At 36.3% G+C, this 69,719-nt stretch overlaps 2 long non-coding RNA genes across 2 annotated transcripts in view; one reads left to right on the top strand and one right to left on the bottom strand.

Annotated features, from left to right (window-relative positions):
- The first annotated feature begins 28,731 nt into the window (after positions 1–28,731).
- Positions 28,732–36,997, top strand: LOC135307777 (uncharacterized). Its single transcript, XR_010368423.1, has 4 exons — positions 28,732–29,122; positions 30,983–31,161; positions 34,712–34,787; positions 34,958–36,997. It is a non-coding gene; the product is annotated as an uncharacterized LOC135307777 (long non-coding RNA).
- Positions 36,998–56,583: 19,586 nt separating this feature from the next.
- Positions 56,584–69,719, bottom strand: part of LOC135289065 (uncharacterized) — a 17,681-nt gene continuing 4,545 nt past the window's right edge. Inside the window, exons 2-3 of the long non-coding RNA XR_010351867.1 lie at positions 57,293–57,408; positions 56,584–56,745 (exon numbers count right to left, since the gene is read on the bottom strand). This is a non-coding gene — a long non-coding RNA (uncharacterized LOC135289065). The remainder of the gene's footprint in view (positions 56,746–57,292; positions 57,409–69,719) is intronic.

Raw genomic sequence — 69,719 nt, 5'->3', positions numbered from 1 at the left:
TGGCCCAGGTCCAGTGGTGAGAGCATTGGACATGGGGGGGGGAGAGGTCACGAGGGCCGATGTTCTCTGGGTGGGGCCATGGGTGACACGGAAGCACAGGAGGGTTTCAATTGTGCTTCCGGGGGGGGCCTATGAGGCAAGGGAGGACTCCTCTCTCTCCCTGATGGATTTGAGGGTTGATAATTTGAGGGGTGGTGAATCTGTGGAGAAAAGGGAGGGGGAGGAGGAAGTATCTGGAAGGTTTTCATTCTTAGTTTAGTATGTGTTCCTTTCTAGATTTGTAATAAATAAAGTGTTGTGTTTTTCCCTCCATCCCCGAATGGGAGCCTGCTTTGTTCTGTTCCCGGGTCACATCTCACAGCAACTATTTTGGAAATATACCCTTCATGGGGGCCATGGAATTGTGCCAGGGTCAAACCATGACAAGGCAAAAAAGCCCAATTCTCTCATCTTTTTCTCATGAACGAGATGTTCCAGTCCCCTCATCATCTTCATAGCATCCTGCTGGAATCTCTTCAATAGTTTCTTGCACTTCTTGTAATGGAGAGCCCAGAACTCAACACGCAACTCAGAAACAGCCTAACCAGAGTAAAGAGGAAGGATTGTTTCCTTCAGCAATACTCTTCCTAGTGCAGGCCAGGATACCATTTGCTTTCTTGGTCACAAGGGCACACAGCTCTTGGACAGTTTATTATCCACCAGGACACACCCCAGCTCCTTCTCCAAAGAGCTGCTTTAATGGTCAGCTCTGAGTTATGATGATATTGTCTTGCATAAATTTAAATACACATTAAACACTCTAGGGTGTGAGAGAACACCAGTATCCTTCTGCCAATCACAGGGGTTTCATTACAGTATGTATGGAGTTGCTATATGTAACTTTTATTTCAAATTCTTGTATTATCAGATTTCAAGACCTGATTGAACAAAGCCCCAGGCAACCAGGTCTAATCCTAGAGCTGGCTCTTTTACAAGCAGGCCTTGAAGACCTCTTGAGTACCTTTCCAGCTGGTACTAACTGATGAGTATGCGGACTCGCACAACCTCTTTTACACTGGAGGGCAGCATTAAAATCCCTTCTGAACCTGAACTTTACAAATCTATGAACCTCAAGGGCTGGGTCTAAATAAGCACTTTGGTTCAGGGTACTGCAGTTTTGAACTTCATCTCCTGAACATATCCCCTCTTACAGTGCCTTAGCATGGTTCACAGGGCAGTTTTAATTTATGCAAACTAGATTCATTTAGGAGGAAAGTGGAGAAAAAATTCCTTTTACAGAGTTTTCTCTCCAGTTTCCTCCTAAAGGAAGGAAAATACAAGTCAAATACAATCATCAAATACAATCACCAAATACAATCTAAGAAATAATGGCATCATTATTGTTCCAATCAAAGGTCAGTGCTTCAAATGACTTCAAACTGTATGTGGGGTGAAGACATTTGAATCAGGGAATCAGACTAAATCTGCTAAAAATAATGCCCCAGAATGGTGGACAAGACAGCACCAGTTAATTTGATCTGATTATGTGTTTCTCCTTTGTACTTGCTGATGTAGACATAGCCAGAACTAGAGAAGTTAAGCTGCCTAGCAAATGTACAGCTGGAAATCAGTGCATCAAAAGAAAGTGAAATTAAAGGAATACCAATTACCTAGGTGAAGACCATAGTAAAATTCTAAACTATTTGCCTAAGTCTAAAACTTCAGTTTTACAGAGTTTTAGGATAATCATTAATCTGGAGATTGGGAATGGGAATTAGTTCTTTATTTTTCCAGAACTGTAGCACCAACTAATGAAAGTTTGGGGTAATTTTTATGTCTTTTCTCATTCACATTTTCAGAAACTCCTCTAATATAGCAAACACTGAAAGCAAACCAATATAAAAATTCTCAGTTCTACAGCAGAAATATATTCAGATAAACAAAGTCCTAATTATGATTTCAATACTACAGTTTTTAGGAGTATAATAACCATCCATTTGAAGTTCCATGATAAAAAGAAGTACTTAAGCCAGAACGTGAGCCAAGATTTGCTATTATGTCTTATTTATTTAGTTTTCTGTTTATGAGGAGTATTTCAAATTTATAACAAAGCTTATAAGCATAGTGTAACATATAAACATAATAAAGCTTGCTAATAAATGTTGTAAAATAGCAGAAAAGGAGTCAGGGTGGAGGGAGAGAAGGGGGTGTGTCCAGGTTGTTTATTAGGAGCAATAATTAATCTTTATAAAATTTCCAAAATTACACACATGTTATTTCAGTAGGTTAAAAGGTGTCTCAATCAAATCTAAGTCACTTTATATATAATATTAAAGTATGGTGTATGGCATATGCTTCTCTACCCTTATCCTGTCCAGAAACCCAACAAAATCACCATTAGTGACTCTGGAGTAGCTTCTCTGAAAAGAATTGTTTTTATCTCCCTGTTGAATATGAATCCACAGCAGAAAATATATTTGTACTAACTTTAGTATCAATTCACTTTCAATGATGCCTTGAGTGAACAAAAATTATAAAAAAATTTCTCAACCTTAGTTTTTTCAGGTGGCTGACGTTGGACTCAGTGACAGAAATCATGTGGAATTTCCTATCCTTCCAGTGTCTCAAACTAACATAGCCTACAGTCCATGAACAACTGAGCAATTTCTGTCAGTAGTCATTCTAACAGTTTTTACAGCAGCTTTTATAAAAACTGAATTTTCTTTACTTACATGAAAGGTAAGGAGAGACTGACACACAACTCAGAAACTTTGAGCAACATTACAGTTCCTAGAAAGTTGCTTTATCTCCACTTATTATATCTTTTTTAATTCTAGCATTTTCTATAACATTAAAAAAAATCCCCCCAAAACAATTTCTTTAAAACTGTTTTTAAATATGAATAAGGGGTTTTTTTTCAGTTTTCTCCATAGATTAGATGAAGTTCCATTTTAGTAAGAAATTGTAAGCTACTGTATAGTCTAAAGCAAATCCTAAATAGTCAGTGAAGTACTTTGCATGCTTAAAGTAAAATATGCTGATGGTGTTTTGCTGAAGCAAGACTACTTTTTTTAGGCATTCAGTAGGGTTATTGCAGAGGAATAAGAGGTAACATCTTATTTCTTGATGTAAACATCAGAAGAGGGAAGATGTGCAACTGAGAATGCAGAAATATGTTAAATCATTAATAAATCAATATAAATATTACTGATTTGTTATAATAACAATAGTAGGAACTATCTTTGCAGACCTATTAGATTTTTTTTTCTGCTCTGATGACTTAAAATTGTCTTAGTTTTCTTTAATTTTCCTCTTTCCTTCTACTGATCCTTCAACACTGATGATGTGAATCATCTTCGTGCTGTTGATTAGTGCCATTGCATATTTTTGGTTAAGAGACAAGTCAATCTGAGCCATCTTCACTTTTAGCAAGGAAATTAGAACCAGTTTGTTAAAAAACAAGGTAATTATGCAAAAACTTTATGAACATGCTAAAAATTGTAGCTCATGGCTTTACCATCTATGTGTCTTTCCAAGACAATTTGTTTAGCCATCAAAAGATCTATGGTCTGGCTGAAGCATTGTGAACTGAGTGTGTGAGCACTGAGGACAGAGTGAACTTCACAGCCTTGAACCTTAGTATATTCATCATTATCATCAATGTAAAATTTATCAGTCAACAATCCTTCCTGTTTCAGTTTAGTAGGTTTACATTGACTGAAACATTTTTCAAAACTAAAAGAGACTGGACAGTAATTTTCACTATACAACTAAGTAGACTTGGTGTCATTTAAAGAAAAATATATTTATTTATTTCATGATTTATCAAAAATCATTTTGATAATATTTGTATTAAGAAAAGTTAAAATGCTTTTTACACAGCCAAATACAATAATTTCATTTGACTTGGATATTTTGGTTTATCCTGCTTTAAACGAATTTTTAAAATTTCTTTGACCTTTTTTTTCTTAATTTTTTAGTTTGATAAAAAACTTGAAACCATCATTTGTTCACACAACTGCAAAGTCCTTTATACATTGTTATGAAAATTGCATTCCATAATATATATCTTTCAAAGGTATGTGATAGGTATAAGGTTGATAGCTCTGAGGAGTTAGCACAGAATTTTAAAACTAATATATCGATGAAGATGGTACGAATCATGTATATATATATAATTTCAAAAATGCAGTCCAGTAGAAACTCAGAGACACCAGTAAATGTCTCTTGACTAAATAATTTCTCAATACTTCTATATTCTGTAGTCCTATAACACTCTACACTTGAAGTACAGATATGCTCAAAATCCTCAAAGTGCAGTTTGTGGTCTTATTGAACTAGAAGAACTCATTCACTCAGTAAATAGGAAGCAAAAAGACAGATTGGGTAAAATACTTCAGGCCTACAGGTTCATCCAATTCTAAAATGAAAAACCAGTGAAGCCAGTGACCTAAAAAGTTCTTATTCACTTTCCCCTTTTGTTTTTTTGGGGTTTTTTTAATGAGTTTTTCATATCTGACATTGGAGAAAAACCTGCCCCAACCATCTTTTTGTCACCTGCAGTTCAGTGTTGGTATTGATGTGAGAGTATTGTCTAGTGTTTATCACAAGTAGCTAATATTGTTTTCTTGCCCAGATCATGGTTGGAGTTCATAACACTGTAATATCTTTTTCCTGTTCACTTCTCTGTTTAGTGGCAATATAAAACTGCAGGGTTTTTTCCCCAGAAAACCAAACTAGACTGTACTATACTTATAATTCAACACAAGCCCAGGAAAATTAAGACCACCAGAATGTGGGTCTCATCAAACTTCCTTCTTTCAATTACAGGGGTTCAGAGCCCCTGGATCACTGCTTGATGTGGTGCCTGACACACCCTGCAGTAAAATGGACACTGCCAGGGAAGCTCCAGACTGACATAATAGCCATCTGAAATTCAATAATTCCCAAGAAATTCTACCAACTATGAAAGCAACGTGTCATTAGTCTAGGCACATTCCTTTTTGTCCTTGTTTATATTAAATTCCCAGAGAGACTTATGTAAACTGCTAGTATAAAATATGAGATTAGAACAAAAATACTTCACACAAATGAATATCATTGTCTACACAGACTGACTACTGAAAAAGAAAGACATTTGTCTCTTTTCTCTTTTTTTTTTCTTATTCTTGCACCTCTTTATAGCAAAATTCCCTCCTGAATCACAGTCTTATTAAAATTTATTCCTTTCTTTTCTTTTGTCATAGCGAAATAGAAGTATTACATTTTTACATAAGTTATTATCCACAACACTCCCCATACACTGAAAAAAAGCATTTCTATTGATGATTCAGTCCAATGCAAATGGTTTTGCACAAAATCTTTTATGTAGCACTAAAGATTTTTTTAATGTGATAATTTTTTACAGGAGCTCAATATTTTGAATTCAGCTGAGGAATCATTTTGCTATTTATTCAATAGCTTTCTATTTTCTTTAAGAAACAAAAGCTTTCTCCTCCTTGCATGATTTACTACCAAAAATTTCATCTGCTACTAAGGACAGTATAATTCACAAAGCCCAATGATGAAAATATCTACTGTGTTCTGAAGACAGAAGTACACTCTCAAATTGTATTGCTTAATACCATTTTTTAGTCTCACAATAAAATCAGTACTTATTTCATCAAGTTGATATCAGTTTATAACTTTTTAATTAGATATACTATCACTAAAACCAAATTAATTTTGGAATCTTCCCTGAAAAAATTTTAAAATTAAGCTTTTTTGCCTTATGCTGGACAGAACTGGCTTATCAAAATTTCAATGTAAATCACTGAGAATTAAACTGCTTATGTCACTGCTCTATTTCAAATGTAATTCAAATCAAGTAGCAAGAAGAGGACTGTCATGCTCCAAAGAGCACCAAAAAACTCACACATTAATTTTCCCACATCTAGACTTTCAAGATACCTGAGTTTTTCAAAATTGCAATAATAGATATCATAGTAGATCTCTACAGCTTTTTTACAGCTTGATTAGGATAGAAATGAAAATGGTGCTGTAACATTTTAGGCTTACTATACCACCAATCTTTGTACCTTTACAATTTTGTAAGAGAGGAAGATTGAAGACTGAAGGAATGAAACTTAAAACTGATATATTCCTTCAAGTTCAGTTTCAGATGAGATGTTTCTCAAATAAATGCTTCCATCAAAATACATACTCACACCCCATCCCTCCAAATTTTATGTATTTAAACATTACATAGGTCCATCATGAAATTTGTGAGTGGAAGCAATAAAAGCCTCTGAAGAGCCATTATCCTGCTGTTTGGGGAATTCACTTGGACCATAGAGCAGCTCTTCGGAGAGAAGAGTATTGCATTATCAGAATCACTGTCATTTTCTGAATAATTCACAATCAGTCATAGTTTTTGCCTTTAGTCTTTAGTTAGATAATTTTTGCTTCAGAAAAGATTCCAAGACTATTAATGCAATGTTTTATTATGTTGCCAATTCTTGAATGGTTGCCCAACTAACAATGGATCTTGCATCTCAAATTGTTTGAGAGAGGGCTGGGAAGGGCAGTTGAAGACAGCAAGATCAGTGGAGGGAAGGCAATCCAAGCTAATACAGTTTGTTTATGCTCTTTCATAAAACCATTCTGCTGCACAGAGTTTGTGAAGAGACAAGTGCAGCAGCACATTTGTGGACTTATATGCACTGCCTAAATCAATAGGGAATATCACTGGATCTGCAGTCTAGAAAATATGTGGTCTGTTTCACAACACTAAATATAAATGAGCAAATACACAAATACACACATGGATAGCTCAGTGAAGTGGATTGGCACATGGGAAGAAATGGGTCTGGCTACAAAGGCTCTGGGGCAAAAGAGAACTGAGTTATTGACCACATGTTAAGATGCTCCATGGGGCTTCTTTGGCAAATGAACCTGACCTGTGTCAGGTCTAGCACAAGTCAACTCTTCAAAAACATTACTGACTCATGGTCAGGGTCCCTTACACCCAGGAACATCCTTTAATTATGGCACAGAGACTGTACAGAAAGCAACAGAAAGAGATATGAGACTACTAATGGAAGAAAAATCTCTGTTGTAAAAAAAAATAAAATAAAAGAAAGTTATAGGTCCCAGATATTGGTTCAGAATTCAAAAGTATGCCTAAAGATAAAAATGAACAAAATTGAAATTGAATTTGATAATAACAGCTTAACTGGGGCATGGTCTAAACCACTGAATCACATCCATCCTCAAAACATCATTCATTGTCCCCCAGAGCAAAATCAGAAAAACACCAGTGAAACAAGAAGGTGGAAATTAAGAATATTATTTGTCATATTGTTAATCACTAGTGAGGCTGAAAGAAAAGTTCTAGGTGGAAGAAATCCTTACATGAACATACATTTACTGCATATTGCATATATGCTTGCATTCATATACATTTCTTCAAATTATATTTCCCATATTAAATGTTATAGCTGTTTCTAAGAGGCTGCTTTACTGTTCTTTTTTTTATAAATTTTGTGCCTCTCGTGTGCATAGGTACACTAGTAAGTTCTACATATATAAGGGTTATTGTTGATTTTCTCTGTATGCATTATTCTTGAAAATTCCACTATAGTACATTAAAACCTAAGATTTGAGACCTTCAGTTTCTTCTGACACTGTAAATTTTTACTTTTTATATTCAATAAAGGCTTCAATTTTCTCATCAAAACTTGTTCAATTTATTGTGCACTCAGATTACCCAAACTGACATTTTGCAGTCTGTAGCCATCTTTGTAGCTCTTTCTTTCCTTTTCATTCCTTGGTAGTTTTGTCTTCCAGCATGCCGTATTTTATCGGTCACACCTAGAGGCTAGATGGCATTTGAAAATGAAAAGAGTAAAACTGGTCTGAGCTCAAAAATGAGCTGAAGTCATGCACAATTTGCAACTGTGAGCAAATTGTAAACTCATTCAAAATTGTATGGACCAATAAACCATTGGTTTGAGAACCAGCATCTGCTTGCTTTCAACAAACAGCTGCATAGAATCTGCTCCTTTATACATGTGAAATCCTTAAAACAGATGTGAAGGTTCCACATATCTAACAGACTTTATTTCCTTTTAAAACAAATGTTACATTCTATTTCTCTACATTGATCACATTTCTTTGTGGGACAGTCTTTCCATTTTCCTGGATTTGATTTTTCTACCCCATCCTTTAAAAATTGCTTAAGTCTCAAATGAGCTATTTTATTCTCTGACTCCTCCCTTCATTAATCTTTGCCTGTCAGCTGCCTTTGGATAGATATGCCCTGAATTTTTGTCACAACATCATTGTCTGTTGGTTTGCCTCTTTCTTTGTAGGTTAATATTTAATTTTAATACTTCACGTTTCTCTAACCAGCTTTCTCAGAAGATCTCTTATGATTTTTCCCCATGCTCAGAAAAAAAATACTGAATACTATGTACCTATGCAGAGAAAGAATGGAGACTATCTCACCTAATGAGGTGAAATATGCTCTGATTATGATCTAGGTAACACGAAGAAGAGAGCAAACTCTTTTGCTCTCAGGACAATAGAAAACTATGATGTCGGACCTGATCACACTGTTCAAGAAAGAACTGGGGAATGGGGGAATATTTTCATTTACCTGGGGCACAGACATCCATGGACTTTCTGGATGACACAGGATGGAGCAATAAGGTGACAGACCTTAAACTGACATTTTAGAGTAATGCTAAGATGAAAGCTGAAATTTATGTACCACTCTACCACCTTCTCCTACTCACACACACACAATTAATGCAAGTAAATAATGAACTTTTTCAAAATTTATAATGCCATATTACTTTAATAAGTGGAATCAGTATCAGAACCATGCTACCTGAAATTATGAACCTATATCTTGCTCAATTCCTTTGTCTCTGTTTTTTCTCTCACTTCAAACTCCAGTTCCCTCCTAAAAACTGTTCTGCATTATTTTACCATTAATAAAAAGAAAATTTATCCATTTGAAAAGAAGAATTTTCTGTGGAAATAGGAAAATAATTTTCTCTTAATATCTAAGCAACAGAAATACAAAATTGTTTTCCTGATTCATGCCTACTGAAGTCAATAGAATTAGCTGTACAAGGAAGGAAAGGAGATTTTGTTTGATAGCCTCAATCATCAGAACAAAGGCTTAAGAATAGAACATGATCCCTCAAACTGAAAGTAAAACATTAAAAAATGTCAACATACTAAATATTGACTAAAAAGTGCATAAACTGAACTTAAGAAAAATGGTTACATTAAGTTATAATTATTGACCTTTGCCATGAAGTTTTTGCTAGGACTTTTATGGTCACATGTACCTTTTTACAGCACAAAATAATTTTGCTTTCCTTGTGTCCTAACAAGTTACCATTAATGTTCTCAGCTAACAATCCCCACCTACACTGGCTAAAGAATCTGATTCAGACAGGGATGATTTCTTGTGGTGATTTGGCAGTTTGGATTCTCCTCTAGCTGGTTAGCACAAATTCATAAAGCTAAATAACAGTGATATTTCATTCATATTTGGTGACTCATTCTTACTTTAGATATTTGTAACTACATTAATATATGAATATCATCATGTTTCCACATAGTTATTTAACAGTCCTAAAATTGAAAAGTGCTTTTTCCCCTCTATTTTCCTTCTGGGAAATGAAGAATAGAGATACTGAAAACTAAATCCACAAATGCTCTTTATTGCCAGTCAAAATTCACAGCCTGAAGTTAGACTAATTATCCCTTCTAGAAACACCATCTTCACAAATGCCAGAAAGGTGACAGGAAACTACTTGTGCTAGCTGAGAAAGAAATGTCTGCAAGTGTTTGATCTTTGCTTGACATCCCAGTCACAGAATAGAATACAGAAATGAAGATACTTGCCCCATGACCCAGGTAAGAGAGAACTTGTCTTGAAGATCATGCCAAGTGCTACCTTCCTGCTTGATGGGAAACATTTGATTTGATCTCTGAACAAGTATTTGAACTCAGCTTTTTTATGTCTGAGGAGAGTACCTCAGCACCAAATCTGCCACATTAATTTATTCCCATTAATAAATAGATGATCTTGCCACTAAAATTAATATTTTTAATATGAAGCTCTGCAACAATTTTCATGTCTTTTAGTCTATGTACTCCAGTGAATGATTATTAATATAACGTAAAACATTTTAACCCAAACAGGCTGAAACAATATCTTTAGAGTCTGGGGCAAAGTCAAAATAGAAAATTAGGTCAACGGAGATCTCTCTGACCATATAGTTATTGACTCTCGAAGCTGGTGAGAGGCCTGAAGTGACACAAGACACCTTTTAGAGTGACTTCTCCAGATAAGTTCTGGGAAAAACACTTTCATTTCAGCATAAGGAAGAGTTAACACAGATCAGTGGCAGCAAGTTATTCAGTCACTTAGCCATCTAGGAATTCAGATTAATGAAAATATGGAGTATATTTCCCCATAGTACAGTGCATCATGTGAGAAACAGCTTCACTCCTTCTGTAGGGCAGTTCAGCTCAGGCAGAGCAGTGAACAAGTATGGCTTTTCTCCAAGATTCCAGACAGTTCATTAGCAATGAGCTGAAATACCTCTGCATAATCAGTAAGTGCACTTTTTCTCCTGTATTTATCTTCTGGAGAAGACAGTGAGCCACACCCAACAGTCAACCAACCATGGATCCATTTAACTCAATATCTGAAGAATCATGGTGACAAAAAGAGAACAAGAAGAAACCATAGTTCAATATGAGTCAATGAGTTCAATTAGAAGTGACAGCAAATCATACTGATTTGTTATCACAGAATCGCTCTTTACCCTTTAACCTTCATATTACTGTGATTATTTTAGGTCACTTTATCCAAAGCCTCTTAAAAAATCTTTTGTGTTCTAACCAAAAGATGTACTTATTGTTTGTACTTTAAATGGATAGACTGGCTAAAAAAATGTAATATTGCCAGTTCAACTTATGCCCATTACACCTTTCTTTCTTATCCCACAAACCAGCAAACATCTTTTCCTCTTTTAATCAAAACTGCAGGTGGCACTAGTAACTCTTGTTGTTCTAAGATGTTCCATGGCAATGATTCAGGCTGCATAATTGGAGTTGGAAAGGAGGATGTACATTTTAATAAGTCTGCACCATGAAAAGATTTCAAAGTATCTGATTCTCTTGCAAATTAGGTAGCCAGCCAAATTAAAAACAAAAACAAACAAACAAATATAGTGGTCCATTCAGCTTCTGAGGCAGCAAGTAACAATGGAAGTGTTCCTTTATTATAATCAAGCAGCTCCTGAACAGTTTTTTGTACATATATTTCTTACCAAGCTTATAAGTGGGAATAGGAAGACTAGGGAACTGGCAGTGTATGTTCACACTTCTGGAAATGAATGCACATGAAATAATAAAAAAATTTAAACTTGCTCTTAAAGTAAATATTTCTATGTTTGACACTCTACCTGGAATACACTCTTTCATTTGACTACCATCATTACTGAAACACTTAATATTTTTTCTCACTATTCTTCAATGGAAAAACTTAATTGGAATTCAAAGTAGTGTTTATTGACAAAATGAAAAGGCACTAATCAAGGAATTAGATTGTTATACCATACAGAATAAATAAACACCCTAACCATTTCAAATCCTCACTAGCAGAAAGGGAGTTAAGAAACAGCTCTGCTTAGTCTTAGAGGTCAAGAGTGAAGATGCATGCACATGATTTATTAAGGTCTTGTAAAACCTTCTCCCATAGGGCACAAACACAGAGACCCTTATGACTAAATTCACAGGATGATCCATAAAAGTCACACATTTCTTCATTCTGTGCTTTATATGAAGGGGAATGTCTAAGTCATCATGAGTGCAAAGGAAAAACTTGTATACAAACCCTTTGCCTTTGTCCCTCTGTAGATCTGTCATTCAAAACCATACAACTCACTGGAAAAGAAGATGTTGAAGGAGGAAAAATTAGGGAAAATTTCTTTCTTCTTTCTGTTAAAATTAATGGCAAATATTTCTATTTCAAATGTTTCTCAGCATTCTGAATGCAAATATTTTTGTCGGAAGGAAATTTACTTTTTTTTTTTACCTTCAAGATATTCCAAAATGATGATGCTCTCTGAACAAGCTCATCTGTTTTGCTTATCTTGACAAAGAAAAATACCATTTGCAAGAGCAGTCTGAAGAATTTATGACTTACTGTGGTACTCTTGAGCAGACAGATTATTAGTCTAAATAGGAAAGTTCCCCCACTTGAAAATGAATAAGAAAGTAGGGTAGTAGACAGAGTACTGATGACATTCTTAGATCCCAAATTTGAAACATTCAGCACTTATTCCCCTCCCATGAGTGCAGACCAACCTAGAACACAGCAGGCACATCCTTTTTGAGTAAATTTGCCAGTGCCAACCACATGTCAGAGATGATGAGTGAGGCAGAGATGCCAGCCACGTTCTCTGACCTCAGAGGTCAGACAAAGGAGAGTGCGACAAAAGCTGAAAAGGATCAACCCTATAATGATGATGTGACTGACCTGGCACTCCCACTATTCCCATCACTTCTCAGTACTCCTTTTACTGGTGCTACCTGCTGTGAGAAGAGTCTCTCTGGATCTAGCAGCTTGATTTCGGTCTTAGGAAAATATGAAAGGAGTCAATCAGACTGTCAGTTCCTGCCTTTCAAGCAGTGAATTGCGTGAACTGCAAAAAGGCAGAGAATGTTCAACTCAGAAGTTTGTCAGACAGAGCAAACATTCCAGATCGGTGTGAACCAGGCAGGTTCAGCCTGCTGCATTAAAAGCATGATGTTTTGCCCCTCTTTGTGAGAAAGAGTCTGCAAAACACATAAGGAAAACAGATATCCTCCTGGGAGACTAAGAATTCCATTATATATGGAATATATATATATATATATATTATTTATATATATTATATATATAATATATATATATAATATATTATATATATTCCAAATATATGGTGGGGCTTCTGGGCTACCAACATTTGCCAATAAATGAGGTTATTTAATTTTATGCTATGAGAAAGCTGCTTCTTCTACTGTGGAAGCCATCTTTTATACGTGTTGTGTAAGTAATGTGCACATAATTTATAATATTTTTCCTAGAAGTCCTTTTTTTTTCTGGGTAGTTTTTCCTTTATTTCCTTTTCCATTAGCAGTCAATTCTTAAGCATCATAGAGTAGTGTTTTATCAATATTTGAGGTATATCAGAGCCTTTTTTTCCTAAGGGGATAATAACCTGGTGTAGAGTCTTGCATCTAATTCCCTTCAGAAGGTCTGAACACACTGGGCCAAATGTCATTCTTGTGTACAGATCTGAACAGGCTTGTTTGCAAATCTGCAGTCTCAGGAAACACTGACACTGAGTAGATATTCCAAAGGCCAGCTTCATAGTTCATGAGACATTTTCAAACTTTGCAATGATTAGAGAAGAGAGAAAGAGAAGGTCATTCCCTCTTGATTTTTTTTTTTTTTTTGGTGTTTGGGAAGTAATATGGTCATAACTTCTTAAAATGTCCTTTTCTATTTGTTTTTGAAAACTTAAGATTCAAGAGAGGCAAAAAAAATGAAGTCACCTTAGGTATCCCTTTACTTTTTACATTCTTCAAAACTCACAGCAGGAAAGTATCTTATTTGCAAGCAGAACTCTAAGCAGAGATCATCGCAAGCAATTGTTGAAATTCATCATTAATGTATAATTTTCTTAACTCTATATTCAGACCAGTTAGATTTCAGCAGTAGTATAAACCATTTAATCAACACATTTCTATAAAGATATTGGTAATTTCAATATTATTTTGAAGTTACCAGAGAATGAGATGGAAGGAATTGGCTGGATATTGCGTATCTATTTTTAATTAACCCACTGCAGAGGTTATTTAAACTGAGTAAGCCTTTCTTGCTATATATTGTTGAGCTCAGAGAAACAAGAAGTGCTTTGTGCTCTTTGCTGCCTCTGCAGAATTAGTCCATTAGCAAGCACTATTTCTTCAGATTGTGCCAAACTCACTGGTGCTGTTGGTCAAAAATACCTTTTCACCATATGCCTATGTTGCTGTTTATGAAGGCAAATATTTTTATATCAGCTCCATTCAGATTAAATAAAATAGCTTAAGAATCAGTATCTTAAGTAGATAATGTGGTTTTTCTTGTACATTAACTTAGCTGTCTCTGGGTAAAAAAAAACAACAACAAATATATATATATATATATAAAGTCCTAGCTTTCAGCTTCTAAGATGCAGTAAGTCCTCATAGTGACTCTATATTGCAGTAAGTAAATGCAGGATGCATAAGTCAATTTTAATTAAAATATTTATCATATTTCAAAATAACTTGCTTTGCAGACCTTAGGCATATGCCCTGGATTTGGTTCTCAGGGCTGATCTTTCTTTTAAAAGCTTCTCTCTGGAATCATCTCTAAACACTGTGCTCATGAGTACCTGTTAATTAGGTGTCCTATCACTTCTTTCTCCAGTTTGTCTTTTAGCAGTCTTAAAAATCCCTGAGGATGCAAATAAACAACATCTAGCATGGGGAACATTCATAGAACTTCAATAGTGCCTTTCAAATACCTAACCACACTTTTACTTTAAGGCGCATTCTGAAAAATTAGTTCCATTTTCCCACATGCATACTGGCTCAAGTTCCTTAATGCTGCTGCTGAGACAGAGACAGCTTTATTTGAACTGTAAAAACATGAAACACACTGGCATAGGAAATGAAATTACGTTGATTGCACATGCTCAGCAGGAAGTCCCATTAGAACTCAGTAAAATTGCTTATATTTGCTTATATAAAAGAAAGATGATAGCAAGTAAGACTGCCACAAAATATTCAGTAGGTGACTTTTTAAGGAAGTATTATTATATTCTTAAAATATATTGTAACAGCAGGTATAATGATATGTATCTATAATGATAAGTATCTCACAGCAAAATTTCTAATCATCTCTAATTACACAATATTTTAAAACCTTTTCATTTAGCTGCCTTTTTCCTTTGATTAAATTTATTTCAAAGAAGATAGTACTGACAAAACAAAACTAAGAGCACACAGACAGAATAACCATAACTATCCTGTTGTTATTATAACGTGGAATCTAGAGGTTGTCATAAAGGAAATGCTAAGTTGCAGCTTATTTTCCCACCACTATTTACAAGCATAATTGCCTTTTCATGTTTTTCACTCCTGAGTGTCAGTAGACACAATTAACTTATTGAGAATGGTTTTGTGCAGTTTCTTTTTTTCAGCATACATGATTGTGCATTTTTCTGCACGCACCATATATTTGATACACCTGCAGATAAATACTTTTAAAAAATGAAAAAAGGTTTTAAAAGCAACCAACATTGAGAAACAATCAAAGAGTGTGTAAGTATGCAAAATTCATAACAAACAAAATAGAAGAGATTTTTGAAGTCAGATAGGGTTGGTCTGTTTTGGAAACATCTGGAAAAATATATTCTTCCCTTAATCTTATCTTCTGACATAGATGAATAATTTTACAGCAGTGAAAATAATAGGGAACATAATAACCAGATGAAAGACAGATAAAAGGACTTCCTTTGGAAAATTCTTATTCAAGTGTTAAAGATGCCAAAGCTATAGACTATTAAAATGGAATTTCATAATTCTCACCATATATCTAACTATATTTTTAACTACAACTGGTACTTATAGCAATTACCAAGTGGAACTATTTCTTGTCTCTCTTCCTCCACAAATCCTCAGGCTGCCCAGAGAAGTTGTGGATGCACCATCACTAGAATTGTTCAAAGGCAGTTGGCAGGGATTTGAACAACCTGATCCAGGGGATGATGTCCCTGTCCATGACCAGGGGAGAGGATTGGCAGTGGGGTGGAGAGTGAGGGGTGGGATTTGGACTAGATGATCTGTGAAAGTCCCTTCCAACCCAAATAATTCTGTAAGTCTATTTATATTTATCTGTGGCTCCTTTTAGTGGAAATATGTAATGCTCTCATAGAGTTCTTATCCAACAGAAATTATAAACTTCCTGATTGATATCCTATTGACATCTTGAAGCAGTGTCATAATTCACAACAAGGGATTCTTGGCTGTTACTACAATCACTGCATATTATCATGCTATCTTCAAATGGTAAGAGCCCTATAATAGTTGTACAATGAAATGTCAAATAAGGCCCAACAGCAGCAGCACAAAACTCACCTTTTCTCTTCTTGTAAAAGATAACAGAATTTTGGCTCTGGTTTTATAAATTTGAATATTTCATCCTGAATGAGGGTCCCAAAAATATTTTACAGTGTTACTCCTTCTCTGTGTCCAACTCTAAACTTAATATTGAACAAAGATTATCACTCAGATATCTATTTATTCCTTGTTGTGACCAGTAAGGACTTAAAATTCATAGAAAAACTGATTTTGTGTGCTGATTTTTTTCCTAGCCTTGCTGCCACTTCCAAATAATTTCTTAATTATGATGCACTCTCAACACACCCTTATCACTCCTTGTTTCTGCTTACACAGATGCTGTGGATGTCTGTTTTCATAGTCGTTCTTACTTGGATATTTGCTCACAATTAACAATTTTGGGTCTCTGTAACTGAAGGTATTTTCCATGTCAACTCCACATTTCTGAGCCTATAGCATGTGCCAGTTTGAGAAGGTTTTTTATTGTGAACTGTAATGATGATATTTAACACTGCAGAAGGAATTTCTTTTGTAATAGATATGTGAGGGACCAAAGTGAAACTCCATCCAGCTTACATAGAGAAAAGTTTCCAGAGAATACAACTTACTTTTGAGAAAACTTAAAATACCAAGTGTCAGATAATCAATGCTACACTGGAAAGAGATTCATCAGGGAGATAGCATGGCCTAACAAACTGAAGGCTTTATAAATCAATGCAAGAATCCTGCAGTAGACCTGGTAGTGCAAAGGGAATTAACAGTTCACCAAATAATGATGTAAAAGACTCTGCATGGGACACACTAAGCCAGCAGTCAGGTACATTGGTTGAATGAGATCAGCCCAACAGCATTTCCCTGAAGGGCAGGGAAATGTCAAGTTCAAAGATGAAATGCTGTGCCAAGAGCTCAATGGCTTCACACAAAAGCAGTAAGCATAGAGACAGAAGCTTTTGTCTCTCTCAGCAAATGAGAAGATGAGGATGTATATCACCATCTGGAATGGGGAAAAGGAGCAGCCTCACTGTGGAGGGTTGACTGTGGCTGAATGCCAGGTGCTCACCAAGCCACTTTATCACTCCTATCAAGTGAACAGGGGAAAATGTGGCAAAAGCCTTAGGAGGGTTGCTGTCAGTTCATCATACACTCTCTCTGCCACTCCTTCCCCCTCACTGTCTTCCACTTCTCCAGTGTGGGGTTCCTCCCATGGGGGAGAGCACACCACGAACTTCTCCAACATGAGTCCTTCCCCTGGGATACGGGTCTTCATTAACTGCTCCAGCTGTCCCTTCCACAGGGTCCACTCCTGCAGGACCAGGCTGCTCCAGTGTGGATCCCCTCAAGGGTCACAAGCCCTTCCAGAAAACCTACTCCAGGGTGAGCTCCTCTCTCCACAAGGCCACAGATCCTGCAAGGAGCCTTCTCCAGTCCACGCTTCCCCTAGGCTCACAAGCTTTCAGGCATCCACATGCTCCAGTGTAGGGTCCCCCATGGGTTGCAGATGAATCTCTGCTTCCATGGATGTCAATGGGCTGCAGGGAACAGCTGCCACACCATGGTCTGCAAAACACCCTGGGGAAATCTCTGCTCTGGTGCCTGGAGACCTCTTCCCCCTCATTCTACTCTGACCGTGGTATCTGCAGGGCAATTTCTTGCACATGTTCTCACTCCTCTCTCCTGGCTGCTGTTGTACTGCATTTTTTTTTCTCTTCTTAAACATCCCCATCGCAGAGGCTCTATCACCATCACAGGCAGTATGAGCCTTGGCCAGCAGCAGGTTCATCTTGGAACCAGCTGGCATTGACTCTGCTGGAGAAGGGGGAACCTTCTGTCATCTTCTCCCAAAAGTCAACCCGGTAGCCCCCCACTACCAAAACCTTGACACACAAACCCAATACATTCATCTAGCTTGCAACTACATCCAAATATAAAAACCTAAGAAATGGATAGAGAAGTGTGAAAAAGAACAACTTTGTTGTTGTTGCTATGGCCGTGCAGTACAATATACACATAAGATGAGATCTAAATCTAAGCTACTCTGAATCAGATTTTCCATTCTCATAATTGAATTTTATAATGAAAATAACTAGATAGTTCCTTTAAAAGTATTCATTATTTTCACATAGCTCTGCTAATCATAATAAGAACAGTAATTGCTTGACATAGGATAAAGCTCTATGTCTCCCTCATGTGTAGATAATAAATACTGAACTGCTCCACTAAGACTTTACACTCCATCTCAGCTACTTGTCTAACTGCTGCTCAAATTAAAAAGTACCACAAAACACCCATTCTGCATCTATATCATTTTACAGGACATCAAATAATTTCCTATTACCTGGTAACAAATGTGAGATGGGTCTTGTGTAAGCTGCTATCTCCTGCACTAGACTTCTTCAAGAGAAACCTTTAGAAGAAATTATCTAAAATGTACTATTGATACCACTGCACTAGTACCAATTGCACCATTGGTAAATTAAAACACATGTGCAGAGGTGGGAATGGGGGAGGGGAGGGGGCTGGAAACTCTACTGATACATATTTTTAAATTTAAAAGATGCAACAGAGAAGGTCAACGACAAAGAAAAAAAACTTCAGAAAACAGATTCTAAAATCCCCTCCATCATATTATTTCTGTGTAATTGTGGGCAAGTTCAATATCTCACCAATGCCTTCAATTCTTAAGTGAAATAGCATAACAATTCTTGCAGAATATTGTTCAGAAACCAAGGAAAAACTAGGAAATAAGACAAACAGATTTGTAAGCATGGTCATAGATTTACCCTGAATGAGTTTTATAAGGTGTTTGTAAACATTTTGGTGTTTGTAAATGAAATTACTAATTTGGCTACAACTAAATCTGAGTTTGTAGGAATTAGTGGTGATCTCCCATTAATACTTTGAATATATGCAGAGGACTTAAACTCTCAGAGACTGTGAGCTGGAGACACTGTATGAAACATCTGAATCCATCTCCAAGGAACTCCATGTGAGATGTAAGAAAGAAAAGGAAAAAATCTATAATTTTTTTTAAATCACAGTAGCAGCTTTATTACAAGGCTAATATTTAATAAGGACTTAAAATACCATTGAGAATATGGAAACATCTACTTTGTATGCATTCAGAAGAGAGAATTTGGTTTAACAACTGTAATTACCCATGATGAATCCTTCTCCTGTTCCTGTAATTTCTTCAGAGGATTATAATGTACCTGTTGGCCTTTTCCTATGCAATAAACCTTTTCTGAGGAAACCTGTAGTTATAGTGGATTCATAATGCTAAAATAAGCTTTGTTATCCAGCCCCTTTGGCCCCATTAAACCATCTAAAGTATCTACATTGATCTCTTAGTAAAATAGAGACTGTGGCATTCTCTGGAATATGCTCCCTGCAGCAGACTCTTGGCTGCATGTCAAAGTCATTTCTCCTCTCACCCTTCCTTGACTTGGAGGTCACTTTTTCATCAGATTCAGTTGAGAAACTACTGTGAGATATTTTTGTTTATTCAACAATCTGTATTGGCACATAGATTGCAGGTGTAGTTCAATCCTTGTGCAAAACAAGATTCAAAACTTAAGTCTTCAGAGCTTGCAACTTTGTCACTGTGAAAAAGATGATATTAAATATTTTGAGAAGAGTAAATATTTTATGAGAAGAGAAAAGGAAAGGTAGAGAATGGGTTGATCTAAACTGTTTTTCAGTTAAAAGCTATCCTCTAATACCAAGGTCATTTTTTTAAATATGGAAAAATTATTTCTTCTCGTATTTAAAAACATTAAAAGCAGCTAATTTAAAACATAGGACAAAACTGACCTCAATACTTAAAAATTTCAGTGCAAACTGAGCCACTACTCTCATTTTGCAAATTAAGATATCCTAAGAACACTTCATAATAAGTCTCAATATGCATGAACTTCTGAGCAACTATTTTTGTTACTGATTATAATTTTTAATCCCATTTCTGAATTATTTGAGAATTAAGTTTAAATGAAATGAAAAAACCCTATTCAAAAAACATGTCCCATCAAAGAAATATATAGCTAATCTCTCAGAACAAGTTAACTTTCACATTATTGGTATTAAAAGTATGCTTTTATTTTTATGTAAACTAAGTTTGGTCTTAGTACATCATAGAATTAACTGATACATATTTTCAGAGTAGTAATTAAATGCATGGATTTCTTTTATTGAGTCTAAATCTATGGAGAATTTATATAACACATTCAAAAATAATAAACAACATTATAATTATAAATTAAGTTCTGCAGGGATAGCAGCCGGGTTATTTGGTGCATACAGTGTGCAAAGACCACCTGGCAGGAACTGAAGCACATATTTTTAAATATCTAACACACTTCAGAATCAGTGGCACTGTTTTCCCACAGGCCTTCTCTCTGTAATTTCCATGTTTACACATAAATTGTCAGGGTAGAAGCCTTTGGCTTCACTAAGATGAAGTTTACTGTACTGAAAAATTAGTGTTCACTACCTCTATGTTAAAACTTTATTTAAATAGACATTACAAGGAAATGTCCTCAGATGGAAGAAATTCTGCCTACCTCAGAGACGTCATGAAGACTGCTACAGCCTAAAGGTCAAAAACCAGTGACTCTAAAGATTAACTTTTCAAGTTCAAACTCGCGAACAATGATTTTTTTTTCAGGGTTATCTTCATCACAGCTGATTTTCAGATGTCCCACTCTGTTCCTCATACATCCTCATACAAGTCAACACTTAGAAAATGAGAGATGTCTTCTTCAAAGGTTTTTAGTAATCTCCATTTCTTTCTTAAATCGACCACAGCTAGTCCCTTCTTTACTGGTCTGCAACTGGGTTTTCTTTTTTCACTCCATTTTAGATGAAACTCAGGCATTTTAACACACGCTGCTTACCTTCTCCTGAATTTCTGAAGCCTTGTGCAGTGTCATGTGGGTCTGTTCATCTTGCATACTGCTTTCAAATGATCTTTAAAAAGAGTGCAGTAGAGAGCCTGATGGAAAAGGCTAAAACATAATTAGCTTTTTCTCTAACACATTTTGATGTAAAGAGCCTGCAGAGAACACTCTACTCATGAGTAGCTATGTGGGATCAAGTGATCTCAAGGTGCCAAGCTGAGGAATAGCACAAATGTCAGCTCTCCAGCTGTTGTCACAAAACAGCCTCATGGACAGATTTTACAGTTTCTAACACTGTGCCAAGGCAGAGAGCAATCTGAGAGCCTTCTTTTCCACTTAAATGTGTGAATATCAATAACAATCTTGGTATTATCACAAGTCCACGTAGTCCCTTAAAGATGGTTCCCTGCTTCAAGTTGCCCAGGGAGGTGGTGTGATTGTTGTCTCTGGAAGTAGAGAGGTGTTTGAGTGCAGCTGTGGAGATATGGTTTAGAGGTAGTCATGGTGGTGCTGGGCTGATGCTTGGACTGGATGATCTTGAAGGTCTCTTTCAGCCTTGATGATTCTGTGATTCAGTGATTTGATGCTAAGCATCTGAACAGAACACATAGAAATGTAAGGAAACCCTTTATAGAAATTCACCCCGCTAGGGTTTTCACTAGAGTAATATGTTCCACTGCAAAGGAAATTACAGAAATTTGTAGTTTTCGGGATATAAAAATCAAGAATGGTTTCCCTTAGGACAGATGTGGAAAACAACAATTCATTTAAAAAAAGTTAAAGCAACAACAACAGAAAAAGAACAAAAACACTTTTACAGAAAGATTAAAAAAAAAAAAAAAGAATGCTTAATAACCTAATTTTCAGGCTTAGACATCTACATTAGTATTTTAGTTCTATAATGAGAAATGTACTCACAATGGGACCTTAATTACATGTATCTCTTGCTCCTAATTCCCTTTCATTTTACCCTGCACTTTAAAGAGAATTGAAGGGTATTACAGAATTCCAGGGAACTGGAGATAATACAAGAAATGGCACTAAATCGGATTTTTACCTCTAAACAGCCGAACTTAATCCAGCTTCATAACAATTACTGTAAGATAATGTGACATAAGAAAATATATCTGTCCAGTTCCTCAGGGAAATAATTTTTAGAAGTTAACAGCCTAGACGGCAAGCAGACAGGAAAATCGGTGACTTAACTGGCTTGTCAATTGAACAATATCTTCAGCATTGTGGTTTGCATACACAGCAAGTGAGCAGAAAGAAGCTTTCACTATATTCATCTGTGCTGTTCACACTCTGCAGAATCACGAAGATTTAGCCTCAAGTACTGTCTATTTTCATTTCTACAAATCCTAAGCTGTTGAAAAAGTAGACATTAACAATGGAAAATAATATTATTCCTCTTTTTTAACTTTTATTAATATTTGTGCCTACAGCCAGAGAGAAGGTCAACACACCACAAGGAGAGTTTGTTTGCGGAATACAGACACACTACAGCCTGGTAATGAAAAAAAAATGTTAGGGTGACAAAGTACATGGGGTAAAAGCACTGCATTATTCTCAACAGTACATTCAATTTACTTTAAAAAAAGGTACAGCAAAGAATGATGTTTCATTTCCACAGAAAAGAATAAAAATACAAACTATACAACTGGTAAAGCAAGTAAAGGAAAAGTTAAAGTAATGGCAAAATCAACAAATTTTTTTTCATGAAAAATGCTAAATCACTCTCAGGATTTTTGGGAGATTGAACACTGAAATTAAAAACATTTCTTGAGATATCTCAGTGGTGGTTTTACAGGGAATGTACCACACTTATTCAACGGGTGAAATATCTGATTACCATAACAGTCTTAGACACTGTTTATTAATTCTGCTGTTCCATTTGGAAGTACAGGAGTACCTATCTTCATTTGTACTTGGATAAAAAACTACTCTATGGGTGGGTTCAGGGAAAGTAAAGAAGCACTAGAAACATATTGCCATTTTTTCTCCATTGTCTCCTTTCTCCTCTTATGAATACCATAAAATTTAGATGAGTTAGAAAAACTGAACTCTTCCTATTTGTCAAAACAAAACATTTGGAGTTAGAAAAGTTAGACGTGGTAGCTCCAGGGTTCTTTTTAAATGATGTTTTAAGTCATTACATTCTGCTTAACTAAGATCTCATAGTAGTTTCCGTCAGGTAAGCTACTCCTTGTTTTCCATGCCAAGGCAGAGCTCATAGCAATGACCACAGATGAAACCATTCTTACATACATAAACATTTTTTTCACTGATCTCTAAGTAAAATAGGCATATTGATCATATCTGTGTAATTATATTAAAAAGCTGAAATTCACAGGAGCTGTTTTACCTTTGGCAGCAGGGGGATGTAGGAGTGTCTCTGTGACATGAGGATAGATGTCTGCTAGACATTACCAGTTCCACAACAAAACATAGAAGGACACAGCCAAGGCCATTGATAAAGCTGGTGGCACCTCTAGAAAAAACTTTTAAGATCAAAAAATGTTTCAGAGAGAAGAGTGAGGAGGGAAAAAGTGTGTGAAAACACCAGTGGTGAGGAAGAAGGGGAATGACGTGCCTCAGACATGAAAGATATTTATGTCCTGCCTATGGAGGAGACCAGGGTGGGGAAGGCATTTCCCGTGAGCAGGCAAAGAGGATCCATGCTGGAGCAGATATCCACACCTGAGCCCAAGAAGTGCCCCATACCAGAACACAGGGCTATTCCCTCAAGGATCTGGGGCCTGTAAAGCACACACACTGGAGCAGGTTCATCCTAAAAACTTCAGCTTTTGTGAAGTATCCAAACACTTCAAGAACTGTGGTGCATGAAAGCCCAAAACAGAGCAGGACAATAGTGTTAGGAGGAAAGAGCAGCAGAGAGAAATTGCTAAAAACTGAACACATGGCCCACATTCTCCATCTTGCCTTGCATGGCTCAGCAGGGGGAAGGGCAGAAGAGTCAGAAATGAGGGAGGAGTTTGAGCCTGGGATGAAGAGAGGTTGGGGTAAGAGAGTTTTTATTTTTGCCTTTGCTCCTCACTATTTAAATCTGTTGTCATTGGCAACACATTAAACACATTTTCTCCAAACTGTCTCTGTCTATGGTGGTAACTGGTAGGTAGGTAGGTCATCTCCTTGTCTTTTTCCCTACCCAGAATTAATTCACCACAATTTCTACCCCTCTCCTGTTGAAGAGAGGGAGTGACTGATGTGGCAGCTGGCCCAAGTCAACCCTCCACAGCCTTAAAACTTTTGCTTCAAATTCAGTAGTGATTCAATCATCTTCATGTTAAATTACACTTTTATTAAGCAACACTTGCTTAATAAAGCAAGTGTATAGGAATTTACACTGTGAATTCCAGTCTTGTTCATTGAATAAAATCTGTCACACTAAGTTTGTGTATATGAACTGTTCTTTTTGAAATTCAAATCACTAGTAATGTCTTGAATTTTTTTCCCTCCCATGTTTTTCAGACCATGGTTGTGCTTTCAGTATGACAAATGCTTCTCATAGATGTTTTTCATTTTTGGCTCCAAATATATTCTAGTTGTGTAAATAGATACATACTCACATCAGAAGTGTAAAAAATTAAGGCATCTACTGATTTAGATGTTAACAAAAGAAATAAGTTTTTGAAAGTAAATTTACAACATGTGTGTGTGCAGAAAATCTTTATATTTTGTGAAAAACTACTATGTGTACATTGGCAATTTAGCCTAATGTTCAGTAGGAATAACTTAAGATTTCCAGAAATTCAAGGGGCAAAGCATTACTTACCTTGTCTGCTTGGTCAAGAAGCAAATAGGACTTCCATGTGGCTTTATGTACAGGCTACCTACCTGATTCTCTTGAAGACATCAGTATGCACAGATTGTGACTTTGGAAAGAAGTATTTCAAAGGGTAGGGGAAGGGAAAAAAACAACATTAAAAAAAATCACTCCACTAAAATGGTTAAAAGGCAGTGTCTTCCTGTGACATGAGAGAAGTAACTGCTGGTACTGGATATAGCTTGATTATTTGGATTCTCTTATTTGACTTCAAGGGATGATGTTGGGTGGGTGAGATGCAGTCAGTCAAGGAGCTGGTGACTTCCTCTGGAATGCTTCTCGCTGAACATAGAAAACGGTACTAAATTTTTGATTTTGTGAAAAGACTTCACTTATAGAAGTCTGTGTTTTTCTGAGTTTTCAGTCACAATCCTTTCCCCAAATATTTTCTTCGTTCCTACACAGTCTGTGAAGGGAAAATTCAAAGAAGCAACATTCAAGATTTCCCAGTTTATGGAGAGCATTTAAGCTAAGTTCATGTTTTTCAAGAAGCAGTAGGACAACATTGTTCTTGGCTCTTGCTGTGAAACAACTACCTGAAAGTTTTTCAGTAATAAATACTTTGTATAGCAAGCGCTATAAAAGGTCTCTATCAATGTGTATTAAAAACATCCTGGAAATCTAGTGCTTTTTGTAGGTATGGTGTTTATAGAAGCAATTAATTTTTGATGACTCTGGGGATGTAATTTCATCAGGAATGCTGAAGAACACACTGAACAAAATGCAGTCAAAAGCAAGAAAATCTCCTGGATTCTGTGAAATAATTCGTAGAGAAATTCTTGCAGACCATTGCCTGCATGTTAGTTCTTTACATTTCCAAATTGCTTAGGGAAGCTGACAACTGGGATAAAAAAAAAAAAAAAAAGGCCTACATCTCTTGGAACTTTTCTCCCTACAGTTCTTTGCCTTTGATGGAAATGAGGAATAACCACAAACTCTCAGAAACAAGATGATTTGCACTCTTTATTTTAATTTTTTCCCCCAAAGAGACCTATGGACCTTAAGTTATGCTATTTACACTTTAAAAAAAAAGGGCAAAGGAATTAAAAAAAAAAAAAAAAAAAAAAAAGAAACTTACATGAAGCAGAGTCATGACAAATCTTAGAGAGTAAAAATAAATTGCTTCATTGCAATGAGAAGCTCCTCTTGTATGTAATTTATGAAAAGTCAACTGTCATCAAAATTCTTAATTTATAGTGTTCAACAAAATGCTACTAACCAAAAAGCATTAATCAACATCACCAACTTAATGTTCTTTGTCAAACTTCTCAGTCTCTTCTGCCAAAGAAGAACATATTTGACAAGTAGATTGATTGGTGAGCTAACAGTGTTTGACTGAGGGGAGAGTGTACAATAAAAACCTTAAAAAAAAGATGCTAGTAGTAATTCTATTTGTTCATACAGAACCTGTGTACAATACTATTATTTTGCAAAATACTTGTCAATAAGACTGATAAATTATTATGTGGTTATAAGAAATTCTGTTTCAAATTGGATTTCATTCTGCTTGTGAAATAATTCATAAAGAGTGAAAATGTGCAACTGATATGAAACATTCCCATTAGACCTGAATAATAATCAACTACACAGTGCTTTTCTAGCTCAAGTGGTTAAAAAAAAGTCATTGAGATTCTGGCTTTCAAGCTTAAGTAAGAAAAGTGAAAAATAATGTACTTGCTTCTACTTTGTTAAGTGTAATTGATACTGAAGATTTAAGATAGAGAGCATCTCCTTTTAAAAAGAAGGCTTAAATGGGAATCCCATACTTTCCCAGGAAAAAAAAACATCATCATGTTTTTTTTCCTAATTTTCAGGTATTCCACCTATTGCAATATTTTTTTTTTTCTGAAAGTGGATAGGAAGAAGGAACTGAAATTTTAACAAAAGAGGATTATAAAACAATATATTTTTCATTGAAAGAGAATAAAAAGTGATAGATTCTAGAAGCAATTTCCACAGAAAGATGAAATGCATACATTTGATCTTTCTTCCCACTGAAAGAGCAAGTTTAAATACAGCTAGAGACTAAAGAGAAAGGGTTCCATTTATTTATGTGAAAGATTGCTGATTAAAACCACACATACACCTAAAAAGAATAACAATCCTCTAGCTTTCATAAAGAGGAATTCAAACTCTTCTTCCTTTCCAAGATCAGCTAAAAATATTTGATTTTAAACACTTGGGATAACATTTGTCTTCTAATGTTTTCTACCCCTTGTTAACTTGAACAGTTGTTTTAACTTCTCTTCTGAGAATGTCCTTAGGCATTGGTTTTAGGAATGAGAGATTTCAAATTATTCATAACTGTGTAAGGCTTGCAATAATTGGTGGCAGCAGAACTTAAGACAGAACACTCACATTTCTCACTTGCTGTAATGGTCTCCTTTACTCTTTTCCAGTATTCTAAGCCTCCTAATAGCTTGAGATATATTTCTGTTCCTCTTGGGTAACTTTGAAGTTTCCTTTATGACAATATGTCTTAATTTCTTATAGAAACTCCCTCCTCACAAAGCCCTTAAATCTGCCATACAGGCTATGCCGGGTTTGGGATTACTCCCACCTCCTTATGGAGCTCAGCCAAGGTATTTTTACGTTTTGTTATTGTTGTTGCTATATGTTGTACCTTGTAGGCCTTTGAATATTTCTGATTATTTTGTTAATTGCTTGTACACAGATCCTGTAGTGACTCAAACTCTTGCTAGTATTGATACTTTACCTGATGAATTATTTCCTGAAATAAATGAAGTAGTGTTGCATCCCAAAGCTGTGTTACAGCCTTATGATTCTGATTCAAGGAAGAATGTGCATGTATTGTGGGCCCAGCAGTATCTGGAATTAATCAGAGACTTCTTGGCCACTACAACAGCTATAGGTAAATTAGCAGTTGGTGCTAGACAATTTGATTCGGACAACACACCAGTACCATCAGGTTTAGACGATAGCATGATCTCCAAGAAAATTATGATGATTTATTTGATAGGTTATTAGAAGGTGCAAGATCTAAAATTCTTAACATATAAATACCTGCACAGATTAATATAGTCACTGCAACTTTACATAAAGAGCAAAGGACCTCAATTAATAGGGCTGCACATTTGCTGTGGTGGCATATTAATGCCATCACTTGGGGTGAGTCTGCTGTGGCAGAATATGTGGCAAAATTTTAGAGAAAAAAAAAAAAGTGGTTATTAACTTTACCTGCCTTCAGAGAATGTGATGCCCCAACCATTGAAGCAATCACTAGGAGCATTAGAGTGGCACCAGTGTCTCACAAATTGTCTCAGGGACCTAGAAGAGAGGGTGGATGTAGCAGAAGAAGTAGACCACAATGTAGAACAAAAGCGGTACAAACTCAAACTAAAACCACCTGCAGAAAGAAAGGAAAATCTAAATCTAAATCAAAAAGCCCCTCTCACAGAACTGCTACGCCATCTCGTAGAAGGTGCCCTCTCCTAGGCAATAATAAGAATTGTGCTCATTCCCTGGAACCTTTGCAGGGGCTTTATAAATTAGCAGGGTGTATATTTAATCCTAATTGGAAAGTACCTGACATTACTGCCACAGATATTGATGTTGAAAAAATTAAACAAGAGATTCCTAATGTCAGAGTGTGGAGATATTTGGCTCCGGCTAGGTTTTGGCCTAAGGGCATCTCCTACTTTCCAAGAGAGGAAGGAGTTAAGGACAAGTACCCGGGGAACAAAAGCAAACATGCTGAAATCGTAGGTCAATATTTTACTAACCTATTCAAGGTAGGAATGTTGTATAAGCGATTGACAAGATCAAAGTTTGCATTCATGGGCAAAGTTCATCATTGGGAGCAACAATACCTTGCTGAACAAGATGGGAGCCTCTCTGGCAAAATCAGTGTCAGAAAGATGGGCCGGGGGGGCTCAAGGGTCTCCTATGAGATTCACCCCTGCATTCATACCACTGGCTGAAGCATCCCCTGGCCAAGGGCAGGGTGACTTGAGCAATCCATTGCCTCCTCAAGGCTTTTTCAATGCACCTGGAAGTCCACCTCCACAATGGGATGCAGCCAGGTGGAAGGAGGCCATACAAAAAATGAAGCAGAGAGACCAAATCCGCTACCACGCCAAAGGAGCCGTTAGGCCTTGCAGAACAACCAACAGATCCATCCTCCTTCAAACCACCAGAAGAACCCCAAGAAAGATGACCTCAGAACAGGAACACCAAGGTATCACGTCTCTACCTTGCTCTCCCTCCTCCTCCTCAAAGGCAGAAGGGTGCTTATGGAAGATCATGGCCACATCCTTGAACTACATACTTGTTTTCCTCAGAGGCCTACTGGTAGAGTATTTTTTGTTGACAAGAATTCTAGAAATGCTGAGGAAGCTAGACTTGTGCTGGACTTCTCTAAGTTCTCCAGGGGTAAGAGTGCGCTGTCCTTTCCAAAATACTGGGCACCAAACCTCACAGCATTGTCAAGGATATTGCCCAAGGCAGTGTCCAGGATTTCCTTGGATGTGTTTCAGGCTTTTTATCATATTCCTATGCACCGTCTCAGTACTTTGTGGCTTGCTGTATCTGACAGACAACATATCTATTGTTTTAGAAAAGCTCCAATCAGCCCTTTCCTCCTCCGTCTTCTCAGCACTACCCTTGCAGCTGAAATTGCTAACAGGTTTAACATTTGGGCTTTCACTTATATGTATGACTTTTTACCCTGCCACCCAAACTGTCACTACCTTGTTACAGCTAGCAACTCTATATGCTATTTTCTCCAATCAGTAGGCATAAGAATTAATTATGATAAAGCTACACCTGAACCTGTTAGAGACATTAGATTTTTAGGATACAAGATCAATGATACATCGATCCAGATTCCTGATCAACAGTGGACAAAATCCAGAGACTTAATTAAGGAAATCAGCACTGTCAAACAACACGATTGGAAGATTCTTCAGAGACTTGTTGGACATTTAAACTTCATTGTACCATTTACTAATCAAGAGGTTGTTTTCTTTCAACCAATGTATCATGCAATCTCTGCAAAATGTAATTTTGTGCTCTCTAAAACATTGAAATTGTTGTTTTTAAAAATGTTGAATCAAGGACACAAAATTAAGTTGCAACCTAGAGCATCAATCTGTTGCTACTAGAGCATCAATTCCTCGAGTAGCAACAGATGCTGCATTAGACATTGGAGCCATATCCCATATCACCGGCGGGTGGTCTCATGTCAGATTTAAGAAATGAAGACATATTGTCATAAAGGAAACCTCAAAGTTACCCAAGAGGAACAGAAACATCTCTCATAGAAGATCATGTTAGGCAACTATGTGGCAATCAGGAGGCTTAGAATACTGGAAAAGAGTAAAGGAGACCATTACAGCAAGTGAGAAATGTGAGTGTTCTGTCTTAAGTTCTGCTGCCACCAATTATTGCAAGCCTTACACAGTTATGAATAATTTGAAATCTCTCATTCCTAAAACCAATGCCTAAGGACATTCTCAGAAGAGAAGTTAAAACAACTGTTCAAGTTAACAAGGGGTAGAAAACATTAGAAGACAAATGTTATCCCAAGTGTTTAAAATCAAATATTTTTAGCTGATCTTGGAAAGGAAGAAGAGTTTGAATTCCTATTTATGAAAGCTAGAGGATTGTTATTCTTTTTAGGTTATTCTTTTTGGGTGTATGTGTGGTTTTAATCAGCAGTCTTTCACATAAATAAATGGAACCCTTTCTCTTTAGTCTCTAGCTGTATTTAAACTTACTTGCTCTTTCAGTGGGAAGAAAGATCAAATATATGCATTTCATCTTTCTGTGGAAATTGCTTCTAGAATCTATCACTTTTTATTCTCTTTCAATGGAAACTATATCCCAATATTTTTCTGAGAAAGAAGTAATGACAGGACAAGACCTCAAATATTAGGATATGTCAATAAGTCATATTGCTTTTTTAAAGATACTAATTTTCTTAGCTTCAATATGATAACTGTAAAAGTATTTGTAGTCTAGGAGAGATAACTACATGAGCATAAGGAAAGCATGTACTTCACGTACAGTATTCAGAATTTTTGTTATTTCTTCTGAGCTGTATCAAAAGAAGCATGACCAGCACCTCAAGGGAGGTGATTCTCCCCTCTACTCCACTTATATGAGACCCTTCTTGGAGTGCTGCATCCAGCTCTGGGGTGCCTAACATAAGAAGGCCATGGACCTGTTGGAGGGAGTCCAGAGGAAGACAGCTGTGATGTCCAGATCATCTCACAGGTTTGGATCATCTCTCCTGTGAAGACAAGCTGAGAGAGTTGAGGTTGTTCAGCCTGGTGCAAAAAAGGCTCCAAGGTGACCTTAGAGCACCTTCCTGTACCTAATGGGTGACTACAGGAAAGCTGGGGAGGGACTTTTTACAAGGGTCTGGAGTGATGGGAGAAGAGGGAATGGCTTTAAAATGAAAGAGGATAGGTTTAGATTAGATATTGGAAAGAAATTCTTTATTATTGGGGTGGTGAGGCACTGGAATAGGTTGCCCAGAGGAGCTGTGGATGTCCCATCCCTGAAAGTGCATAAGGCCAGGTTGGATGGGGCTTTGAGCAACTTGGACTCCTAATAGGTGTCTCTGTCCATGGAAGGTAGGTTGGAACTTTAAAATCCCTTCTAGTCAAAACTATTCCACAATTCTCTGATATAAAAACATACTGGAAAAATATGGTAATGACAGAAAATACAGAAATTATTGTTTTACTTCACATTACTCTACTTGAAGCACTGTAAAAGGAAAATTTATTGAACTCTTTTGCCTGTAGCACTACATACATCTTATTACTCTACACATTTTATGTTTCATATAATACTTTAGGGGACTTACTAACTATGAAAAACACATTATCCTTAAAAACAAAGTTATGAAATACTGAACATGTACAAATAAATATGGAGTTAAAAGTAGCAGCAAAGACTTCCTTCTTCAATCTTACATTTAAATAAGAACACCAAGTGGGCAGAAAGGAAGGATCCTGCAGTATCTTTAAAAGGGTAGAGCTTTCACAAAATTTTCGTGACTCACAAAATTACAGTATAGAAAAAAAAAGTAACCTTATGATTCAGACTGTAATTAGCAGCTTAGAAAATGCAGAAGAGAAAATGAGTCAAATACCACAGCCATTCAGGGCCTTAAAAATAAGGACAAGAACTTTAAAATCACTGCACTAAATTTACAGTAAGCCTGCAGTGAAGAGAATTTTTAAAAAGGAGATATTTATAGAATAGAAATCATATTGAAGTTAGAGATGAGAGACTTTACATTGAAAAAAAATTATTTTTCTACAAATAATACGATCAGGAAATTCAGAAAATAAAGCAATCCTTTCACTGATCAACAGTTTCAGTTTGTTTACATTAAGACCGCAAAATCAGATACCAATAGTTTTTCCAAAATCAGCATTTCTTATGCCAAACAAATACCATTAGGCTGCACAGAAAGTATGACACAAGAGTTTTATATTTGAACAAAAAGAAATTGTTTGTTAAGGAGTGCGCCAGTCATTAAAAGCCTGCCCCACTAACAAAATAAAGATTGAAAGCTAAAGTGGATCATGAATCGTGCAACTGAAGACATGAAATTGCTCAGCTCTGCATCTGAGTCTGGGAGCATACACAGAAAATTCACTTGAATACTGTCTTGAAATCCTCAGCACTGAGAGGAGATAGGAAACCAAGGCCTGATGCCTTGTTACTTTAAGAGTAACAGTCTTTCTTCATTGCAAGGGAGCCATTCCCTCAAGGCCCTTCACAGCCAAGACACAGAAAAGCCACAGGGACAGAAAGAGATTATCAACAAACTAACTAATAAAAAAGTGTCCTGCAAGCTGTTTCCCTCTGCTTTCTAGGGCAAACCTAGACTTCTCTTTGTGAGTAATCCAAACAGCACACTTCTGTGCCTGCAAAACTTCACACAGTCTTTCTGTACAGTTTGTTTGCCTGTCTCTGAGGTCATCTCTAAAAGCTTTACTCTCCAGCTTGTTTTCACTGCGCATGAAAACCTTTAATCACATCACATAAACAAGGGATGGTGTTAATTATGTAATCACTTAGCATACATCAATTCATACTGGTATTTTCAGGAACATGTAGGTGTCCATAGGATGGGAAAAAAAACTTTCTACACTAACCTATTCTTTAATCTGTTTCCTGCATCATCTTGGGTACTAGATGAACAGCAGAAATCTTGTCCTGGTTTGTTATGAGTTGCTACCCTCTACAACTAAAATCAACTATTGGTGACTACAAAATTTTAAAAAATAATACACTTTTTTGTTGTTTTTTTCTTTTCTTTCTTTTTTTAAAGATCTCCATGTTATTATATGATATCCACTGAGCTAGGGGCAGCTGGTGATACTCTTGTATTCTCTGTAATGATAGATTTCTCTTCTCGAGACCAGACATTTCTCAAAAATCTTAGTAGATTTTTTATGGGTTTTTTCCCAAATGTGAAAATGCAAATTTAACATAGCATTATTATATCAAAGAGAAATAAGAAACGGGGGTTTTTTGATGCAACATTAGGCCTAGAAAATATTTCAAGAAAAAGATGCTCAGAAATACACAAACTGCTCCAATTTTCAGTGGGAATTTCTGAAGATATAATACAAGATAAATCTAATTAGCTTCAAGGAAATGACAATAAGAGATCAGAGGAGTGAGTAGACTCCTTAAATCTACATTAACTTCAAAAGATTCTCAACAGAAAAAACACAAGAAAAAGACTAATGAAGGAAATTAGCAACTGTGATATAGATAGTAAAATTCAAATTGGATTCCAGAATACCACTGTTAGGTTAATGATTTGTTGTATAGCCCATGCAGGGAACAAGGGTTTCTGAATAGAAAAGGTCTAACATTTAGCTCAAAGCTGTTGTAATTACATCATGTATATGCTGCTTTCCCCTCTTCTGTTCTAGTGGAACAGGGTTGTGAATTTACCTATCTTGGTTCCTGCACCTGCTTATTAGCTGTGTGGTAGTAATTACTGGATCAAAACTGGAGCCTGGCATTTACAAAAAATATCCTGAGGAACCTGGAGAGCTCCAAGTTTAAGCAGTGATGTGATGGCAATTCTGAAAACTAGTTGGAGATGAATGGCTGTGAATGATACAGATTAGGGTAAAATGGAAGCTAGAGCACAGTCAGTCAGGGAAGAAGTCCATAGAAAAGACAGAAGGATATTAAGGAAAGAAAAAAATTACATTTTTACATGTTGTGCCTAAAGCAAAATATTAAAACAACTGTAAAACAAGTAAGTAACCAATAAAATTAGTAAGGAGAGGAGATAGTACAACATGGGCAAAAAATAAGATTGTTTAGCAAATCTTACTTCAAAATTTAAGAAAAACAAGGCTGTTTCATTACAAAAGCTATCATGAGGACTGCTCTACAGCTATTATTTTGGGACACAGAGCCATTAATATAGGTCAGGACATTCCATAGTAGTCCATAGCCATGCACTAAAATCTAATTGTTGTTTCTGTCTGAACAAAATGAAAACCTGGTCATTCTTTTAAGTTTATAATGCATATGATCTTCTGTTCAAGGTACTTTAGTTCAAGCAGTGCCTGAAAAAAATTATTCAGTTGCCTTAATTTGAATTTACATGCAAGAGCACCTGAGTTTCAAGGTGCTAAATAATGAAGTAGAGTTATACTAACATCGGCATTAGTCAACTCAAATTATGCTTGAAAATGGTCTTAGATTTTTGATAGTGGTATGCAAGCAATATTAAATTATGTGCATTTTGCATATTCTGCACCTGCCATGTTTCCAGCTTTCCAAGGGGTTGCTGTATGCAGAGGCAACATGGTCTAAGCAAAGGGGAGCACAGTGGCAAAAGGAATGGCAAGGTGAGAGGAAAATGGATTCAAAGTCCTACATGGTGATCCCTGTTTTCAACTCCTGGACAGGTTACAGCTCTAAAAAGTCTAATCAATTTTTGATACCTGAAATCAATCCAAGATTTATTATACTAAAGTAAAAGACAACCTAAAACTAATTATGACAAATTCTCTTTCAGGTGTAACCAAAAAGTTAACCCAATGTGATTAACCAAATCAGCTGTAACTGAACACTTGGATGGAAATTTCCACCTTTCGCTGGTGGCATTGAGCAGCATAATGTAACGGCTTATCCTGGAAAGTGTCTCTTTCTAACACCATGAAAGAGAAAGAAGCTCATCAGATGTACATTCAAAAATGCACATAATAAATAAGCAATGCCAATTCATAACTGTTCTAGTAGACCATCATGGGAACAAAATTAAAAAAAAAAAAAACAAACAAACAAAAAAAAAAACTTTTCTGGAGTCAGAAACAGTTAACCTTTGATATTCCTACCTTCCCCCTACCAAACCTTCTCATATAAAGACAGACAAAGTTAAATACTCAAATATATGCTTAATTTTGATGGTACAATATTTAACAACATACCGAGAATATCAACTCAGTGCATGAACCATGACATATCCCATAAAGCCATAGCATAATTGCATGTGAACTCTGTAGAAATGTCAATCAACTGAATTCTGTGGAAGTTAACAGAGAAACTCTCTTGAATGTGCTATTAGAAGTCCTCAAGCATTAAAAAGTCTCTAAACCCCACAGCTGAAAACCTATCATGCTTGAATAACTGTAACAAGCACAGTAATAGGTGTATGGCCTCTGAGGCTGTTTGGAAAAGTACAAGACACTTTATTATTCTTTTCTGTGAATGATAAACCTCAAGTAATGTGTTGTAGGCTATTTTTACCACACACAGAACAAATAAATCAGTTTAAGGAAGTATGTTTTCCACACAAGTCCATTAGCAGAGAATAGATGGAGAAAGACATAATGGACTCTTTATGACAGTTTACCTGGAAGAATAAAGGGGGACAAGAAACTGTATCTGGGGACAAGAAACTGTATTAAGCATTGAATAAGACACAGACAGCCTTTTATTGCATCATTTTGCATTTTCAGAACACTGTACACCCTGACCTAATTAAGGCTTCATAGTTACTTCTTCAATATTTTTTGGCATTTAATCATTAGTTTATAAACACAGAACAGAGATATAATGCGGACAATATCAGTTTAGGAGCCTGAAATTAAAAAAAGTTTCAAGACATCATGAAGGATTCAGAAACACAAATCTCACTGAAAGCCAGTCTCTTTCACTGACAAGAAAGCATATTGTGGGGTGTCTAGCTCATAGATATTTTATTGACGTACTCCAGGCATGTCTTTTTGGATGCTGAAAGGTTTACAACAAAAGAAAGTAACTTCCTCCTTTTGACTGCACGGTGTATTTCATTTTCAGGTATTACATTATTTATAATATTGGCTTTAATAAACCACACACACAGAATCACAAAGTTGGAAGAGATCTTTAAGACCCTCAAGTCCAACCCATGCCCTAACACCTCAACTAAACCATGACACCGAGTGCCTCATCCAATCTTTTTTTTTAAACACATCCAGGGATGGTGACTCCACCACCTTCCTGGGCAGATTGTTCCAGAACTTTATCACCCCTTCCATAAAAGTTTTTTCCTAATATACAGCCTATGTTTCCCTTGGCGCAGCTTAAGACTTTATCCTCTCATTCAGTCAGTTGCTGCCTGGAAAAGAGACCAAACCCCACCTGACTACATCCCCCTTTCAGGCAGTTGTGGAGAATGATGAAGTCACCCCTGAATCTCCTTTTCTCCAGGCTAAACAACCCCAGCTCCCTCAGTCATTTCTCACAGGACTTGTGTTCCAAGCCCCTTACTAGCCTTGCTGCCCTCCTCTGGATGTGCTCAAGCGACTCAACGTCCTTCCCAAACTGGGGGGCCCAGAACTGGACACAGCACTCACATCTGTCACAAAACAGTGCAACTGAACAAACATCTTTTATAGCTTCAGTCAAATGCCCTGGATCATCAAAACTGTGAATTAATTTAGAGGTTACTAAAATCTGTCTAGCTTTAACCACATTAGAGCATCACATCCAATAAGCGTTGGTTGTGTGTGTGAAGAGTGCTACAGAAGGTATACAATCAATCTAGAAACTGTGATTTTTCAGTTTATTGTTCCTCTTGCCATTATGTCAGCTGCTCTGCAATCACAGTAGTGAATCACGTCTGTCAGTGCGAGTGAAGTCTGAGCAATCATCCTAAAGCATCTGTCTGCAGCATTGCTTAAAGGTTGTTTATATATTTATACATATGATATCAGGATTAAAATTAGATTTTTGTCCTTTACAGATATTTTCTCTTGCATAACTACTTTTTCTCTCGGTATATCTCCCAGAATATAATGTGATGTGTTACAGCAACCAGCTGTAGAAACCAGAAGTTTGCATTGCTTCTGTCTCCAATGTATTTTGTTCTGTAAATGAGAAAATTAGCATTTCAGTAATAGTAATTTGATAAAGCTTTTTATTACTTCTATTAGTGATTCATATAGTCTGGAATTGTAGATATGGATTAATTACACATTTTGGAGCAGCCAGATGCAGATACATAACCTCCCATGAATAAACACCCCACTATAAATGTTTAACATGATACAGACTTGTTCATAGTCAGCTTTTTACATTAGGATTATAATTCTGATATGTCACCTGCCTTAAGTAATTTTTTGGCTTTTTTCAAACTGTGGGTCACACATAATAAGTGGTTAATTTTGAATAATCACATGTTGGATAATGGGCTGTCAGCAAGATGTGCTGGTTCCAGGTAACTTACATCTTAATGTTTTCATACCTACATTAACACTAAAATCAGCAAAAGAGATATCTGGCCTTGCATAACTGAGAGTAGTTTGAATACTCAGTATCCCTATTTTACAGTATTATTAGTTTCTTACATTTAACTATTTTCTTTTAGCATAAATATTTAGGTTTTTTTGAATAATTTTTTACATATTAGGCTAGTGTCATGAGGGATGAAAAAGATATAAAACTTTTCTCAGCTTAGTATCTACAATGTACAAGTCCAACAGGAAGCCAATAGCTTGTTAGCACAACATTTAATGGGAGAGTAACAGATTTCATCCTTACAAGTCATTTTATTCAGGTAGTACAGGGAATTCAGTCTGTATCTCCCATGCCCTATAAAGACTTTCAAATTACTGTATTGCCTCCCAATATGATTAATGGAATGTGTTTCTTTCTAACAGAAATACCCTAAGATATAAATTACTGTGTTAACAATTTTAATTACTATTCCCAAGCAAACAGTTAGACCTATTTGGACTCATTAAGTATATAAATTTCAGATTAATTCAAACCCAACACAATAAAGAAATTCATCTGCTCAAAGCTACCACAGACAACTGTAGCATTATAATATAATAGACTCAATCCTACATTACCTTCTGCTTTGCATGTCCAAGGCTTCTCAAGCTGAATAAACAACATTCTATTGACTTGAGTGATTTTCAGGTTACCAATGGCAAAACCCTCATGTTTAATAACAATACTAACTTTGTATCTAATCCTGTTTTCCTAGAACCATTGCCATCCATTACATATTTCACCTAAAGTTCATTTATGAGATTTTAAACTTTTAAAGATTAACACTGATATTTTACTTGCTCAGACTTTATCCTATAAAGTTCTTGCAATCTTTAATCTAGAACATGATATGCCCCTGTTTCCACTAACTCTTAGCAACTTAACATTACTGTGATAACAAGAAAAGAAGAAGGAAAAGAGATATAAATCCTGAATTATACTTTACAAAGTTTTAGAATGAAGAAAAAAAAAAAAGTTTCCATATCACATTAAAACTCAGCTGGGAAGTTTTGCAAGTCTGAGCTCACTCATTTCACACACATTTTCAACAGTTTAGCACTTTCCTCTCATACATTATCTTTCATCAGAGTTTTTGCATGTACAAAAGTCAGGGATGTATCCTAGTAATGAGCTGTACTCTAGACTAATGTGGAAGTTTATGGACTAAGGAAAGTCTACTGGGAACCTACCTACTGCATAATACATACTACACCCTGAAAATCAAAAATTATTTCTATTTCCTCAGCTCTGTAAAGCATTAATAATAGATAATGAATAGCTACACAATTTCAGAAGAATTTATACAGAAAGACAAATAATTATATTAAACATGGGCTATAGGATTTTTAGAACATATGCTGAGTTCTGATTATATTCAACCACAATTTAGAAAATGAAATTCTATGAAATAAACATAGAGGACTTAGAAGCAAATTTTAGTGTAATTGAAGACTTCTGCATTTGTTTGACAGTCATATTCTCACTTTGAACAGCATTCAAAACACATCTATGTTGGCCACACATGCTTTGTTCTTTACTGCCATTTACTTTAAAAGAATAAAAAAACCGTTTCCACCATACAGTCTATTCCTTTTCTACTAATTTTCTTTTTTCAAAACCTTTTTTCTGAACTTCACTCCTTCATGGTCATTTTTCTTTGATGTTCAAAATTACCCACTGATATTTTATTCTTTTATTATGCAAACATTTTGCATTTAAAAAGTATTCTTTATAATACACACAGAAGTATCAGGACTGAGCCATTTCCACATAAAATTTCTCATAATTTCAAACTAGAAAACATTACTAGTCCATGTTTATTGTGGCCCTCCAGCAGCTCTCATGGGAGGTCATACAGAACTGCATGACAGCCAAGAAATTATGCTGTATCATTAATAAATAACTTACCATAAATGTCAAAATCCCTCAGCTTCCAAAGACTGCTTTAGTAATTATGTTACATTAATCTTAAAACAATGACATTCTGACCTTTCTTTCTTCTTTCCTGTACCTCAATTTGGTGGAATATCTCCTACTTATCAGCAATTTATTATGAATGAGACTACAGAGGTTTAAAATTGTTAATGCAAATCAAGTCACTTGATAGCTTCAGAGTGAACAAACACTAATATTTTTTTCTAATTGCCTAATACTTTCTCTTGAGTAACTTGCAAACATTTGAAATATGCTTCTATCATTAGCATAATATAATCATAATGCTCCCACTTAATTACAATTTATTTGAATGACTAATCATCAGTTTCATGTTTTAAAATAATAGAAACATTTTACAAACTGCAAGGTACTATCTGCCTATTAAAGCATTAGTATAAAGACAAGTGCAATATACATGGCTTTTATTAGCCATTGTCTTTAAAAATATTTTCTACTTATTTTGTAACCTGTGTGACAGACTTTAAAAAAAAAGTAACCATGAATGATGCAAAGATAACTGTCTCCCAAGAACAATTTATCCAAACTGTTGGATTTTTTCCAGCCTATGCCACTAATAACCTCAGTTACTGGCATCATCCCAGTAGGAATGAGTCATCTTAAATTTGAAGGATGTCAGCTGCATTTTTATAGCCGTGTTGAAAATGAAGGACTTTATAGTCAAACAAAGCATTATTTCAATTGCAAGTTCACTAATTTATTTAAATGACAGAAGGGTAGAACATAGAATGTCAGCTAGGAGAAATGAGGGAAAACTGTCAGGATGAAACCTTCTATACTTTTCATTCAAGCTGTCACTCCTGTCTCATCTTACATGTGTGCGCATCAATGCTTATTTGCTATTTGTCACATATTCCATATGCCTATGATTCCACATGCAAGTGAGAAAGAGCATTGCAGGTCAGCACTTTTTCCCCTACACCCCCTTTCTGTCACGTCCTTCTCTCTTCTACATGCTCATCCTCTTCATTATCACATCTGTGGTGGGACATGCACCAAGGAACTGTCAGCAAGCTTCTTGCTGAGAGAAAATGCTGCTTGTAGCCTTGTTGGGAAAGCCAGACACAAAGTCTGTTCATAGGAAAAGTTTACCACTGTGACTAAGGATGCAAAGAAGCACATTTTCTTATTTATCTAAAGATTTATGCAAGAGAGAATAATAAATGGTGGTGAAAAAACTCCCTCTCAGTAAGAGAGTCAAGCCCAGATCTAAAATGTCATTCAAATTATTTGCTAAAAGTGAATCTCCTTGAACAGAATACAAGCCAGAAGCCTGACTGTTATTCAAGGATTTTCCAAAACCTACAGCTGAAAAAAGACATGCATCTACTATATATTTTAAAACTACTTAAACAGTTAGTTGGTAGTAAAAACTGTCCCTGCTGCTGGCAAATATAATTTCAATGTTCAACTTCTCAGCAACTTTTGCTACAAGAATGTCTTTCCTACTAAAAATTAAAAATTTAAATGAATAATGGGTGAACAAAAGGAAAATTAAAGCAATTTATATATCTGAATTATATAGGTCCTTAATCACTTTATGTTATTTTATTGTGAATTGCTCATTCATAGAACAAAGACTATAGAATTGCAAAATAGCTTGTCATAGTCCATTCACCACTAGTAATTCAGACTATGTCCAAGCTGTAGCATTAACATAAACTCTTTTAATAAATCTGTCAGTTCCATATGGCCATATAGCATCAGTAGAGAAATAATGGTCTCCTCTTAAACACTACCAAAAAGCTATTCCTACTATTCCTCCTATTCTTCTTATTAGAACTAAGATTTCTCCCATCTTTTTTTTTTTCTTTTTTTTTTTTTTTCTTTTTTTTGTGTGTGTGTGTGGCCAGGAATATTCTTCATAGACAATTTCTTTGCTGGGGTAGATTTTCATATTATGCCTGAGTGATAATTAAGGACAGTGGAGCTGTGTTTTTTGCTATTGATCTTTGTTCTGTTTCAGTGACATAATTAGTGACATAATTTAGTTGCTTTTTTTCCCCCATACATATTCATATCCAAGCAAAATCTGATCTGGCCTTCTCACTCACTCTCACCCTTCCTCTACTTCCTGTTTTAGTATAATTTTATTCTAAAGGCAAAATACTAATAGTTCAGTAAATTAAAATGATAGTGATGGAACAAGAAGTTCCTCTAAAAGAATTAAAATTATTATTGTACCTGTTAGAATATACAGGGCCATTGTCCACGTTCAAAGACATAAAACTAGAAGAAAAGATAAGCTAAAACATGACAGCAAATGACATGTGTTAGAAACAGCAAAATAAGCCACTCAATTCCTCTAGGTTCTTCAGCCTCAGCTTCCATTTACATACATTCTAGCAGAGAAAGTCTTCCCATTTAGATCTGATTGCAGCCAATACATCTGTCTTCTTTATGATTTTTGTGGCACGCTAGAATAAGAAAGTTCTGGACAAAATCAATATTTTTTCTTGAAGGGACACCTTGATATCAGCTTCCTGTTCAAAGCAAGATTATTAAAAGATCAAAATTGGATCGGGTTGCTCGAGGCTTTGTCAACTTCTGATAGAGATGCAAGAATCTTTATGAGAAATTGTTCTACTCATAACCAGTCTCATTGAAAAATAAAGGTAGGGATGATTTAGCTAATTTTGGGCAGATTCTGAAGTCTGATGATGATGTTCTTGATACAGATATTTTGGTACTTACTATTTTTGTGGATAAATAAGAGTGTGAAACCTGTAGCAGCTGGAAATAACTATAATAGAGAAAATAGTGAGAGAAGAATACAGAAAATAATACACAAAAGAGAAAAAAGAGAAGAATAAGAAAGCAAAACCAACAAGGAATAGAAATACCATTATTCTGATAGGATAAACATGTACAAAAATATTTTTATTGTGTAAAAGAAATTAACATCTGAAATACATAATCGTACTCTGCAGCAAAATTGTGTATTTTATTTCTTGTGGAAACTTCCTAGAGCTTGATTTTATATTCAGGGCATTTTAAATATGTTGGAACAACCTGTTATAACCCATTGTTTGAGTCTGTTTCCCTACACTGGCTGTTCACAGCCATATTTTTTTCTGATCCATTACAGATTCTTCTTGTGGTCAATGATGTCAATCTCCCTACCAACCCAGTCACAAAACTCAACACTTATTTCCTAAAAGCCTAATTTTGACCTGCATTTTTTGCAATCAAACTGATTTAATTCCAGTATTTATCCTTAGCCTCCAGAAAGCCTTAGCCTGACCTTTGCAAGTGAATTGTAATGCCTGGCAGTCAAAGTAGCCAAATGGTGACTTCTCTTTCTGAGTACCTATAGTACCTGTCCAAGGTGAGGGAAAATGGCTTTTGGTATCTCTTTTGATGGCTTTGGCAACTCTGATTTTTCTCTGCTGGCTGTTCAGAGATGCAAAAGCAAATCCATCTGATCACATTCTCCTTTGTAGTGCCATTGACTTTAATGCCTTGTATCTATGTTTCTGCCATATTTGACTTCAAAAGACAATGACACTGTACAGATGAAAAGCTTCTATAAAGCTTCCCTCACATACCTTTTCTGAAGATAAAATCAAGCTCTAGGCATTAGTATTACAATTTTGATATGCACTACTTGCAAGAAATAATGGAAGAAAATAACCACTTCACTGTAATAATTTTTCCCATTAAGAAAAAATAGCAAGTCTTTTGTTCAAATGAACATGGTTGCTTTCAAGATTGAAATGCCAAACAAAATCTAAAACAAATGTATATATATCATGACAGGCCTCTGCATTAGCAGAAACTCAAAGATTCCAGACAATTTTCCTTTTTGTAGAATTGCCTTTCACGTAGTCAGTATACTGACTGTATTTCCACAGCTACCTCTGCAACCTGTGGTTCTGCCTAGTTTTTCAGAACAAGAAGGAGCTTACTTATTGTTCTCCTCCTGAATTCAGCCACAGCTATAAATTACTAAGAGTAGGGTAAAAATAGCGAAGATACCTACATATTTGGATCATTTGAAGGAAAGGATTAATTTGATTTTTGGTTTAAAAAATTTGCTTTTAATTTTTCTCATATCTGTGTTTGCCTCCCATTCATCAGTCCTCATTTCTAATCTGTAACATTACTTCTGCAACAGAGGCAAGCAAATGACAACATACATATAGATTTCACTTGGTAAACTATTTAAGTTGCAAGTTGAATTAGTTTGTTAGTATCTCACTTCTGTGTATAGAAAATATTTGTCACAATCATTAGATACAAAGTATAAAAGTTTTTGATATATCTATTTGTGACATCCCATCCTTAAGGGGAAAGGACTACCCATGGTTGAAAAGAACAACATAAGTCAAAGGTCCTGCAAACGCTTTATAAAAGTTTTATAAGTTTTATTAGTTTTATAAGTTAATTACACACATGGCATGGACATCAGGATATTAGTCCCTGAACTCCTAGTATAAGCACACTACAGTGTGCTGTGGATAAAAGGGGAGGGTGTAAGAGAAAAAAGAAATAAAATATTAATTAAAGATGGGGGAGAGAGAGAGTCACTGTATGAGGGATGGAGATCTCTGAAAAAGAGTATTGCCCATACTACAAGTAGAAGAGCTATTCAAAGTAAGATTCTTGTTTCTGTCAGTTCATACATGAGGACTACTGAAATAATATTAAGTGTAAAAAAAACACTAGATGTACCATTTTCCCCACAAAATGTAGAACAGCAATGACCTCAAATAATCCTGATCAAAAATAAACAGGCAATAATTGAGATATATAATTGCCTTTAGTGGTTTTGCCTTGTAACAATAAGAAAGCAGGATAATTCCCTCAAGAACAGGTAATGGGCTAAAAATTGGTTAATCACTTTAGAAAGAGTAAAGGCCTGCCCAGCAACAAAATATTTAGAAATTAATGAAGATCAGTGCAATCTTAGAAGGCAGAGATTTACATTCTCAAGCCATTAGCACAAAAATCCTGCTTCCTGACGTGTGATTACACCACTGAAAATAGAAAACTGCATTAGTCTATTCTGTTCAGTTGAAGAAAAACCAAATACTGCAGGAGTCAGATACCTTATTTCAAAAGAAGACCAGTAAAAAAAAAAAAAAAAAAAAAAAAAAAAAACCCAGAAGAGAATGCTCTACAATCACCAAAAGACTGCTTTCTCACAGACACCAGATATCATACTTTGGTGCTTTAAAAAACTTCTTCTATAGTACAGTCTCCTTTTAAGAGCTCATCTGTGGGGCAAAAATTAATCCTATTTTCAAAAACTTCTATTGCTGTAACAATTTTGAGAACAAACCAACAGAGCTCCCCTGCCAGCAGACTTCCATCCTTGAAATTGCTGCTGAAGACAACCAACAGTGACACTTCCCTGTTATTGTCAATGACAAAGTCAAGGGTCCTGCTATAAGATGACAGGTCATGCACCCTGTTACAGAATGACAATTCTTGCAGAACTCTGCTGCACATTGTAGATAAGATTTGGATTTGTGCAAGTTGCTCCTCCTTTGTCAGAGTTAATTTCAGCTGAAGTAGCATTTAGATCAGTATGAAGGGCTTTTGTAACTCTCGTACATCAATACCTTACAGTTCATCTTGCTCTTGGCCCTGATGAACCCTACAGAACTCTTGCCCTTTGTTTTTTTTCTTGTCCATTTTTCCTTCCATACACATTCTTGATTTCTGCCAATAGAACAAAACTGCTCTGGAACTGGAGGTATAATTATAGAAATGTCCAAGCTGACTTTATTCTTGTGACTTCATCTGTATAATAAAATAGTAATGACGTGCACAATTTTTGTTCAGATATGTTTATATTCAGCAGGATTGCTGTTGTATATCTATATATTTCCTGTTTACTATGAGCAAAGTAGCTGGACAAAAACTGGACTTGAATTGCCCAGCCAACTTCAGCACTTACCTGTCCATGGTGAAAACAAAAAGCAGTTGTTCCTGGAAGCCATTAAAACAATGGAAAAGAAATCCAGCCATCCTGACCCCTGATAACATTGTGAAAAAAAGAATCCCTACACTGTGAAAAAAGATTTAGAATTTCTTGGCTGTCATGTCATCCATGACAGCTTCCTATACCCTTCTAAAGATTAAAAACTTGTCCCTTCCCATCATCCTCTTTTCAGTCAAAACATTTTAGCAAGTCTTCATACTTCAGAAGTATCTCTCCCAGAAATATAAGAACAGCATAAACGTAGGGAGAAAAAAAGCAGAGATCTGGTGTTAGTATAAATAAACGTAATGAAAAAATAGACTCTTTTTGAATAATAAATTTTAATTGACTCATGTTGAAGGTACATTGCATAATGCAGTTTTCCCAGTTTTCACACTCTGAATTAGTTTATGAACACATATAATATCTCTTTATGTTTGTTGAGGCATAATCTACTTAACATTAGGAACATCTTATTTTAATTAAACTCCACCCCCCACAATAATAGATTTTTTAATGTTTTCCATACTATATTTAGGGTCTCTTTCAATTAAATATTTTTTAATAAATCAGTGCTCAGATTTTTCATTATAAAGAATATAATGCTGTCTGTAAAAGGCATAGATCAGATTTATCATTTTTGTCCCTTAAAATTCAGATAATTGCTACTCATATCTGACAGAAAGATTGGTCTCAGCCACCAAAATACATATATCTTTCCCCTAGTTCAACCCCTTTGTGTTCCCAGAGAGTAGAAACAAGTTCCAAATGACACTGGTCACCAGTACCAAAACCTTTTCTACAGATCACTGGAAAATTCTCTCCAAATATCCTCTTCATTTCAGATACAAGACCAACAGAATGACCAAACATGACTCCTGAATAACTCAGATAAATTAAATTTGAATGATCTCCACCTCCTTCATGTACAAGCTGCTTTCTATATCATTTCACTAGCAGAGCTGAAACTCTCCAGAAAAGCCTGGGTTGTATCTCACATTTCCTACTCTCTGGACTAAACTGCAACTCCATAGGAATCTACTGCCATCTTCCTCTCCTTCGATTGACTGCAATCACTCTATCTAATCCTGTTGTTCATGTCATGATGGTCATGTTTTGCATCCCATAAAGAAACAGGAATAAAATCAGTGTTTCTGGATCACAATTAGACTAAGGCATTAAGCCAAAGACTTAGCTATGCATCACTGCTAAGACTGGAGTTGTTCTGCAAATGTTTACAGGAACTGCCCTTGGAATCTGGGAAACTAGTTCTGTCCAGCATTAAATGCCAACTGAGAAAACTCTTTCTAAAATTTGGCTTGAGGCATAGACATCTACATCCAGTAAAAATTCTAGCCATTTTTATGCTATAGCAGAAGAGTCTGACTTGAAAGGCATGAATTTGTGTTATACACATGATAATGTATTTGGGGAGAACAAGTCAAGCTAGTGGACAAGAAGTGCACAAAGCCTGTAAGGCAGGATAGCATGGAACAGGCTTTTTATTAACACTAAAGAATAAACTCTCTTTGTCAGGCTACATTTACAAGATACAGTAAACAGGACCTAAGACATCCTTATAGTCACCCCTTGCCTAAAGAACATATATATGTTTACATCATCTAAGTAGTAGGTGTTTATATTTAAAAATGTTGAGGCTGAAACTTCACCAGAAAAAAATATATTTTAAATTAAATATACATGATTGTTCATGCAACGTGTTTAGAATCATGCATATTTACATCCATTATCATTCACTCACATATATTTAGTGAATATTTATGGTCTAATTAGTTGCATAACAATACTGAGCATTTAACTCCATTTACATGATCACTGAGCTGTAAAAATATTGACTCATTTTTATCAAGTAGATCCTAATGAATGGCAAGAAAATGACGTGCTACATGTATCATGAATATCTGCTTAGGAGTCCTGATATAACACCACCTGTCCATATTTATCTAATTTATACAACACTTCTGACACCTGGAACTATGAAGCAAAACCAGAGCATTGTAAGAGAAAAGTTTATGATGCAATACAAAAATTTCATTCCTATCAGTGTCTGTCATCTATAAATAAGTTGCTGGCTCAGTTTTGTTCAATTGTGAATCACTTCATCCACCAAAGGTACATTGCAAAATAAATATATCTAGGAGGATGGCTGCAAATACTCTTATTCTTTATTCTTTATTTTTTAATTTTAATTTGCATACATCATTTCCCCCCTCATTACAGAAGAACTTCTAAAATACAAGCAACATGAGAAAGAGAGGTAATATTGTGGTAACATATGCATTGTTAGGAATGCCAAGCAAAAATAAATGTGTTGGAAAAAATATGGAAAATTACATTTACGGAAATAAATAATTTTCTTTATATATGACACCCTCATTTTCAAGGAATATTCTTCATTTTTGTTGGCAGGTGGAGAAGGATATAGAACAGAGAGGCTCAGGTTTATATGCTTCATTTTAAATACCATCATCCAAGGCCACTTTAAAAAATATTAATTTTTTTCACAGCATGGTATTTGGCATCCTCATTTTTATCCTGCCCCTGTGACTGCAATCATAATTGCTTTGCTTTAAGCATGTGACTAAAGGAATTTTGTAGCTACTCAAGTAACTAAAAAAAATAAAGGATAAAAGACTGAGTCTTTCTAGACTGTCATACTGTCATACTTACTGACTGTAATACAAGTAATGGTGCTGAAAAAAATACAGTTAACTACTTCATATTAATGTGAGTAGAGTGGAGGCTCCAAATCTCATTATAATATTGCTTAGTCTTAAAGCAAAATAAATAAAATGGGTAAAAATTTCAGTTATGTAAATAACCAACAAATAAGATGTAAAAAAGCATCTTATTGGGTGCCGGTACTGGAACTGATCTCCCACAAACAAGCCATTCCCCCTCTCCCACTATTCATGTAGAAGATCAAAGGAAAGGCATTTCCACTAAGCTTAGCTACAGTCAAGAAGTGCAATATTCTAAGTATTTTCTACTAATATGGTAGCACTTGCACAGTTACTCATTTCACTTGAGTGTTTTGTGCTGCCTCAGAGCTTATTAGCCAGTCTGGTCCCCTTCCTTTCTCTACCAAGAAACAGGGTGATTTGCTCCAGCAGCAACAGCAGCTAAGCTACTTCTGCACTGCAACTAGAGGCAAGGTCTCAATTACCCAGCAATCATACAATTCTGCTCTCAGAGTGCTGTCAGTACCTTGCTTTTCCTGGAACTGCCAGAACAAATGTGTTGCATGCCCAATGTAAACTTAATTCGTAGATATAAACTCTGGAAACAGCCCTCAAACAGAATGCAACTCTACATAAATCTAATGAATTTTCCTACAGAGAACAAAAATTACCTGTAATTGCCAAAATGAAGTCTGTGAATTCAGAACACCCAATAAAATTATATGTGCAAGACTCTTATTATACAGTCTTTGCACATATCAAAACGCAAAGAACAGCCTATCATAGCCAATCCTATTAAAATTAATTGGTATCTTGTCTCAAATACATTAGGTCACAAGGAAGAGCTCAGGCTATATATAAAATGTTTGAGACATTCATATAACTTACCATTTTTCATTGTTTTTTGCAATTCCTACGTGGCTTAAGCAATCAGTGACACACAATAACGTGCCAGTGAAATCATGGCTGCATTAGTATTTATTGTGAATAAAGTGTGATCAAAGGAGTTTTAAAATGGTATAGACAGTGAAATTGTTCCATAATCCTGGGATACAGAAAGAATTTCTAGCTTCAAATGCACTTTACATAGACCAATTTGAAGTGACTGTCTGTTCACAGTTCAGCCATGTTCCCTTCATAGATCATGTGCATCATGAGAAAAATCAACAGTAGGAGGAAATAAATGTTTGAATTTGAGCACCGAAGTGAATATGCAAGTAATTTCACTATTGGACAATACAATAAACTTAATAATTCCTAACAAAAGTTTAAGAAATTTGCTGCTTCTGGGAAAATCTACTTTAAATATCACTGCATATCATAATTTAAATATCATTTCACATTATATTTTTGGTCAGTCATTTGAAAAATTGAATTGACTATCCAGTAAAGCATTCATGGGACCATTCTATCACTGTCTAAGTGTCTTTACTGACATAAAATGAATTTAGTACTGGATGCATAAACTTTAATTTAAAAGATTGGCAAAGAACTCAAACAATTAAATGGTCCAGACTTCATATAACATGTCTGGCATGCTTTCAATGAATCTTGCTTTGTTGTGCAGAGTGATGCATTTATCAAACACCACACACATATGTTTTATCAGTTCTGTAAAAATTGATCTTGTCTGTTTGTTTTTGCTTCTAACCATCTTCTGTGTATGCAGAATTAAAAGTTGGGAGAATCCAACCATAAAGACATATGCCTTGGAACTGAAAAGTAAAAAGCCAAATTGATTCTAATAAAAAAATAATTAAAACTCCATGTAAAATGTTATGTACTGTGCTTTTTAACTGCACCAGCTGAAGTTATCAGCTATGTAAAGAAAAGAATGGAGAAGTACAAAAGCAGAAACCACAAAACTTCTATGCCAGACACAGAGAGATGCTGAAATTTTGATATTTACACCAGAGAATAATCTGAACCATATTACCTCTATAAAACCCATTTAAAAATTTTCTTTCAAATTTCACCAGTGTCTTTAAAACTCCTACAAATTATAGGCATCTAGAGAAGTTATCATCCCAAAATATCTTTAGTTAGTGAATTTCAGTAACAGAGTGCTGGATTGCTCAGACACCCACTAAATGCCCTTTAGTTTTAGTGTGTCTCTGAGCCTCTCTACTACTATGTCAGTTCAGAACAATGACGCATTTGCGAGAGGAGGGGAGGGGAGAGGAGGGGAGGGGAGGGGAGGGGAGAAGAGAAGAGGGGAGAAGAGGGGAGAAGAGGGGAGAAGAGGGGAGAAGAGAAGAGAAGAGAAGAGAAGAGAAGAGAAGAGAAGAGAAGAGAAGAGAAGAGAAGAGAAGAGAAGAGAAGAGAAGAGAAGAGAAGAGAAGAGAAGAGAAGAGAAGAGAAGAGAAGAGAAGAGAAGAGAAGAGAAGAGAAGAGAAGAGAAGAGAAGAGAAGAGAAGAGAAGAGAAAAGAGATTTTAGTTAAACAGGATATGCAGTGATCATTTAGTTCAATTGTCTGACCTCTTCAGGTCTGACCAAAAGTCATAGCATTTTGTTAAGGGCATTGTTCAAATGCCTCTTAAACACTGACAGGCATGGGGCATTGAACACCCCTCTAGGAAGCCTGTACCATCATTTCAACTCCCTCTCAGTAAAGGGGGAAAAAACATCAGTTCTGTAGAGTTTTAAAAAATGAAAGGACTGCTTGTGTAAAACTGCAGGCAGAACAGTGCATGATTGATTCTGAGCTACTGAGCTTGAAGCAATATAAAAGGTTTCACTTCAAGTGCCAGTGATGAATCATGCTGAGCCTGGCCTAGGCTCCCCATCTGCATGCAGGGGAGAGTTTGTGTTCCCTGTTCTGCAGAGCTCTTGTGTCATTTCAGCAGAGATCCAGCCTCAGAGATGGAGGAAAGACAGCATTTTGAACCATGTCAGATTTGTATCTCCTGATGCTGCACTCAGACACCACGTACTGTCTTGAGGCAGACAAGGCTTGTTGTTACACAAGAGGTGTCTGTCAGAGGACAGGAATGTCAAAACTGGCTCAGAGATGTATCTATCTCATTTCCTCTGATGTACTACACTAAGCTCTGATTTTCATTCAGCGTATCCATGTAAGTGCAGGAAAAACACATGTTCCAGGCTTTGGGGGTATTTGGGTAGATTTGTGTGGCAAGGTTTTGGTAGCAGTGGGAGTTCTAGAGGTGGCTTCTGTGAAAAGCTGTCAGAAGCTTCCCCTGTGACCAGCACAGCCAATACCAGCCAACTTCAGGACTGACCTGCTGCTGCCCAAGTCTGATCCCAGCAGCAACAGTGGCAACACCTCTGGGATAACATGGCTAAGAAGGGGCAAAACTGCTGTGCAGCAGCAATCACAGCTGGAGAGAGTAGTGAGAATATGTGAGAGAAGCAGAATCCCCTGCAGGCCATGGTGCAGATGATGGTAAGGCAGCTGTCCCACTGCAGTCCATGGAGGCCCACAATAGAGCAAAGATCCACCTGTGGCCCCTGGAGGATCCATACTGGGGCACATGAATGCCCAAAGGAGTCTGTGACCCTGTCGGGGGCCCTTGCTGCTACAGCCTCCAGGCACGAGGTAGAGTACATGGGGAATAAAGTTGAGCCTCAGAAGAGGAGAGGGAAGGGGGAACTTGTTTTTAACACTTGAGCCCTTTTTCTCATTACCTTACTCTGATTTGATAGGTAATAAGTTAAATTATTTTTTCCCAAGTCAAGTCTGTTTTGCCTGTGATGGTAATTGATAAATGATCTCTCCCTGTCCTTACCTCAGCCCTCATAAGGCTTTCATGGTATTTTTGTCCCTGTCATGCTGAGAAGAGGGAGTGATAGAGAAGCTTTGGTGGGCACCTGGCATTCAGCCAGCATCAACCCACCTGTTAGTTAAAGTAGCAACAGTTGCATACAATTAGTATACAATCCATTTTCTGGAAAATGCACACACATACTCACAAAAACAGGACAGTCTCTATTCCTGGAAGACTGCAATTAAAGTTTCTAATCCTGCACTTAGCTTTACAGAGACAAATCTTTAAAAAAAAAAAAAAGTAGAAAACCTCCTTGAACTCAGCAGCACTCCTTGCAGCTGTGCATTTCCAGCCACCTGAAAACTGATGCATGTTTAAAGGGGTAGGCTGAAGAGGCTTCAGGAGTCAATGAAACATCACAAAAAGAATGATATTTACAAATGTGACAAGGAACAACAGAACAGGATTGGAATGAGAGAGAAGACTGAGAATATTATTAGGTGTTAGAAGCCAAAAAAATACTGCACATAGGCAAAATTTAATGATTCCAAGGAGAAAAGACAGAAGATGGAAACCCCAGGGCATAGGAGATTATCTTGATAAAGTGAACATGTAGAACATACACTGAGATACTGCAGAACTATGATGTCCAGAGTAGAAAGAGAAATGAAAAGCTCAAGTTGACTGGGGAAGCTGTAAAAGGCCCAGAGGGGGTTAAGAAGAGAGCTACCAGTCTAGGCAGCAGGGAAGCAAGTGATGGAGAAAGACTGCTAGGCACCCTTTACATAAGGATGTTGCTGTGAGGAACTGTGGGAAAGGGGAGCCTGCAGGGGAACCCTGGCAACCCGCATCAGGTTGTGATGATGTTTCTAATCTTTCCTTCATTTCTATGATAAAGCAGCAGCAACAGAGTCAGAATTGCTGAGAATGAGCATGAAGAACAAAAGCATGTCCCTGGATCTGTAATGGCTGTAATGGATCGCTTTCACTGCTGAAGGAAGTAACCTCACAAGAGAAAGAACCCTTTATCATTCTGTTGTTCCTCCAGCATCATCTCTTGTATCAACCAAACTGCACAGCTGAACACAGCTTTGATTCAGCCTTACACAGCTAATCTCTTAAACTAAACACAAACATCATAGTCTAATTTTTGAACAACTAAAAGGTGCACAACATAGTCATAGGGCAAATAAAAATAACAACAGTAATCAAAAGGAAGCTTTCAAAGTGGAGGCAAAAGTCAACCTCCCTCCCCCCTTCAAATGCTTTTTGAAGCTTAAATTCATGAGCTGAGGTAATGTAATGATAAGTGTTTTCAAAATACATTTTACGGGGTGATGGAAATAAAAGAATGTTTGAAAAAACACTTTAAAAGGAGCTAAGACATAAAATGCTTCCAGTGTTATGACTTTTCTTTTACAATTTTACTCAGAATAGAAAAGGAATGAAGACTAAAACAGAAGAGACAAAAGAAGTATATTTTTCTTCAAAAGGTCATTATGGTATTTTGTTACATTTTTACACAGAAAAAATTTCCTGAGCAAATAATAAGTTCTTTGTGTCAACTCCTTAGCAAATTGAGTTAAAGTTCTTTCTGTAAATGTAGTTATTCACATTAAGTCAACTCATTAAAAACACAGCTGAAGAGTTTCACTAGCAATGAAAACCATTCACAGTGCTGAGTTTGTGAGCTGGGTTCAACCCAAAAAAATGCTACCACCCTAACTCAGGTGTTTGCATCGCTTTATTGACATGGACACCTCCCCATACTAGCTAATGTTCAGTGCCTGTGACACAGAATTTTACTTTTGCTATCAACTGTAGCTGAAAATATTTCCTTCTTAATTCAAGAAATAATGAAAAAAAAAAAGATATACATTTCATAAAGTGCAAGCAATGTCTAATGCCAGGACACTAACAGATGGTCAGATCTCATTACAGCAATGTAAGATGTTACTGCTCTCGGCTCTCTTTCCTCTGCTGTGGAACTGATGCCTTGTCAGGGCTGACCTAGAACAGAGGCTAGATGGAGTTAAAGAATAAAGCAGATATTTATTAAAAGGCCTTAATGGATGCACCATGGGCAGTACAAGAACCCAGCCAGGGCTACACCCAAGATGAACCAAAATGGTCACAAAATGGACGACTGGTCATGAAGTCTTTCACTTTTATAAGTTCTGGTCCATTAGCATACTGGAGTTAATTGTCCAATTGTAGCTTTATGTTATGAAGTCCCACCCGTCTTTTTTTTCTCTCTTCAGTTCACTTTGTTTATGCTCTTGGGCCTGAAATTTGGATCAGTTGTCCTTGGTCCCAAGCTAGAAAAGGAATTGTTTTGCCTAGCTGCTATACAATTAGAGCTTATTATCCCTTAATATGAAGCTCAGAACTACACACTAAAGCAGTACAGAATCTGAAAAATATAAAAGCTAAAACCTAAGGCATCATCACAGCAGATGCACACTGCAGCTGCTCAGCCTAGTCAGCCACTCACAGGCTAAAGCAGCATCTAACAATCAAGCCGGAAATTGAAGGCCAAGAGATGTTTTTGACCAGTGGACTTCACATGGCAAAGAGAATATTCAGCAGAGTGAGCCAAAGTCCCTTTGTTGGTCCTGAGTGAAGTAGACTGTACTAATGTTCTTGTACATGTATTCTATAACAGGACTATACTCATATTTAGACTATAAATCCCAGTTCCAGCACATCCAAAACAAGCAGGGTGTTTTCCAGGAGTAGATGGGCAGTTGGGGAATGAAAGCCTAGACATCTAAACCTTAGAAAACTAAAACTAGAGTTTAAAAACATACTACCAGAAAGTAAATAGATCTACAGAAAGAGGGGGAGACAACTTGGCAGGAGGGCAGGAAATGTAGAGGCAGTGTATGACATGATTCATAAGAAGCCTAAAGAAAGGTTTTAGTACATCCACAAAGGAAGAAACCAAGGTGTGGACCGCAGAGACACCAGGTTCTTGGGGAATAATGTCTCAGTTGATGATGCAATTTTGCCCACTTACTTTCTGCTGGATAATCCACTCCTTTGTTTCTATGTACTCTATATAAACCCGGGATTGATGAAAATTGGTGTTATTCCAGTTGATGTAATCTGTTCTTGTTATTTGTTTCATTTTAGTAAAATTGGCTATTCCTGTTGCTTTTGCTCAGATCAAATTTCTAGTCTTTATTCCAAGAAACTGCTACTTGCTGAACCATGTCTTGAGTAACTTTGATATTTTTCTGTTCCATTAGTGCAATAAGTCATCCTATAAACAGAAGCTTGTTGGGGGAAATTTGACAAATCATTCTGTCATTTTAATTTTAGTACAAGTTATTATACCAGACCTATTACTGAACAGTTCACCCTCCATCTGTGTGATTTCTGTATTAGGTATTGCCGGTTTCACATGAATGTCACACAAAATTGTGCATTAAAACAATAATTTCTTCCACTTACTAATGCCTGCACTGGGATATTTCACTCTCTTCTTCCACACCCCTTTTACAAGATATATATGCCCTAAATCCATCCAACTGTTTCTTCCCTTTTCCATTCCAATAATTTTTTCTCAAGGTCACCAGTAAAGACATTAAGATTACTTTTTTGATTTAAACAAACCAGCAGCTTTCTACTGCTATCTGAAGAGGAATAAATAGCACCAAAAATGGTTGAGAATTACTTATTGCATTCAGCAACTCTGGATTATTTTAATGCCACCATATTTAATACAAGAATAACCTTTTTTTATTTTGCTTAAGTTAATGTTTTTATGCTTCTGCTTTTATGCTTCTGTAGGTTTTGGTTTTGAGGGTTATATTGGAGGTTTTTTTTTGTTTTAATAAGGTAGTTATGACAATCCACATTTATAAAGTAGCATGCTCTTTCATCATGGCCTTCTTAAACAACAATTTTTCTATTGATTTATCATAGAAATTACTGGAAAAATAATTCTAGGCTTTTAGCAGGAAATGTCAGGTACTGTATTAATACAAAGTGCTCAGAGTTCTCTTCCTGACTTCAAAGTTTGTTGGTTTATTCTTAGTCATCGACTTCATCTCATTGAGTTTATTTTAAGGAATACTATTCATCCTTGAACTTCTATTTATGATATTGAGAATTCTTTATAGAAATGACCTCAGGAGGATACAACAGCGCCGAAGCATATTGGACTGTGGCTCCCTCTAGACATGCCATTTGTTTTGCAAGCAGCTAAGTAAGCCATATATTCTTTTCATGCCTCTTTAAGCTCACAGGTACTCAAAATATTTGAAGAATTCTCAGGGCTCAGATCCCTACACAAAGAAGCTATTTTTATATATATAATTTCTATTGGACACATGAAAACATAAACCACTGTGGCTAAATCCTTACTCATACTGAGTTAAAACAGTTTCTTCCAACTTCTTTGAATAAGTACTCAGGCTCAATCTCACATTTTCGCTTGCATGTGAAAGCAATGCACGAAGGAATTCACTAACAGACCTCAATAAGGTAGAAGAGCAGTCTCCAAGGACAGAGAGAAAATACTTACTTTTATTTCAGAAAATTTAAAATACTTTTAAATACCGCATTTTCGGGTTATGCAGCAGGAACACCAAATCAGCAGCAACATATGCTGGATGTCTAATTGTCATCCAGAAGTCAGCATCATTCTGAAGTCCCTGGAAGAGCTCCCCAGAAAAGCTCCCCAGACTTCCTCCTCTCTGCATCTCTGCTAGCCCTGTAAGAGAACTCTGCAAACAGAGATAAAAAGAGAAAGAATCAAGAGTGCTCCTGCTGTACTAAGTAAATTAACTCAGGAGGATATTGATGAGATTACTTATTTATTTAACACATACACTGAATTCAGAATGGGAATAAAACTTCATCTCTTACCATTCATCAGTTACATATTGCCTAGGGCCATGAGCCTGTTCATAGCCTCTTCTTCTTTCTCCTTGTTTTTGCCCAATTTAGTTTCACTTTTCTTTTTCTCTCCTTTACTGTACTTTATTTTGGACTGAAATACTTCAAACATGAATGCTCTGGTTTGTAACAGTCAACATACTGTCACCGCAACCTTTACAATGACAGATGCCACTTTTTTTAAGTAGAAACAGGTTTTTTATTAGCAGCTCTATAAACCCTCTACACTGTTAAAATAACTCCTTTCTGAAAAACAACTCTGAGAAAATACATTTTCACTAACAGCTGGTCTTTTTGACTACTTGGATAACCTTCCTAAAGGAGGAGAGCTACTGAAGTGAGTATTTGAGCTACAACTGACCAGTCACTCCTTACCTTGGGACTTTCATCAGGTAGGCTGGAAATACCTGAAGAGAACCATGTCAACAAAGGCAAAGCAACATTCATCCATAATCCCTGCAGCTTTCAATGTCCTTTTCATGTGCAGAGGTCTGCAGAATAAATGATCAGCTGGTTATATAAATCAGTCTTCAGATACAGGTTTAAATAGATAAATTATTTAGTTCCCTCAAAGACTATGGTAGAGGAATCTTGAATGTTGTTCAGGTTGGGAGATTTGAAGGGCATGCAGTATGCAGCCAAAGTGGTAAAATCCACAGAGGAGTGGCATATTCAGGGAAAACAAGAGAAATTAGCTCAGACCCACCTCCTCCTGTCTCAGATCAGACATTATTCTACAGGCACAGTTGCCATACCAAGTGGGATCACACTTCTTCACAGAAATTTCTGCACTTCCCTCACCTGTTATTGTTACTCTAGCAAGTTAAAATACAGAAGAAAACCTTTATCAACCGATGCCTCTACCCCAAATAACAGTTTTCTGTTGAATGGAAAAGGGACTTCAAACTACAGAGAAGAAAGAAAACAAGTCTCAAGTCAAAAGTAGAAAAATAATTAAATATATATATATATATGTAAAGGGACATAAAATAGAAAACAAATGGGAAAAATAAATAGCAAACAAGTGAATGGGGTCAGGACAGAGCGAGGAAGGGAACACAGCTAGCTGCCAACACTGTCAGGGATGCTGAGAAGGGCAGACCTGATCAGCCTGACCCTTCTTCTGCCATATGCATCTTCCCTTTACCAGGAGCTGAAGGAAATGAACTTTTCTCCCTAGTACTACTGCTTTCAGTGAATCAACATGAATGTAGTACCACTCTTTCTAAGAAAGCACTTCACTCTGAGGGTTTATTATATCTTTCTTGTGCTCAACAGCTGCAAAGTTTCAATATCTTTGAAGACAGTCATTTTCTGATCAACTTTTCAATGTTTGCTTTCCCTCTGCTCCTTTTACAGCTGCTTCCTTTCAGCCCCTCCTTGCCTTCTTCTTTTCACGATCTTCTCATGTTTATTCCTGAACTCCCAGGTCTTTTCCACACTGCTTCAAGACAGTATTATCAGCTTATCTTGAAACACACACACTTGTGACAGCAACAAGAATTAACTGCCTGTTCTACCACACAGAACAGATTTTTATGTAGTATTAAATTTAAAAGGAAATCAGAACACAAGCAATTCATTGAGAAGTTTACTTTTCCAATTAAATGGAAGGTTAATGAAGATAACATTAGAAGGAAACATGCTGAAGACAAAAAACAGTTCACTGAGTTCTGATTATTGCTTTTTATGCAGCCTACCCCTTCTCAGCAGAGCAATTAAGTTAAGAGGTCTATGGCTAATATGTGATTGTGTGGTCTATGTGATTCAGTTCAAGAAAAAACAATGTAAGGACAAGGATTTTGCTTTCACTCTTCATTCACGAGAGCGAGGTATTTTTGCATGTGGGATTAAAAAAAGGGAATAGATTAAATCAATAATAAAGCTTATTTTTTTAGTCTTATCACAGCAAGTTGCAAAAAATTAAAATTCATCTTGAATGAAAATTTACCTAAAACCTGGAAATGGTAAAGGATTTCCTTTCTTTTTTTTTATGTTTCAATACAAGTACCTCAAACTGCAATCAAGTGACCTTGGTGACTTCACCTAAACCCTTTCACTTTTTTTCAATACTGGTAAAAAAACTGGAGTGCCATCATCTCCACATTTCCATAAATATGCATAATTTCAATGATGCTAGCTTGTTTGTAATTTTGTTGGGTTTGCATTATTTTTTGAAAACCTCATGAGAAAAAGCAATTTACTCCTGAATTAAAAAAAAAAAAAAAGACAAAACAAATCAACAAGACCACCTACATTTCTCAGTTGGAAGCCATTACAGAGAATGTATTTACTTTTACCCAAGAGCTCTAATTTTAGTCATCTTTGGGTATCACATAACATACAATTTATGAAATCCTCTTAATCCATCTGAGGAACCTGTACAGAAATAGATTGTTTCAGCTGATGATAGAGAACATGTCCCCTTCTTTCTCTGTTAGCTGTAGAGAGCCCAATAAATGCAGGCTAGGGAGACTACACTGAGACTCCACTAGCTGGATAATATGTGTACACCTGCTTCTCTACCCACTGAATCACAACATTTTGTCCATCTCATCTATTTATGTCGGCAGTATTCTGAAATTAAAGATATCTTACTATAGAAGTCTCCAGTCCTGCACCTAAATACACCCCTAACTCCCCACTTGGTATGCTGGTAACCAGTGCAGCTTCTAAAGACAGGAAAACACAATGGGCCAGTACAGAGAATTCCTGATCTTGGTTGCTGCTTTTAATACTTTATCTCAACTAACATAGCTACCATCCCAAGTTTAACGTGGGACTTTCTGTCACAATTGTTTTATATAACTCTGTATTGTTACCACATGATTATAATTTTGATTACTCCAGTTATTCTAGAATTGTCACAAACCTTACTCACTCAATGATATTGTGATTTCAGAAAAGAAGCCATGTTCTGCTTGAGTACAGTAAATTATTAAAAAGTAATTCTTCTCCTTCCTCCCAAGATATTAAATGTTATTTTGCATTTGACAAGACCGCAGGCTAGCTGAGTGATTGCCTTTGTACCTGCCCATGACTGGGAGAACAGAAGATTTTCTGATTGTTTTCTCCACCAGTACTTATGGTGTTGAGGTGGGACCACTTTCAGTTTGGCAAAGAGACAGCAGGCAAGCATCTGTATAGAGTCCCAGAACAGATGCACTGTTGAATATAAACTGATATCAAAAGATAAATTTATTATAAAAATATTAAACCATCAGATTAAGACCTCTTTTACCTGCCAAGGTTTTGATGTATAAATGGAAGGTTTAATGGGCTGCATTGATGTAATTAATTTACCATCATTATAAAAGTACACTTACTTTGTAGCTCCATTTTCTAATCTGATTTTTCCTATTAAATTGACATCTCCAGCTGACTTTCACGTTCCCACTTGTAATATCTAACTTCTTTAGGCTTTTAACCTTTAAAATCTTAATTAAATTCTTCATAATCCCATAACCCCCAAAATTATTTTTTCTTCACTAAAAGTATGAATAGGAGGAGAAAAAGGAAATGTCACTTTGCTTTTCACTGCAAGAACTGGAAGAAAATTCTAGTAACATATGCAACCTGACAGGCTTTCAACATGCTCTTAAAACAGTTAATTCAACTGGATCTCATGCATGCATCACCCCTAGATAGATTTCCCTCATTAACTTAAATAACAGCAGACATAAATCTTGACATAATCTTCTCTCTGAACTTTACTGTCCGTAAAGCATATGGAGTCTTCTTTGCCAGAGAGAAACTCAGTCATTTTTACACTCCTGGTGTGGAGCCAGGTTTTTGTATCAGTGTGGCTGGCAGGATGAATCAGCGAAATAACTCTACCTCTGTGTCTTTTATTGAATCCTATCGGATTACCAAGATTTTAAAGGCCTCATGAAAGGTTCACAAACTAAGCCATAAATTTATAATTGAGGATAAACAGACTGCCAGTCACCATCAGGGACAAACCCATACTTGGTACCAATGTGAACACAACCTGATGAACATCATCAAGATCTAATAGTCCCTCTCTTGGCACTCTTACATAACCTGAATCAGGGGTACTAGAGGTGCTGCAGCCAAAACATTAATTTCTTATTGTATAACCTTTTGCTGAGTTGTGTACCTGAACACGTAACTCATCATTTCCCTGCCATGTAGTTTGTGGCAAGAAGCAAAGCTTTATCATTTGGAAGAGGGAAGGAATTCTGCCTTCAACATGGGTGAAGAAAAGTTGCAGCATTTACTGTAGTCATCAGCTAGTTGCACTGTGGGGGAGTTAAGTCAAGAGTCCACAAGCAAAAGGCATTTAGAAGAGCAGGGGAAAGGCTGGAAAAAAACAAGCTCAGAAAAAAAGTAAATTTTAAAGGCTTAGGGACACTATCTGGAAAAGACTAAGAAGGTACCTGAAGTAGTAGAGGATGTCAGTAACATGGTATACTTGGAAATCAGCCAGAAGCTATCTGCAAGCAAAAACAGGGGCTGACAGACACTCACTGGGGGCAACACTTCATTATCAGTTCCAATGGATTACCTTTCTCACTGATTGGATAGCCAATCTTAATTTTCCACAGGTTTTACCATGAGAATCCTGAGGACATCTGAATTTCTTTAATCTATGACATCCTCTAGATATATTTCTAAATTTTTTAAGATGTCAGACAATAACTGACACTCTTGAGTATCATTACCATTTAGTGGGAAAGACTGTCATGATCCTGTTACCTCATATAAATAGACAGATATATGGGCAGACATTTATATCAACTGCAGTTTTTCTTCCACATCCCCACAGACCACCTCTTAAGAAAACTGTAAAACTATATAGAGTCAGCAGATAGGCAGATTTGTAAAGAAAACAAATTAGACAAATCTTTTGTTCATTTCTTCTGGAGCTCAAGGATGCTCACATCATCACTGATTTAGGTAAAACATGTAGACAAGATAAATTTAAATTTAGTTTATACCCCAAGCCCTCTGGACACATATAGAATAAAGAGTAATAAATGAGGATTTCTCTTCTCAGTAAGACACAGACACACAACAAATCACAGGAGGAAGGTTCCTTTGCAAAAATTGGAAAGTTAATAGGTTTTCTCAATGTCCTGCTTGAAAATTAATCTTCTAATCAAACCTTTATGGATAAATAATAGTTTTCCTGTCAACAAGACTAGATTTAATAAGATTTCTTATCTGGAAATGACAATCTGGAAAATGTAGTTAGTTTTTTTCTATTTTATTTTTATTGCAACGTAAACTTTTTTGTGTGCTTGGTCCTATACTTAGGCCAGACCTCTTAAGCAGTTTTGACAGGTAAAACCTACATGATCCTCAAGCCAGAATGTTTCTGCGTGTGTAGAGCAGAGTCAGAGTGAGGGACCTCTCAGGGGAAATCTCATGAGTTTGACATGCCCTCTGAGTTGAGCAGTGGGCCTTTCAGCACACAGCTTAAGACTGAAGTCCTTAAATTCTACCTGGTTTAGGTGGAAGTCCTTTATTTCAACTGTTCCTCACTAACACAAAGATGTACATTGCCCTCTCTAGCTGGTAACTCCCATTGCAATACCTCATGGATATTCCAAATTTACGAGCATTAGAAACACTTCCAAGTTTAGTATTCACCATTCTTGCATGGCTTGAAAAGTCCTGTTTCTTACCTTCCTGTCCAGTTTTCTGTGGGTCAAACTGCCTTCATTTGCTTTGTCACAGATTTCTAGGTCCCCAAATGTGCCTTATGTGGTTTCACAAGTATGAAAGAGGAAAACTAAATTTGATCTTTCAGATACCTGGGGTGGGGACTCACTCCATCATATTTTTGGAGTTGGAATAATCAGAAGTGCTTTCACTCAAGGATATGGTTCTAAATAAAACTAGACTGTATGCTTACAAGATAAAAATACTTCACTACAAATGTCCTCTATTTGCATGTAAAATGTTACAAGGATATATTCAATATTCAAAACATAATTTTAGAGTACAAAATGTTTATCAAATTGCTGACTATACTCCTTAAATATAGAGAATTAAGGGATCAGGAACAAAAAGCATGAGCATGACATTGATTCAAATAATTTTCCTCCTAAAACTTTTCTCTATATAATATGATCAAAGCTTAAGAGAAAAAAAATCAACAGACTAGATAACTGAAATACTTCTAACCCTATCCAATAAAATACGTTGCAACAGCATCCCAGCAGATATTTGTTTTCCACAAGCAGTTTATAGATAAGGCACCCATTTCTAAAGTGAAACAATGGAACAGAATTGTAAGTCAAGAACAGATTAATGCTAAGAACAGTGATGGAGGAAATACAGCAAAGCTCCCACTGAAAAGGCTTTCTATATTAGTTTTCTCGGCTGTAATTGTTTGTTGTCATACTCACCAATTTCCCAAACAGAAAAAGAACAGATTGACAACTTTAGCTTTGGTCTCATGATAGCCTCTTAAAATTTCGGATAAATATTGCAGTATTGAACTTAAAATATGTATTCTTTTTTTTTCAGAATTCCTCATACTTTTTCAGATATTTTACCACCTGCATAGACAGAGTGACAAGCAATCTTCAGATATGAGCTCACACAATTTCCTCTACATCCCTATCTCATTTAGTATACAAGGGTTGGATTCTAAATCAGCACAGAGTTTACAGATGTCATCTAACAGTCTTCAAATTTTATCTGTTTGATACTATAAACAAAGCAGCGTTCTTCCAAATCTCTCATACGTATGTATCATAATTTGTACTTCTCAGTAAATATTCATCTAGAAAAAAAGGGATTTTTTCCATTTTTTCATGAACACTCAACTTATTTTTCTCCACATTTATAGATAATATGTTTATTATTTTTCAATATTTTTCAGTCACTTGTTGAATTATTACAATTACAATACTTGATATGTAACATACAATCTTAGAACTCTATTACTTTTTTTTAAAGCATTTGGAGTGATTTACAGAAACTTCTGAAAACATCTATCATGGGAAAAACAAGCTAACTATGAATTAAATTAAAATATACAAAAAATAGTAGTAATAATAAGAAAGACATCTCAGCTTTTATCAGCTCACCTAGACTGAGGCTGAAGGGGGAAAAAATCTTTTTAAATTGCATCTCAGAAGACAAGTTCTTCACAACAGAATTGAAAGAAACTCTGAATCAAGCAATTATCTAAATTTTTGTAGCTGGCCAGCATTTGATTTTGTCTTTTATTTCTCCAAGATTAACTGAAGAAACTTTAAAAAGGCGACTTTCTAAATTCAACATTAAAATGCATGACAGTCCAAACCGTATGCAGCAATTTCACTCACTTTAATATTTAAAACAGCACCAGAACTACATTGCTAACTGAGTTCATTCTGCCACATAAATTTCCATTCACTGTGGCATTTATCTTGGACTATACTTCATTCCTCTACAGCACTCGTCCAAATGCAGGAGAAAGTCACAGAATCCCTGTGCTAGGCAGGATATTGAGTTTGTGCCACAAGAGCAGGAATTATCTGTGATTTATTTATTCCTGTGTTGGTAAATTAGTGAGAGGACTGCTCATATGGATCTCCACTGAGGAGACAGCAGAGTAAGACCATGGAGGTTTGGAATGAAATATTTTATATGGAACACATCTCCTCTGCACTTGAGCAAACCATCTATTTCCCTTTGTCTTGATTCCACTCTCTAAAAGACAGGGTAAGCAGTCCCAAGTACCTTCCAATAGTACAAGGACTTTAAAAATACAAAAAAACCCTCCAAAACCTCATAGCTCTTTCTAACATAGATGAGAACAATACACAGTTTGAAAATAGCAACAGCTGTTTTATCACACAGAAGGAAGAACAGTGCCACTGTCAGCTGTTCCAGGCAAAATATTTCCCATCCCCTTTGCACTAATTTTTACTCTAAAGCCCTTCACAAGTATGCAGATTCAAACATTTAGTGTAAACTGGGAAAAATGACAGCAGGATGTGAGCTGATGGGGTTAATATGTGGGAGGTACCATGTTCTTTTATTTCTTCTTATTCTTGGGACTAAAATCCCAGCTATCTATTCTCTTTCTCCCCTGTCTTTTCTTCCTCTTCCATTCTTTCTTCTTCATCACCTAAAACCCTTCAAAATGCTAATTTCCAAGTCTCATTTAAATTTGCATTAGGTTGGGTCAGGCAACCTTGGCCTCTGCTCTCAGGTGCAACTCAAAGCAAGCTGCAGACACTCCCTCTGCCAGTTTGCCTGCCCCAGGGCTGGGAGCTTTGCAGCTGCCTCTGCACCACTCCACACTTGTGTTAATTGACCCAGGCACACGCTGATGAAGCTGTAATGCTTTCAGAGCCTGACAAGTGTCTCTGCTGCCCTGTGTAGTTAGAGCTCTTATAGTCTGTTACTCCTCATTGTCACAAATATCTTTGCATTATACTTTATAATGCTTTCATTGATTTGTTGCTACATGGCCCACTTGGTTTTATCTTTATTTTTGTAATATCAGTCTTCCTATCTTTTCTGGCTGCACCATTATATTTCTTTTCTCTTTTATGACTTACCCTCAGTCTTCTCTAGTTTTGGTATTTCTTTTCTATTGACAGCTCACTCTTCTTTTTTCTTCTTTCAGCATTTAAAAAATTAATTTATTTTATTATTACTAATTTTATCCTTCCTACACTCTGACCTTTTTGAGGAAAAGGCTGAGTTCAGAGGCATGACTGACAAAAGCAGCACTGTTTTCCAAGAGGAAGTCAGCACTTGAGCTCTACAGAGCCATCAACCACTGCAACACATATGAGTTGACAGTAACATTTTTTTCTCATTTTATATTTATGAAACTCAGTTTCTGCTTTCCTGAAAAGTGAGTCTTAAGGTGAGAGGAAGAGAGGAATTTCTAACGCTAGACTTGTTACCTTCCACAATTTGAAGTATTTGTAGGCTAAGACAAAACATGCCTATTCCCTGGTACCTTATGGTCATAGACAGAGAGAAGGCTTCTGGCAGCTGCTTCCTGTGTTTGCACCAGCTCTAGGCAGTTCTCTGCTCCCACAGAGTGTTACTCTCCACACACTCTCTGATGATAGAAAAGCACTGCTAAAAGCACAGCAAATAAAGTTGCCTCTAAGGGCCCCATACATCCAACAGCTAAAGGACCATCTGCAGCTCCTTTTATGGCTGTTGAATTAAGAATTTCAGAGAAATTCTTAATCTCTCCTAGCAATTTCCATTTTCCTTTTTCTCTACCTTCTACCAATCTTTCTCTGCATGGTTCATGGACCACACACATGGCAAGTCAAAAATTCCTTCTTTTTCTCCACAGATATTTTTAATCGGTATGTCAAAATTGCTAGGAAGAGACAGTGCATGGGTGTGGAAACCCCAGAAGGAACAAGAAGAGAAAGGGATAAAAGGATGACAATTTTGGATGGCACAGCCCATCATGAAGACCCCAGAACATCTATCTACACATGTTTTCTCAATAAGACCCAGAGTGGGAAAACAAAGGATCCTCTAAGAGAAAGGATAGACCACAGACAATGGAGAGGATGGCAGGAGACACCAAGAGAAACAAGTGCTGCATAAAGATTCTCAGGAGTCAAACATGATGGAGACACACCATCCACAGTTGACATCTAGGAGCCAGCCCATGGCTGCCAAACACACTAACCAAATGTTTCTTCTCTCTTCCTCCTTCTCCAGCCTACTCCACACAAAAGGAGCACAGTCATCTCCAAAGAGACTGCCCAGTCCAATATGTTCACCATCTTAAACACATGAAAATGATATTTTAAAGAAAGCAAGCTATCAAGACACAAATCCAGAGACAGCAATTTAAACCAATACACTTCCACAGGCACTGACACTTTCCAAATCTTGATCCCCTTGAAGCAAATACAAAAGATATAATAGGAAATCTGAAGCAAAACTAACCAAAACTTTGTTTACAAAAGGTTGTAACATTAAATGCAATAGAACAATGAGAAATAAGTCCAACTCTGAATATGGCTAAACAGTCTCAAATATGAACACTTAGAGAAAAGATTTCTACCAGACATTTATAGTCTCTGTAAAAGTCAGGACTCAGTCAACCATTTACACAAATGCACTACAGTTTCAGAAAAGCAAAGATGGCTGGCTAGTAACTTCTGGCAGAGCTCTTACACTGCAATGAAAAAAATTTCCAAATGGTTGTTTACAAGGTAGATAACATTCCTCTGTGCAAATATTTTGCAGGATATTTTTTTCCTTAATCAACCCCTGTGGGTGATTTCAATCATTAATACGAGGTTGAAAGTCTCACGCTTCAGTGAAGGTCTGAATGCAATATTTTTAACAAATTTACAGCTCTAAACTAATGGTGAATCTATATCTAATGACAAAGATATTTAGTAATTAACTCCTCTGCTTTTCGGTTTAGAAAAAACCTTTTCCTTCATGCACTGGTGCTGAATGGATGCCTTGTTGCAGGGCACTGACTGGGTCTGTTTCACAGATACCATTGCCACTCTAGTTGCAATTGTTCAGAAAACTTCCCTGAAAATGGGATAACAGAATAACAGAATTTGGAGAGCCCGGATGGGGGGGGAGGAGGGTGTAGATGTATTTTTGAACCTGCATTTAAGTAAACTCTTCCATCACAGTGCAAGATTTTGATGGGACTAAAGAAAACTTGCATAATGCTGTGAGATGCCTGGGCACTGGAGTAGCCTCCTGAAAAACACCTGTAAACATATATACCCCAAAAGACCAATCATTGGGCATCTTCAGAATCAAAATTAATTCCCTCATATCTTTGGCCAACACACTAGCTGCTTTGGAGGTTAGAACCAAGACACAAAATTAACATCAGAACCTTTAAATAAACAACAAATAAAAGAAAATTAAAATTATAAAGATAGCATTGTAGGGAAATATGCAGAACAACTATGTATTAAGAAAGTCTTAAAGACTTGAATATTTATCAATCCTCCAAAGCTGTAGTTACAGAGAAATAAAGTCTGAAAAGGACATATAGGCATCAGTAACGGAATTATGTAAAGTGGAGGAACAATTCAAAGTACTGAGATCTTATAATTAGACCAGGGAAACTAGAATTCAGCTCCCTAAACTACTTCTGTGAGACAAGAAAATAAAAAAATTAACACTAAAGAGATGAAACAAACTAGTAGTCAAATATTTAAGTAAGTAGAGGGACGAATTACTTCCCCACTACCAGGGAGAAGATTGTGCATCTTGCACCTCTCCAGGTTAAAAGCAGTTTGCTTTTTCTGAAGTTTTTACAACTAGAACCACCAAATAAACATTGAAAAAACAATCATTCACCACCACCTCTTTCATCAGTTCCCAAGGATGGGACTACCAACATGAGAACTCCATAGAGAAAGCGTCCTTACATGTGTACTCTTTAAGGGTATGAAGCCTCCTACTCTACACACTTTGGACAGGACCTTGACAGTCTGGACCGGTCTGTTGAAGCACTGGGTCACAAACTACTGCACAGAAAACAGCAAAGTTGCTAAATGGAACCCACTCTCCCACAACATTTGGTACAAATAAGTTTTACATTCCACTGGGTTCTCCCTCTCTCCAAAATAACTACAGAGCCTGGTATCCCTGAAGAAAACATTTACAACACAATTGGAAAAGGGCTCCTATCAGCTATTTAACACAGGAGTGTAGGTCCATTATTAAGCTCCTTAACTCAATCTACTAGTGAGCAAGTTGCAGCTGTGGGACTGCACATATGGGTGCTTCAAACTATGCTGAAACTGAAATATATACCCTGGCTCACTAGGTACACAGTTTTAAAGAGGAAAATATCCTTAATCCATTTGCAATAAAGTGTTCCCAAGAGACAAGTTATGGTTGAAATGTTGACTGATGGACCAAATCTTAGGCTTTTGGGATAATTTGGAGCAGGTACTGCTTCTGAAGAGTTCTAAGGAGAGAATGTTTTTTCTTTTTTTCTCCTGAAGCTGATGAGTCAAAGGGAAGTAGAAGATATATTAACTCGACTGAGTTCTCATTGATTTACACCTCACAAGTGACCCTAAAATGTGGATATCTCCAAGTGGATTTGGCAGCCTCAGGCTGAAATAGTATGAATTCATCTGGAAAGAGCATTTTAAAAAAATATTGGTTAACAAGAAATCACCTTCAAAGAGAATTTTCTTATTCTTGGTCTCTGTAGAAACAGAGACAATATTTACAAGTTCTAGTGGCAAAGTGATATAAAATATAAATATGCAAGCAGTCATAGTCTGGTTTACTAATACGAAAACTTCCCAATACCTCTAAGTTTCTTCCTCTAAGAAAAACATTTAAAACTAGCATTTGCAATAGTTGTCTAAAAAATTATCTCCTATATAAATCTACCAGACTGATAGAAAAGGCAGCTCTTCAATTTGTTTCAGGACCTGTAGACATATTTGAAACTTTAATAAGTACTTAACGGTTTTTTTGGTTTTTTTATCCTCTGTGTAATTCTCTGGTATTTCCCTAGCTTATTTAAAAACCATTTGCTCCCAGAACTACCAGAATCTTCACAAAGGGATTCTTTTTTTGGTTTTTTTTGTTGTTTGTTTTGGTTTTTTTGGGGTTTTTTTTTGGTTTTGTTTGTTTGTTTGGTTAGTTTTGTTTTTGTTTGTTTGAAGTCAACACACTCCAAATCAGTTGGAATATCAAGGAGGGGAAAAAGGTAATTTCATATAGCCCAATATTTTACGATTTATTTCTAGCAGGCTGGTACAATAGATTAATAGATCCCTGAAATATTAATTTTCATTAAAGACTGCTACAGCAGAAATTTAAACTCCAAACAAATTATGCAATA

Source organism: Passer domesticus, chromosome 1 (genome assembly GCF_036417665.1).
Source record: "Passer domesticus isolate bPasDom1 chromosome 1, bPasDom1.hap1, whole genome shotgun sequence".
NCBI classification, from domain to species: Eukaryota; Metazoa; Chordata; class Aves; order Passeriformes; family Passeridae; genus Passer; species Passer domesticus.
Note: the sequence above shows the minus strand (reverse complement) of the source record. Positions and strands in the feature narration are given on the sequence as shown.